Source organism: Triticum aestivum, chromosome 2B (assembly GCF_018294505.1).
Source record: "Triticum aestivum cultivar Chinese Spring chromosome 2B, IWGSC CS RefSeq v2.1, whole genome shotgun sequence".
Classification (NCBI taxonomy): Eukaryota; Viridiplantae; Streptophyta; class Magnoliopsida; order Poales; family Poaceae; genus Triticum; species Triticum aestivum.
In genome coordinates this window covers 138,956,684-139,028,416 of record NC_057798.1, presented here as the reverse complement: position 1 = coordinate 139,028,416, position 71,733 = coordinate 138,956,684, and the positions used below count along the sequence as shown (strand labels likewise).

The 71,733-nt window shown below is 46.4% G+C and overlaps 3 protein-coding genes across 3 annotated transcripts; all 3 read right to left on the bottom strand.

The window, feature by feature from the left end:
* Positions 1-29,503: 29,503 nt before the first annotated feature.
* Positions 29,504-35,540, bottom strand: LOC123043904 (3-oxoacyl-[acyl-carrier-protein] synthase I, chloroplastic). Its single transcript, XM_044466497.1, has 6 exons — positions 34,644-35,540; positions 30,632-30,805; positions 30,385-30,498; positions 30,148-30,249; positions 29,963-30,032; positions 29,504-29,864 (listed from the first exon to the last, which is right to left on the bottom strand). Exons 1-6 carry the CDS (start codon positions 35,499-35,501, stop codon positions 29,797-29,799), a joined length of 1,386 nt encoding a protein of 461 aa, XP_044322432.1. The 5' UTR covers positions 35,502-35,540; the 3' UTR covers positions 29,504-29,796.
* Positions 35,541-38,532: 2,992 nt separating this feature from the next.
* On the bottom strand, positions 38,533-41,452 carry LOC123040824 (3-oxoacyl-[acyl-carrier-protein] synthase I, chloroplastic). Its single transcript, XM_044463569.1, has 6 exons — positions 40,500-41,452; positions 39,497-39,670; positions 39,268-39,381; positions 39,056-39,157; positions 38,879-38,948; positions 38,533-38,792 (listed from the first exon to the last, which is right to left on the bottom strand). Exons 1-6 carry the CDS (start codon positions 41,361-41,363, stop codon positions 38,725-38,727), a joined length of 1,392 nt encoding a protein of 463 aa, XP_044319504.1. The 5' UTR covers positions 41,364-41,452; the 3' UTR covers positions 38,533-38,724.
* A 23,219-nt stretch (positions 41,453-64,671) lies between these two features.
* LOC123040823 (uncharacterized) lies at positions 64,672-65,867 on the bottom strand. Its single transcript, XM_044463568.1, has 3 exons — positions 65,598-65,867; positions 65,282-65,393; positions 64,672-65,189 (listed from the first exon to the last, which is right to left on the bottom strand). Exons 1-3 carry the CDS (start codon positions 65,816-65,818, stop codon positions 64,944-64,946), a joined length of 579 nt encoding a protein of 192 aa, XP_044319503.1. The 5' UTR covers positions 65,819-65,867; the 3' UTR covers positions 64,672-64,943.
* Between the last annotated feature and the right edge of the window lie 5,866 nt (positions 65,868-71,733).

Here is a 71,733-nt window from a genome sequence, read left to right as displayed (position 1 = left end):
TTCCCCTTATTCCGGGATTCTCATCAATACGGGACGTGGGTAACCCAACCGCGACATTGATGGTGGCGCTTGGGAGATAAGCAAGTTTTACCAGGCCGGTGGGGACGCATAGTCTTCGTCCGCCTATATATAAGGGGATAAGGATCCACCTTTTTACCTACGCCTTCTTCCTCCTTTGCTTATCCATCTCCGCGCACTCGAGCTCCAGCGCCCAAGTTCGCGCATCTCGCCTCAACCTTCTCCGACCATGTCCGGAGCGGGAGGTAAATGGTTGGCCTCCACCGTTAAGGAGGATCACATCGCCAAACTGCGCAGCGCCGGATACCTTTCCGGCGACATCGCGCACCGGCTGCCCGACAAGGGGCAGCTCATCCCCACCCCCAGGCCCCATGAGAGGGTTGTATTCCTTCCCCACTTCCTCCGCGGACTGGGCTTTCCACTTCACCCCTTTGTCCGGGGGCTCATGTTCTACTACGGCCTGGATTTCCATGATCTGGCGCCGAACTTCATCCTCAACATCTCAGCGTTCATCGTCGTGTGCGAGGCCTTCCTCTGCATCCAGCCCACTTCGGCTTGTGGCTCAAGACCTTCAATGTCAAGCCGAAGGTAGTGAAGGGCACGCAGGCGGAGTGCGGAGGCACCATGTTGGGCAAGATGCCCAACGTCCTCTGGTTCGAAGGGGCCTTCGTGGAATCCGTCAAGGGGTGGAAATCGGGGTGGTTCTATATCACCGAGCCGCGCGACCCTACGTGGGCGGCGGCCCCCGAGTTCAGATCTGGTATCCCTATGCAGCTCACCTCCTGGAAAGAGAAGGGCTTGCTACGGGGTAGTTCGGAGGAGCTGACGGGACTCCAAGCCTGTATCCAGAAGCTGGTGAACAAGAAGCTCAGGCTTGTTAATGTGGTTCAAGTCATGCTCGTCCGCCGGATTCTCCCATGCCAAGAATGGGCATTCAACCTGTGGGAGTTTGATCCGGCACAGCACCAGGCGTTGAGAGGGCTCTTCGACACGACGTACGAAGGCGCCTAGAGGGTGCTGTTCAAGGGCGCCGAAGCTCCCGCATCCGGGACGGAAGATCACGGATTTCACTCGCAGCGTCCAGCTGACAAGGTAAGTGATTCTACCCCTTTACGGGACACTTGTTGTTAATAGTTTTGACCCTAAGCGGGTTTCAATCTTCCTTTTCCTTTGACAGGACTGGATGAAGAAGGCCGAGCAGCTCACCTGCCCGGCTCCCATGCCAGAAAACCCAGTAGACGCCCGTCTAGCGGGGCTGCTGGTTTCGGCACCGCACGTGGTGCCGGAGAAGAAGGCCAAGAAGGTGGCCACGGGTACTCGAAAGAGCTCCCGTTTTCAGGTGTCCGACGACTCTGAGGCGGATTCCTCCCCCGAAGACGAGGAGGAAACAAAGGACTCTCTCCCAGAGGAGGGAGAGAGGAAGAGGAAGGCTTCCCCAACAGGGGAGGCCGAAGGGTCCAAGAGGGGAAGAACTATTCCCCCGGACAGCCCCGTCAACGCCGGTGTTGGTGGCGAAGAGTGGCCCTCAAGGGCCAGGCCTCCGGCGAGATTGTAAGTATCCGGATTCCTGAATGATTTATAATTTCTTTTTATGTCACATAGTGTCCTTCTAATGCCGCACACTGCCTGTAGTCCGGCCGATGATGATCTCCCCGCTTCATCGAGCGGGTCCTTGGCTCCGTCGGATGTAGATTCCATCCCGACCGCCTCCACCCCTCGCGCCGCTGAGGACACCGAGGTGGGGTCCCGAGAAAGGACCCATCAGGAGGAGGCTCCGGAGGCGCCACAAGGCAGCCTCCCGGACTTTGCGCCGGACTCTACGCCGGAACCTGCAGTGGTTCCAGAGTCCGGCAGGCGACCCCTTCGCAAGAAGGGCAAGACCGTGACACCGGCGTCCCCCGTCCAACCGGAGGCGCCGGACAACTTGTTGGAGGCGCTCAAAGGCGCTTGCATCGAGGAAGAACACCGCACTATCATGAGTGCGGTGATTCAGAAGGTTCAACTTGCCAAGAGCGGGCTGACCGAAGCCTGCAGTAGCCTTCTAACAGGCTTTGAGGTAAGAAGTTAAAATTATGTAATGTAATACCGCATAGACAGTAGCCCCTGATGCTCGGTTCGGTGTTCGGAAAGAAAAGCCGGACTGAGGATCTAAAAAGATATACGCAGGGTTGCTAAAAAGTATGTCAATATGGGTTTGCAGGCTGCGCTGCTGACCTCTGCCGCACTGACTGCGGAGGTCGGTGCATTGAAGCAGGATCTCGAGCGGTCCGAGCAAGAGCTCGGCCGTGCCAAGAAGCAGCTCGAGGACAAAGAAGGTGAGTAAAACCACTTTGAATAGTTACCTTACAGAAAAGGATTTAGGTTGCAATAAAAATAACAAGGATAACGTGGGTACTACAGGGGCCACGAACGAGGTGGCGGCCCTGAAGGAGGCCATGTCCGTGGCCGAACGCAATGCGGCCGCGGAACGAGCGGAGCGAGAGAAGCAGGAGGCGTGGGTGGCGGAAGTGCGGCAAGAGCTCCAGGCTCTCATGGAAAAGCATGAGACTTTGGAGCGCGACTCAAGGACTCGAGAGTCCGAGCTTGCCTCGGCTCTCAAAAGTGCCAAAGCCGCCAAGGCCGAGGCCCATAAGGCCCTTTAGGAGGTTGAGGCGGTGAAGAAAATAGCGGCGGGTAAGGCATTTTTCATGCAAAGCAAGCATGTTAGTGTAAACTACCTGACACTTACCCGAATTCGGAGCTCTCCAGGGGCGTTTGCAAATCTGCCTCGCAGTGTGTCCGATGCCGCCGCGTTCTACCGAGCCGAGGAGGGGAGCTCAACGGAGAAGGTCTTCTGGTCTCAGTACGCTGAGGCCGGCCATCCGGTGCCCCCTAGCGACCAGCTGAAGCAGCTGGTCGAGGTCCACAAGGTAGCCGAATAGGCCATGAAGGGCCTCATAGTCCGGCTGTGGCCTAGAGTGGCCGTGCCTGGGAGCTACTTCGGCCTCGTGCGGCGGCTGGTGGATGCGTGCCCCTGGGTGGAGGTCGTCAAGTGCTCCGCCTGTATTGAAGGTGCTCGTCGGGCCCTTGCCCGCGCAAAGGTGCACTGGGGCAGGCTGGATGTGGAGAGGCTTATCACTGACGCGCCGCCAGCGGGCAAGGAGTATCATACGCCCGAGATGTACTATAAGACTGTCCTGAAGGGTGCCCGCAAGATTGCGGATGAGTGCCCCAGAGATGTAATTATTGAGTAAACTCGCAATGTATTATCCTGTGCGCTGAAAACTTTGTTCATATGCGCTAAGCAACGCTTATTGATTTAAAATATTACCTTCTGTGCGGCCATTTAAAAAATCTGAGAGATGGCAAGTCGTCGGCTTCAGCCCCCATGCCACGAGTGCTGGGGTGTTCGGGATAAACTTGAGCGCTCTTGTTCCCATTTTTGGGTACACTAGGGAGGCGCTCAACACAACGAACAAGGCAACCGGACTTATAATGCTTGAACACTCTCACTTAGCCATAGAATTCTATAATTTTAAATTTCGGAGAAGCCCCTAGTATTCGGAAGACCGAGTTCGGGGCGCTATCCACGCCTTCGTCGGACATTATCCGGTTCTTCGCTCGAAGCGGCATAAGTCTTTAGGGACCCGAAAAGACCTCTCGAACAGCGACCAGTCTCTCACCTTATCATGCCAGTCAGTTTTAGCTTTCTCCACTGAGGCGCTCACCCAGCTCAACCGGGGCGCAATCGCAGTGGTTCTCCCAGTGCTACCTTAGCCGACAGAACGGAACGTAAGGTACCAGAACATGGGAGCCGAGCAAACCTAACTATTGACCCAAGACATGATTCAGAGCCGATTCATATAATGCTATAAGTTCGGGGTGCCGCACTTGTGAAAGTGTTCGGACTTATCACACCATAATGCGGGGAACATAAGCCCCTGGTGTATTTGGCTGTACCAAATTATACGGGTGCAAGATGTCATTAATGAACATATATATGTAAGGTAATGCAATTATAGGCAAAAAGTGCTGCATTATTTATTCAAGGAATTCTGCTATGAGTGCGGAATGGTACAAGTAGTGCGGTAAGCAAGGGATTGGATTAATTAAACATGTCCCCCTCCAGGGGTGGGCTGCGGACTGGTGTATATAATCAAATTTAATGCTCGTAATGGAGACCACCTGAGTGTTCGTCGCGCCTTTTTTCCCTCCCTGGCTGTTGCATCGTGAGTTCGGCGGGCGCGCCACCGGACAGGGCCTCTGGTGAACGGAGTCCTGTATAAAAAGAAGGTAAATAAAAATAAGAAGAGTGACACACTTGGGAGCCCCTGGTGTGGTCGAGCCGCGCTCTGGGTCTGTTGTGGTCGTGCCCCTCCCCCTATGCCCATGGTATCTCCAGAGCGTAATGATGTACGCGGAGGGTTGGTCTTGTAATCATGCGAGGGCTGGGGTTGGGGCCGCATTGCTACGCGTGCTCGGAGCGTGCTAGGTGGTCTTGATTGATGTTGCTCCGGGCGCGTTTGGCCGTGTCCGGTCGTTTAACGGCCGGACTCGAAAATTGCCTTAGAAGGCTACTCTGTACTTCTGCCGCGAGAGCCGCTGTATGTTCCTCCGTTCGGAGGGAGCGTTCTGTATTTCCGTTGACCGTGATGACTCCACGAGGGCCTGGCATCTTGAGCTTGAGGTATGCGTAATGCGGCACCGCGTTGAACTTTGCGAACGCGGTTCGTCCGAGCAGAGCGTGATAGCCGCTGCAGAACGGTACTATGTCAAAGATTAACTCCTCACTCCGGAAATTATCCGGGGATCCGAAGACCACTTCCAGTGTGACTGAGCCTGTACAATTGGCCTCGACACCTGGTATGACGCCTTTGAAGGTCGTCTTTGTAGGTTTAATCCTTGAGGGGTCTATGCCCATCTTGCGCACTATATCCTGATAAAGCAGGTTCAGGCTACTGCCGCCGTCCATCAGGACTCTTGTGAGGTGAAATCCATCGACGATTGGGTCTAAAACCAATGCGGCGAATCCGCCATGGCGGATACTGGTCGGATGGTCTCGTCGATCGAAATTGATCGGGCAAGAGGACCATGGATTGAATTTCGGGGCGACTGGCTCCATCGCATATACGTCCCTTAGTGCACGCTTCCTCTCCCTCTTGGGTATATGGGTTGCGTATATCATGTTTACCGTCCGCACTTGTGGGGTGAAACCCTTCTGTCCTCTACTGTTCGGCGGCCGGGTCTCTTCCTCGTCGTCGCTGTGCAGCCCCTTGTCGTTGTTTTCGGCAATTAACTTGCCTGCCTGTTTAAATACCCAACAATCTCTGTTGGTGTGGTTAGCTAGCTTTTCGGGGGTGCCATGTATCTGGCATGAGCGGTCGAGTATTCGGTCCAAATTAGACGGACCCGGGGTGGTTCTTTTGAATGGCTTCTTCCGCTGACCGGGTTTAGAGCCTCGGAATCCGGCGTTGACTGCCGTATCCTCATTGTTGTCGCCGTTAACGCGGCGTTTGTTTTTGCTTCGACGCGACCTGCCATTGTGGTCCTTAGTATCCGGACTGCCAGCATTCTTACTGAGGTTGTTGCTGCGAGCTAGCCAGCTATCCTCTCCCGCACAGAAGTGGGTCATTAATGATGTGAGGGCTGCCATGGATTTCGGCTTTTCCTGTCCTAGGTGCCGGGCTAGCCACTCGTCGCGGATGTTATGTTTGAAGGCTGCTAGGGCCTCTGCATCCGGACAGTCGACGATTTGGTTTTTCTTTGTTAGGAACCGTGTCCAGAACTGTCTGGCCGATTCATCTGGCTGCTGAATTATGTGGCTTAGGTCGTCGGCGTCTGGTGGTCGCACGTATGTGCCCTGGAAGTTGTCGAGGAATGCGGCTTCCAGGTCCTCCCAACACCCAATTGACTCTGCGGGCAGGCTGTTGAGCCAATGCCAAGCTGGTCCTTTAAGCTTGAGTGGGAGGTATTTGATGGCGTGGAGATCGTCTCTGCGGGCCATATGGATATGAAGGAGGTAATCCTCGATCCAAACCGCGGGGTCTGTCGTGCCATTGTAGGATTCGATGTTGACGGGTTTAAACCCTTCAGGGATTTGATGATCCATTACTTCGTCTGTGAAGCATAGTGGGTGTGCGGCACCTCTGTATTGAGCAATATCACGACGTAGCTCAAGGGAGCATTGTCTGCTGTGTTCGGCCCGGCCGGAGTTGTTGTATCCGGCGCGACGATATTCGTCGTGGGTCGTGGGGCGCCCACGTGATCCATAGATGGATCTGGATTGTCTTGCCTTATCCTCCAATATATCCCGCAAGTCCGGCGCGTTCCCTCGTGGCTTCGTACTTTTTGAGCGATGCTGGGGTACGGTCTTGGTGGAGGGCCTGGGTGCCTCTCTGTTGCGACCACGGGGTGGTCGGTCTGCCGTATTGTGCGCTAGTGATGAAGGTATATATGCTTCCTCCTCTAGTCGAGGGAGCAACTTGCGCTTTGGGTAGCTCTTGGAGGGGCGTTCGAGTTCATACTCTTCGGCCGCGAGGACCTCAGTCCATCTGTCGGCCAGCAGGTCTTGGTCAGCTTGAAGTTGTTGCTGCTTTTTCTTTAGGCTATTTGCCGTGGCGATAAGCCTGCGTTTAAAACGCTCTTGTTCGACGGGATCCTCAGGCACGACGAATTCGTCGTCGTTGAGGCTTGCCTTGTCTCCGGAGGGAGGTATGTAATTATCATCGTCGACCTCTTCGTCTGCCGCTCTCTCGTGAGGGCTTGCTTCTGCATCCTCCTGTGCTGAATCTTGCTGGAGGGGGTTGTCTTCGGCACTCTCTGGGGTGTTATTATCTCCGGTGCCGGAATCTCCATTCTTGCTGTGGCGGGATTTAGAGCGGCGCCGTTGACGTCGGCGCTTGGGCTGTTTCTTTGAGGAATCTGCCTCCGCTGCTTCTTCGCCGTCCCCATCTTTTGGGGTGTCCACCATGTATATATCATATGACGAGGTGGTCTTCTAGTGCCCTGTAGGCGCTAGTTCTTGATCGTCTCCGGCATCGTCGTCCATACCGTCGATGTCCTCGGAGTCATAGTCTAGCATGTCGGTTAGATCGTCGATAGTGGCTACAAAGTGGGTGGTGGGTGGGGTTTGAATTTCTTCGTCGTCCGCATCCCAACCATCCTGGCCATAGTCCGGCCAGGGCTCTCCGGATAGCGAGAGATGCTTTAGGGAATTTAAGATGTCGCCAAAGGGTGAGTGCTGAAAGATGTCCGCGGCGGTGAACTCCATGATCGGCGCCCAATCGGATTCGATTGGCAGGGGCGCAGGAGGTTCGGAGTCCGGCACCTCGGAGCCACGAGCTTTATAAGGGACAAGATCAGTGTTCGGCTCCATCGCCGTGGAAGTCGCAGCCCCCGAGGCGGTGTCCAGCCACCCGTCCTCGATCTGCGCGATCGGCTCCGAACTTGGGGTCGGAGCGGATTTGTGTGCGGCTACCAAGGCACTGTCCGGCGGCAGAGCTAAATCATGCCCATCGTGACAGCGCGGCACGCTCGGCTGTGGCTCGAGTCCGTCGAAGATCAAGTCCCCGCGGATGTCGGCCGTGAAGTTTAGGCTTCCGAATCTGACCTGATGGCCAGGGGCGTAGCTTCCGATATGCTCCAGATGGCCAAGTGAATTGGCCCGCGTGCGAAGCCGCCGAATATGAAGATCTGTCCGGGGAGAAAAGTCTCACCCTGGACGGCGTTGCTGTTGATTGGAGAAGCCATCAAGCCTATCAGTGACGACACAGAGGAACTCTCAATGAAAGCACCAATGTCAGTGTCAAAACCGGCGGATCTCAAGTAGGGGGTCCCAAACTGTGCGTCTAGGCGGATGGTAACAGGAGACAAGGGACACGATGTTTTTACCCAGGTTCGGGCCCTCTCGATGGAGGTAAAACCCTACTCCTGCTTGATTGATATTGATGATATGGGTAGTACAAGAGTGGATCTACCACGAGATCAAGGAGGCTAAACCCTAGAAGCTAGCCTATGGTATGATTGTTGTAATGGTTGTTCGTCCTACGGACTAAAACCCTCCGGTTTATATAGACACCGGAGAGGGATAGGGTTACACAGAGTCGGTTACAATGGTAGGAGATCTACATATCCGTATCGCCAAGCTTGCCTTCCACGCCAAGGAAAGTCCCATCCGGACACGGGACGAAGTCTTCAATCTTGTATCTCCATAGTCTTGGAGTCCGGCGGACGATGATAGTCTGGCTGTCCGGACACCCCCTAGTCCAGGACTCCCTCAGGGCCCACTCGGTAGGACATCATCATAATGTGCACAATGTGACCAAGGGGTTGATCATGGGATGATTTGTTACAGAACGAGTAAAGAGACTTGCCGGTAATGAGATTGAATAAGGTACTGGGTTACCAACGATCGAATCTCGGGCAAGTACTATACCGCTAGACAAAGGGAACTGAATATGGGATTGATTGAATCCTCGGCATCATGGTTCATCTGATGAGATCATCGTCGAACATGTGGGAGCCAACATGGGTATCCAGATCCTGTTGTTGGTTATTGGCCGGAGAGTTGTCTCGGTCATGTCTACATGTCTCCCGAACCCGTAGGGTCTACACACTTAAGGTTCGATGACGCTAGGGTTATAGAGAATAGATGTATATGGTTACCGAATGTTGTTCGGAGTTCCGGATGAGATCCCGGACGTCACGAGGAGTTCCGGAATGGTCCGGAGGTAAATATTTATATATGGAAAGTCATGTTTTGGTCACCGAAAAAGTTTCGGGTGCTCTCGGTAATGTACCGGGACCACCGGGAGGGTCCCGGGGGTCCACCAAGTGGGGCCACCAGCCCCAAAGGGAAGCATGGGCCAAGTGTGGGAGGGGACCAGCCCTAGGTGGGCTGGTGCGCCTCACCAGGGGCCAAGGCGCCTAGGGTTTGGGGAGGGGGCGCCTCCACCTTACTTGGGGGGCAAGTTTCCCCCTCTCCCCCCTTTGGCCGCCACCCTAGATGGGTTTTGGGGCTGCCGCACCCCTTGGGGTGGGAACCCTAGAGGGGGAGCAGCCCACTCCCTCTCCCCTATATATAGTTGAGGTCTTTGGGGCTGCAAACACAAGAGTTTCCACCTCTCCCTGGCGCAGCCCTACCTCTCTTCCTCCTCCTCTCCTGCGGTGCTTGGCGAAGCCCTGCAGGATTGCCACGCTCCTCCACCACCACCACGCCGTCGTGCTGCTGCTGGACGGAGTCTTCCCCAACCTCTCCCTCTCTCCTTGCTGGATCAAGGCATGGGAGACGTCACCGGGCTGCATGTGTGTTGAACGCGGAGGTGCCGTCCGTTTGGCACTAGGATCATCGGTGATTTGGATCATGACGAGTACGACTCCATCAACCCCGTTCACTTGAACGCTTCCGCTTAGCGATCTACAAGGGTATGTAGATGCACTCTCCTTACCCTCGTTGCTAGATTACTCCATAGATTGATCTTGGTGATGCATAGAATTTTTTTGATTTCTGCTACGTTCCCCAACACTCCGATCAATAACCAATAGCGGAACCTGGATGCTCATATTGGTTCCCACATATTCTACAAAGATCTTTATCGGTCAAACCGCATAACTACATACGTTGTTCCCTTTGTCATCGGTATGTTACTTGCCCGAGATTCGATCGTCGGTATCCTCAATACCTAGTTCAATCTCTTAACCGGCAAGTCTCTTTACTTGTTATGTAATGCATCATCCCGCAACTAACTCATTTGTCACATTGCTTGCAAGGCTTATAGTGATGTGCATTACCGAGAGGGCCCAGAGATACCTCTCCGACAATCGGAGTGACAAATCCTAATCTCGAAATATGCCAACTCAACAAGTACCTTCGGAGACACCTGTAGAGCACCTTTATAATCACCCAGTTATGTTGTGACGTTTGGTAGCACACAAAGTGTTCCTCCGGTAAATGGGAGTTGCATAATCTCATAGTCATAGGAACATGTATAAAGCTAACGGAATGGGTCAAGTCAATCACATCATTCTCTAATGATGTGATCCCGTTAATCAAATGACAACTCATGTCTATGGCTAGGAAACTTAACCATCTTTGATTCAACGAGCTAGTCAAGTAGAGGCATACTAGTGACACTTTGTTTGTCTATGTATTCACACATGTACTAAGTTTCCGGTTAATACAATTCTAGCATGAATAATAAACATTTATCATGAAATAAGGAAATAAATAATAACTTTATTATTGCCTCTAGGGCATATTTCCTTCAGTCTCCCACTTGCATTAGAGTCAATAATCTAGTTCACATCACCATGTGATTTAACACCAATATTCACATCTGTATGTCATTAACACCCATAGTTCACATTGTCATGTGATCAACACCCGAAGGGTTTACTAGAGTCAATAATCTAGTTCACATCACTATGTGATTAACACCCAAAGAGTACTAAGGTATGATCATGTTTTGCTTGTGAGAGAAGTTTAGTCAACGGGTCTGTCACATTCAGAGCCGTATGCATTTTGCAAATATTCTATGTCTACAATGCTCTGTACGGAGCTACTCTAGCTAATTGCTCCCACTTTCAATATGTATCCAGATTGAGACTTAGAGTCATCTGGATCGGTGTAAGAGCTTGCACCGATGTAACTCTTTACGACGAACTCTTTTATCACCTCCATAATCGAGAAACATTTCCTTAGTCCTCACTAAGGATATTCTTGACCGCTGTCCAGTGATCTACTCCTAGATCAAAATTGTACTCCCTTGCCCAACTCAGAGCAAGGTATACAATAGGTCTAGTACACAGCATAGCATACTTTATAGAACCTATGACTGAGGCATATGGAATGACTTTTCATTCTCTTTCTCTTTTTTGCCATGGTCGGGTTTTGAGTCTAACTCAACTTCACACCTTGCAACACAGGCAAGAACACCTTCTTTGACTGTTCCATTTTGAACTACTTCAAAATCTTATCAAGGTATGTACTGATTGAAAAATCTTATCAAGCGTCTTGATCTATCTCTATAGATCTTGATGCTCAATGTGTAAGCAGCTTCACCGAGGTCTTTCTTTGAAAAACTCCTTTCAAACACTCCTTTATGCTTTCCAGAAAATTCTACATTATTTCTAATCAACAATATGTCATTCACATATACTTATCAGAAAGGTTGTAGTACTCCCACTCACTTTCTTGTAAATACAGGCTTCTTCAAAAGTCTGTATAAAACCATATGCTTTGGTCTACTCATCAAAGCGTATATTCCAACTCCGAGAGGCTTGCACCAGTCCATAAATGGATCGCTGGAGCTTGCACACTTTGTTAACACCCTTTGGATCGACAAAACCTTCTGGTTGCATCATATACAACTCTTCTTCCAGAAATCCATTCAAGAATGCAGTTTTGACATCCATCGGCCAAATTTCATAATCATAAAATGCAGCAATTCCTAACATGATTCAGACAGACTCAAGCATCGCTACAGGTGAGAAAGTCTCATTGTAGTCAACTCTTTGAACTTGTCAAAAACCTTTTGCGACAAGTCGAGATTTGTAGATAGTAACACTACTATCAATGTCTGTCTTCCTCTTGAAGATCCATTTATTTTCTATGGATTGCTGATCATCGGGCAAATCCACCAAAGTCCACACTTTGTTCTTATATATGGATCCCATCTCAGATTTCATGGCTTCAAGCCACTTCGTGGAATCTGGGCTCATCATCGCTTCCTCATAGTTTGTAGGTTCATCATGGTCTAGTAACATGACTTCCAGAACAGGATTACCATATCACTCTGGTGCGGACTGTACTTTGGAAGACCTACGAGGTTCTGTAGTAACTTAATCTGAAGTTCCATGATCATCATCATTAGCTTCCTCACTAATTGGTGTAGGAATAACTGTAACTGATTTCTGTGATGAACTATTTTCCAATTCGAGAGAAGGTACAATTACCTTATCAAGCTCTACTTTCTTCCCACTCACTTCTTTCGAGAGAAACTCCTTCTCTAGAAAGGATCCATCTTAGCAACGAATATCTTGCCTTTGGATCTGTGATAGAAGGTGTACCCAACAGTTTACTTTGGGTATTCTATGAAGACGCACTTCTCCGATTTGGGTTCGAGCTTATCAGGTTGAAACTTTTTCACATAAGCATCGCAGCCCCAAACTTTAAGAAACGACAACTTTGGTTTCTTGCCAAACCACAGTTCATTAGGCGTCATCTCAACGGATTTTGATGGTGCCCTATTTAAAGTGAATGCAGCTGTCTCTAATGCATAACCCCAAAACGATAGTGGTAAATCAGTAAGATACATCATAGATCGCACCATATCCATTAAAGTGCGGTTACGACGTTCAAACACACCATTACGCTATGGTGTTCCATGTAGCGTGAGCTGTGAAACTATTCCACATTGTTTTAAATGAAGGCCAAACTCATAACTCAAATATTCTCCTCTACAATCAGATTGTAGAAACTTTATTTTCTTGTTACGTTGATTCTCCACTTCACTCTGAAATTCTTTGAACTTTTCAAATGTTTCAGACTTGTGCTTCATTAAGTAGATATACTCATATCTGATCAAATTATCTGTGAAGATCAGAAAATAATGATACCCGCCATGAGCATCAACACTCATTGGACCGCATACATCGGTATGTATTATTTCCAACAAGTCAGTAGCTCGTTCCATTGTTCCGAAGAACGGAGTTTTAGTCATGTTGCCCAAAAGGCACGGTACGCAAGTATCAAATCATTCATAATCAAGTGATTCCAAAAGTCCATCTTTATGGAGTTTCTCCATGCGCTTTACACCGATATGACCCAAACGGCAGTGCCACAAATATGTTGCACTATCATTATCAACTTTGCATCTTTTGGCATCAATATTATGAATATGTGTATCACCATGATCAAGATTCAATAAACCATCAACATTGGGTGTATGACCATAGAAGGTTTTATTCATGTAAACAGAATAACAATTTATTCTCTATCTTAGATGAATAATCGTATCGCAATAAACATGATCTAATCATATTTATGCTCAACGCAAACACCAAATAATATTTATTTAGGTTCAACACTAATCTCAAAAATATAGGGAGTGTGCGATGATGATCATATCAATCTTGGAACCACTTCCAACACATTGTCACTTCACCCTCAACTAGTCTCTGTTTATTCTTGTAACTCCTGTTTGGAGTTACTAATCTTAGCAACCGAACAAGTATCAAATACCCAGGGGTTACTATAAACACTAGTAAGGTACACATCAGTAACCTGTATATCAAATATACCCTTGTTCACTTTGCCATCCTTCTTATCTACCAAATATTCAGGGCATTTACACTTCCAGTGACCATTTCCTTTGCAGTAGAAGCACTAAGTTTCATGCTTTGGTACAACTTTGGGCTTCTTCGCGGGAGTGACAACTTGCTTGCCATTCTACTTGTCCCTTTCTTTACCTTTGCCCTTTTCTTGAAACTAGTGGTCTTGTCAATCATCAACACTTGATGCTCTTTCTTGATTTCTACCTTCGTTGATTTCAGCATCACTAAGAGCTCGGGAATCGTTTTCGTCATCCCTTGCATACTATAGTTCATCACGAAGTTCCAGTAACTTGGTGATGGTGACTAGAGAACTCTGTCAATCACTATCTTATCTGGAAGATTAACTCCCACTTGATTCAAGCGATTGTAGTACCCAGACAATCTGAGCACATGCTCACTGCTTGAGCTATTCTCCTCCATCTTTTAGCTATAGAACTTGTTAGAGACTTCATATCTCTCAACTCGGGTATTTGCTTGAAATATTAAGTTCAACTCCTGGAACATCTCATATGGTCCATGACGTTCAAAACGTCTTTGAAGTCCCGATTCTAAGCCGTTAAGCATGGTGCACTAAACTATCAAGTAGTCATCATACTAAGCTAGCCAAACGTTCATAACATCTGCATCTGCACTTGCAATAGGTCTGTCACCTAGCGGTGTATCAAGGACATAATTCTTCTGTGCAGCAATGAGGATAAACCACAGATCATGGACCCGGTCCGTATCATTGCTACTATCATCTTTCAACTTAGTTTTCTCTAGGAACACATATAAAACATAGGGAAGCAACAACGCGAGCTATTGATCTACAACATTATTTGCAAAATACTATCAGGACTAAGTTCATGATAAATTAAAGTTCAATTAATCATATTACTTAAGAACTCCCACTTAGATAGACATCTCTCTAATCATCTAAGTGATCACGTGATCCAAATCAACTAAACCATAACCGATCATCACGTGAAATGGAGTAGTTTTCAATGGTGAACATCACTATGTTGATCGTATCTACTTATATGATTCACGCTCGACCTTTCGGTCTCAGTGTTCCGAGGCCATATCTGCATATGCTAGGATCGTCAAGTTTAACGCGAGTATTCTGCGTGTGCAAAACTGGCTTGCACCCGTTGTAGATGAACGTAGATCTTATCACACCCGATCATCACGTGGTGTCTCGGCACGACGAACTTTGGCAACGGTGCATACTCAGGGAGAACACTTTTACCTTGAAATTTAGTGAGAGATCACCTTATAATGCTACCTCAATCAAAGCAAAATAAGATGCATAAAGGATAAACATCACATGCAATCAATACAAGTGATATGATATGGCCATCATCATATTGTGCTTGTGATCTCCATCTCCGAAGCACCGTCATGATCACCATCATCACCGCCGCGACACCTTGGTCTCCATCATAGCAGCGTTGTCGTCTCGCCAACTATTGCTTCTACGACTATCACTACCGCTTAGTGATAAAGTAAAGCAATTACAGGGCGATTGCATTGCATACAATAAAGCGACAACAATATGGCTCCCGCCAGTTGCCGCTAACTCTGTTACAAAACATGATCATCTCATACAATAAAATTTAGCATCATGTCTTGACCATATCACATCACAACATGCCCTAAAAAACAAGTTAGACGTCCTCTACTTTGTTGTTGCAAGTTTTACGTGGCTGCTACGGGCTGAGCAAGAACCGTTCTTACCTACGCATCAAAACCACAACGATAGTTCGTCAAGTTAGTGATGTTTTAACCTTCTCAAGGACCGGGCGTAGCCACACTCGGTTCAAGTAAAGTTGGAGAAGCTGACACCCGCCAGCCACCTATGTGCAAAGCACGTCGGTAGAACCAGTCTCGTGTAAGCGTACGCGTAATGTCGGTCCGGGCCGGTTCATCCAACAATACCGCCGAACCAAAGTATGACATGCTGGTAAGCAGTATGACTTGTATCGTCCACAACTCACTTATGTTCTACTCGTGCATATATCATCTACGCATAAACCTGGCTCTGATACCACTGTTGGGGAACATAGTAAGTTCAAAAAAATTCCTACGCACATGCAAGATCATGGTGATGCATAGCAACGAGAGGGGAGAGTGTTGTCCACGTACCCTTGTAGACCTAAAGCGAAAGCATTAGCACAATGCGGTTGATGTAGTCGTACGTCTTCACGATCCGACCGATCAAGTACCAAACGACACCTCCAAGTTCAGCACACGTTCAGCTCGATGATGTCCCAAGAGCTTTGCGGGAGAGTTTCATCAGCACGACAGCGTGATGACGGTGTTGATGATGCTACCGACGCAGGGCTTCGCCTAAGCACCGCTACAATATTACCGAGGTGGAATATGGTGGAGGGGGCACCACACACGGCTAAGAGATCAAGAGATCAATTGTTGTCCCTAGAGGTGCCCCCTGCCCCCGTATATAAGAGATCAGGGGGAGGGGGCGGCCGGCCAGGAGGAGGGCGCGCCAGGGAGGAGTCCTACTCCCACCGGGAGTAGGACTCCCTCTTTTCCTAGTTGGAGTAGGAGGGGGAAAGGAAGGAAAGGAGAGAGGAGGAAGGAAAGGGGGCGCCACCCCCCTCCTTGTCCAATTTGGACAAGAGGGGGAGGGGGCGCGCAGCCAGCCCTAGCCGCCCCTCCTCTTCTCCACTAAGGCCCATCTTGGCCCATTAAACTCCCGGGGGGGTTCCGGTAACCCCCCGGTACTCCGGTATATGCCCGAAACCTCCCGAAACACTTCTGGTGTCCGAACATAGTCATCCAATATATCGATCGTTACGTCTCGACCATTTCGAGACTCCTCGTCATGTCTATGATCATATCCGGGATTCCGAACTACATCCGGTACATCAAAACACAAAAAGTCATAATACCGATCGTCACCGAACTTTAAGCGTGCGGAGCCTACGGGTTCGAGAACTATGTAGACATGACCGAGACATGTCTACGATCAATAACCAATAGCGGAACCTAGATGCTCATATTGGCTCCCACATATTCTACAAAGATCTTTATCAGTCAAACCGCATAACTACATACGTTGTTCCCTTTTTTTGACAGAAAGACTGTAAAGGAACCCCCTACAGTATAATTGGTGCAACAAACCCAAATTGCAAGTACCATGCCTTGAACCTGGGTGGGTGGGAAAGCATCAGCCCCTTCCCACCACTAGGCTATGACTTAGACATGAGTTGTTCCCTTTGTCATCGGTATGTTACTTGCCTGAGATTCGATCGTCGGTATCCCAATACCTAGTTCAATCTCGTTACCGGCAAGTCTCTTTACTCGTTATGTAATGCATCATCCCGCAACTAACTCATTAGTCACATTGCTTGCAAGGCTTATAGTGATGTGCATTACCGAGAGGGCCCCGAGATACCTCTCCGACAATCAAAGTGACAAATCCTAATCTCGAAATACGCCAACTCAACAAGTTCCTTCGGAGACACCTGTAGAGCACCTTTATAATCACCCAGTTACGTTGTGACGTTTGGTAGCACACAAAGTGTTCCTCCGGTAAATGGGAGTTGCATAATTTCATAGTCATAGGAACATGTATAAGTCATGAAGAAAGGAATAGCAACATACTAAACGATCAAGTGCTAAGCTAACGGAATGGGTCAAGTCAATCACATCATTCTCTAATGATGTGATCCCGTTAATCAAATGACAACTCATGTCTATGGCTAGGAAACTTAACCATCTTTGATTCAACGAGCTAGTCAAGTAGAGGCATACTAGTGACACTTTGTTTGCCTATGTATTCACACATGTACTAAGTTTCCGGTTAATACAATTCTAGCATGAATAATAAACATTTATCATGAAATAAGGAAATAAATAATAACTTTATTATTGCCTCTAAGGCATATTTCCATCAACAGGGTATCGATGCCATGGGCTCTCGCCTTCGCCCAGCGTGTGCCTCCTCCTGGATGGAGTTGATCAAGGCTATAGCAGAAGGTTGAGTGTTGTCGAAGATGCATGCATTATGATGCTTTCAAATGGCCCAGCCAGTGAGAGTGATGATCGAGCTCGGGCCCTTGCGCAGGCATGGCGGTGATACCGCCGTGGCAGACGACCATTAGTCGAAGAAAGCGTCGGGTGGTGGTGCAATGAAGTGGCACCATGATAGTATTTCATGCCAAGTGATCCGAGACATAACGCACTGTACAAGAAGATGGTGCAGCCCTCGGCCTCCTAACAGAGCATGCAGTGGGGTTCATGGGGTAGGCCACATCGGTTGAATCGATCGGTCGTCCAAGATCGGTCCTGGGAAGCCAACCATTTATGTTCAGGCAACCCAATTCTTCCAAGTGATGCGCTAAGTGTTTGAATTTCAAAAGCTATATATATCATGTATCATGTACAGACTCTGTCATGGTCGCCGTATTCAGCTTTTTGTGGTGTCCCACTGAAATGACAAGGCACTAAATGGACAATGACGAGTGCAAGATACTAAATCAAAATTTACAAGTTGGATCATTGTCATGCATAAGAATATTGTACCACTTCCTTTTCGCTAATACGATGTATGCGTATCTTTGCATTGATAGAGAGGGAAGGGGGGTTACAAAGTGCAATCCTCAGGCGACATACACAGAGAGGCGTCGCGGAGGATGCAAAATGAGCACTAGAAGGGCGTGCTCAGACCCAACGAACAGAGTTCATGCTACATGTATCAGTCTGTCTAGCCCGTTAGCGCCAGTGGATGCCCAGCGGCACGCCTCATTGATGACGACAGTGATAAGTTTGGCCGTGGAGGGGTGCACACCATCAAAGATTACGGAGTAGCGGTGATTCCAGGTTTCCCAAGCAGTGAGGATGATGATCAATGTCAAACCATTTCATTTCACAGTTTTGGCGGAGATGAATTCATGGCATCCGACCACCATTGGAAGAACTCGAGTGTGCCATCGGATGGAGCGAGGGTGAGGAGGCTCCACAGTATCTCATGCCATGTGATCTTGGAGAAGACCTATCCAACAAGTAGATGGTGTAGAGTTTCCTTCTCCTGCGAGCAAAGAAAACAAAGAGGTTCATGCTGCAAACCATGGGAGGCAAGGCGATCAACAGTCCAACATCTATTCTGAGCATAGTTTTAAATAGCCGGCTATAGCTCCGCTATATCCTTTTTTAGCAGGGTGCCGCTAAATGGCCGCCTTCACAAATAGCCCGCTATAGCCCGCTATAGCTCCGCTATAGCTGATTTGGAGGCCCGCCGCTATTTTCCATAGCTTGCTATTTAAAACATTGATTCTGAGAGGCAAACCATACAAAGAATTTGACATTGAGAGGCGCCCAGTTGCGCCATATCAAGCACCAGAAGGGGCCTGAGGTCAAAACACCGCCTTGCATGCTTGTGCAGAGTATTGCCCATTGTTAGTCCAACACTAGGAAATCGAGTCTGGCATGGTGGTGAGGTCGACTTGCTAGATCCGTCGCCACAAATCGACGTACTCCCCCATGGCGATGGGCTCAACGCTCCATGCATATCCCCAATCTAGGTGAGGTGATCAAGAGATTCACAAACCAGCCTAGAGCGTTGGCGTCTACGATGGAAAAAAGCACCCACTGGTGGCACAATCTCTGGAATGGAGTGACCACCGATCCGGTGGTCGATCCAAAAATAACAGGAGCGGCCATCTCCCAAGGTCTAGATTGTTGATGCGTCAAGAGGTCTCGCAATTCGGGCTAACGTGGCAAATTCAGTTGGTGCCAGGGCTGAGAAGTGTCCATTGCCGGAAGCCATAGGCATCATGTTCATAGGGCGATGCCCATGCGTTGCAGATCCTGGATGCTGAGGCCGCCAAGCTCAAGCTACTACCGACATATCTTCGCTGAGCTGACAAGGCAATAACCCGCTTTGGCATCTTTGCACCCTTGCCAAAGGAAGTCATGGATCACCCTGGTGATCTTCTTGAGGGCAGGCGGGGAGATCTCCATCTCCATTAGGATGTGTGCGGGCATCATGGTGAGGACAAGTCGGACAAGGGGCCACCTCTCACCGCACAAGAGCAGCAACACTTTACAGGTAGCAGGCTTGCGGATGAGTCTGTCTACCAAGGGTGTAAGTGTCGCAGAAGAGACTTTGCACACGAACAAGGGGAGCCCGAGGTATTGAATGGGGAAAGTCATCACTGGAAAGGAGAGTGAGGCACTGATCTTGTCGAAAGCTTGTTGTGAGCAGAGAATTGGCGTGGCCGGGCATTTTGAGAAATTGGTGCACGAGCCAGAAGCTTTCCCAAACGCCTGCAAAATTGCACAAATGATGCAAGCTCTTGATGATCAGGGTGATTAGAAAAGCCACAATGTCATCTGCGAAAAGTGCAACACTCGATGCGGCATGTCACATAGTGATATGCTTTAAGATGCCAGAACTCACCACATGCTGCAGCACGGAATTGAGGGTGTCGGTTACGATCACGAAGAACATGGGAGATAGAGAATCTCCTTGTCGCAAGCCAGGAGTTGTTGGGGAACGTAGCAGAAATTCAAAATTTTCCTACGTGTCACCAAGATCTATCTATGGAGAAACCAGCAACGAGGGGAAGGAGAGTGCATCTACATACCCTTGTAGTTCGCTAAGCGGAAGCGTTCAAGAGAACGGGGTTTAAGGAGTCGTACTCGTCGTGATCCAAATCACCGGAGATCCTAGTGCCAAACGGATGGCACCTCCGCGTTCAACACACGTACAGCCCGGTGACGTCTCCCACGCCTTGATCCGGCAAGGAGAGAGGGAGAGGTTGAGGAAGACTCCATCCAGCAGCAGCACAACGGCGTGGTGATGATGGAGGAGCGTGGTAGTCCAGCAGGGCTTCGCCAAGCACCGCGAGATATGAGGAGAAGGGAGAGAGGTATAGCTGCGCCAACAGGAGAAGAAACTCATGTGTTGGGCTGCTCCTATGCCTCCACTATATATAGGGGGAGAGGGGGCTGCGCCCCCACCTAGGTTTCGACCCCTAGGGGGCGGCGGCCAGCCCTAGATCCCATCTAGGGGGGGCGGCCAAGGGGTGGAGAGGGGGAAACTTGCCCCCCAAGCAAGGTGGGGCGCCCCCTCCCCAAACCCTAGGCGCCTTGGGCCTTGGTGGGAGGGCGCACCAGCCCACCTGGGGCTGGTGCCCTCTCACACTTGGCCCATGCAGCCCTCTGGGGCCGGTGGCCCCACTTGGTGGACCCCCGGGACCCTCCCGGTGGTCCCGGTACGTTACCGATAAAACCCGAAACTTTTCCGGTGACCAAAACAGGACTTCCCATATATAAATCTTTACCTCCGGACCATCCCGGAACTCCTCGTGACGTCCGGGATCTCATCCGGGACTCCGAACAACATTCGGTAACCACATACAAGCTTCCTTTATAACCCTAGCGCCATCGAACCTTAAGTGTGTAGACCCTACGGGTTCGGGAGACATGCAGACATGACCGAGACGTTCTCCGATCAATAACCAACAGCGGGATCTGGATACCCATGTTGGCTCCCACGTGTTCCACGATGATCTCATCGGATGAACCACGATGTCAAGGACTCAGTCGATCCCGTATACAATTCCCTTTGTCTAGCGGTATTATACTTGCCCGAGATTCGATCGTCGGTATACGATACCTTGTTCAATCTCGTTACCGGCAAGTCTCTTTACTTGTTCTGTAACACATCATCCCATGATCAACCCCTTGGTCACATTGTGCACATTATGATGATGTCCTACCGAGTGGGCCCAAAGATACCTCTCCGTTTACACGGAGTGACAAATCCCAGTCTCGATCCATGTCAACCCAAAAGACACTTTCGGAGATACCTGTAATGCACCTTTATAGTCACCCAGTTACGTTGTGACGTTTGATACACCCAAAGCACTCCTACGGTATCCGGGAGTTACACGATCTCATGGTCTAAGGAAGAGATACTTGACATTGAAAAAGCTCTAGCAAACGAACTACACGATCTTTGTGCTATGCTTAGGATTGGGTCTTGTCCATCACACCATTCTCCTAATGATGTGATCCCGTTATCAACGACATCCAATGTCCATAGCCAGGAAACCATGACTATCTGTTGATCACAACGAGCTAGTCAACTAGAGGCTCACTAGGGACATATTGTGGTCTATGTATTCACACGTGTATTACGATTTCCGGATAATACAGTTATAGCATGAATAAAAGACAATTATCATGAACAAGGAAATATAATAATACTTTTATTATTGCCTCTAGGGCATATTTCCAACAGTCTCCCACTTGCACTAGAGTCAATAATCTAGTTCACATCGCCATGTGATTAACACTCACAGGTCACATCGCCATGTGACCAACATCATCAAATGAGTTCTGGGGTTTGATCATGTTTTGCTTGTGAGAGAGGTTTTAGTCAACGGGTCTGCAACATTCAGATCCGTATGTGCTTTGCAAATTTCTAGGTCATATTGTAAACGCTGCTTCCACGCTCCACTTGGAGCTATTGCAAATGGTTGCTCCACTATACGTATCCGGTTTGCTACTCAGAGTCACTCAGATAGGTGTTAAAGCTTGCATCGACGTAACCCTTTACGCCGAACTCTTTATCACCTCCATAATGGAGAAACATGTCCTTATTTACTCCAAGGACAATTTTGACCGCTGTCCAATGATCCATTCCTGGATCATTCTTGTACCCCTTGACTGACTCATGGCAAGGCACACTTCCGGTGCGGTACAAAGCATAGCATACTATAGAGCCTACGTCTGAAACATAGGGGGCGACCTTCGTCCTTTTTCTCTATTCTGCCGTGGTCGAGCTTTTAAGTCTTAACTTCATACCTTACATCTCAGGCAAGAACTCCTTCTTTGACTGATCCATCTTGAACACCTTCAAGATCATGTCAAGGTACGTGCTCATTTGAAAGTACTATTAAGCATTTTGATCTATCTTATAGATCTTGATGCTTATTATTCAAGTAGCCTAATCCAGGTTTTCCATTGAAAAACACTTTTCAAATAATCCTATATGCTTTCCAGAAATTCTACATCATTTCTGATCAACAATATGCCAACAACATATACTCATCAGAAATTCTATAGTGCTCCCACTCACTTCATTGGAAATACAAGTTTCTCATAAACTTTGTATAAACCCAAAATCTTTGATCATCTCATCAAAGCGCACATTCCAACTCCGAGATGCTTACTCCAGTCCTTAGAAGGATCGCTGGAGGCAACATACCTTTTAGCATCCTTAGGATCGACAAAACTTTTCTAATTTTATCACATACAACCTTTCCTTACGAAAACTGGTAAGGAAACTTGTTTTGTCATCCATCTGCCAGATTTCATAAATGCAGCTAATGCTAACATGATTCCGACGGACTTAAGCATCGCTACGGATGAGAAAATCTCATCGTAGTCAACTCCTTGAACTTGTGAAAAACTTTTCGCCACAAGTCGAGCTTCATAGACGGTGACATTACCGTCCACGTCCGTCTTCTTAAAGATCCATTTATCTCAATGGCTTGCCGATCATCGGGCAAGTCCACCAAAGTCCATGCTTTGTTCTGATACATGGATCCTATCTCGGATTTCATGGCTTCTAACCATTTGTCGGAATTTGGGCCCACCATTGCTTCTCCATAGCTCGTAGGTTCATTGTTGTCTAGCAACATGACCCTCAAGACAAGATTACCGTACCACTCTGAAGCAGTACGCATCCTTGTCACCCTACGAGGTACGGTAGTGACTTGATCCGAAGTTTCATGATCACTATCATAAGCTTCTACTTCAATTGGTGTAGGTGCCACAGGAACAACTTCCTGTGCCCTGCTACACACTAGTTGTAGTGATGGTTCAATAACCATATCAAGTCTCCACCATCCTCCCACTCAACTTTTCGAGACAAACTTTTCCTCGAGAAAGGACCCGATTCAAGAAACAATCCCTATTGCTTTCGGATCTGAATTAGGAGGTTTACCCAACTGTTTTGGGTGTCCCATGAAGATGCATTTTATCCGCTTTGGGTTCAAGCTTATCAACCTGAAACTTTTTCACATAAGCATCGTAGCCCCAAACTTTTAAGAAATGACAGCTTAGGTTTCTCTAAACCATAGTTCATACAGTGTCATCTCAACGGAATTACGTGGTGCCCTAATTAAAGTGAATGTGGTTGTCTCTGATTCCTAACCCATGAACGATAGTGGTAATTCGACAAGAGACATCATGGTACGCACCATATCCAATAGGGTGCAACTATGATGTTCGGACACACCATCAAACTATGGTGTTCCAGGCGGTATTAATTGTGAAACAATTTCCGCAATGTCTTAATTGCGTGCCAAAGCTCGTAACTCAGATACTCATCTCTATGATCATATCATAGACATTTCATCCTCTTGTCACGATGATCTTCAACTTCACTCTGAAATTACTTGAACCATTCAATAATTCAGACTTGTGTTTCATCAAGTAAATATACTCTACATCTACTCGAATCATCTGTGAAGTAAGAACATAACGATATTCACTGCATGCCTCAGCACTCATTGGACTGCACACATAAAAATGTGTTACTTCCAACAAGTTGCTATCTTGTTCCATCTTACTGAAAATGAGGCTTTTCAGTCATCTTGCCCATGTGGTATGATTTGCATATCTCAAGTGATTCAAAATCAAGTGAGTCCAAACGATCCATCTGCATGGAGTTTCTTCATGCGTATACACCAATAGACATGGTTCGCATGTCTCAAACTTTTCAAAAACGAGTGAGTCCAAAGATCCATCAATATGGAGCTTCTTCATGCGTTTTATACCAATATGACTTACATGGCAGTGCCACAAGTAAGTGGTACTATCATTATTATCTTATATCTTTTGGCATGAAAATGTGTATCACTACGATCGAGATTCAATAAACCATTCATTTCAGGTGCAAAACCATTGAAGGTATTATTCAAATAAACAGAGTAACCATTATTCTCCTTAAATGAATAACCGTATTGCGATAGACATAATCCAATCATGTCTATGCTCAACGCAAACACCAAATCTCGATGGTAGAGGGAGCGTGCGATGCTTGATCACATCAACCTTGGAAACACTTCCAACACATATCGTCAGCTCACCTTTAGCTAGTCTCCGTTTATGCCGTAGCTTTTATTTCGAGTTACTAACACTTAGCAACCGAACCGGTATCTAATACCCTGGTGCTACTAGGAGTACTAGTAAAGTACACATTAACATAATGTATATCCAATATACTTCTATCGACCTTGCCAGCCTTCTCATCTACCAAGTATCTAGGGTGGTTCCGCTTCAGTGCCCGTTCCTCTTATTACAGAAGCACTTAGTCTCGGGTTTGGGTTCAACCTTGGGTTTCTTCACTAGAGCAGCAGCCATTTCATGAAGTATCCCTTCTTGCCCTTGCCCTTCTTGAAACTAGTGGTTTCACCAACCATCAACAATTGATGCTCCTTCTTGATTTCTACTTTCGCGGTGTCAAACATCACGAATACCTCAAGGATCATCATATCTATCCCTGATATGTTATAGTTCATCACGAAGCTCTAGCAGCTTGGTGGCAATGACTTTGGAGAAACATCACTATCTCATCTGGAAGATTAACTCCCACTCGATTCAAGTGATTGTGGTACTCAGACAATCTGAGTACAAGCTCAACGATTGAGCTTTCCTCCCTTAGTTTGCTGGTTAAGAAAATCGTCGGAGGTCTCATACCTCTTGACATGGGCACGAGCCTGAAATCCCAATTTCAGCCCTCGAAAACATCTCATATGTTCCGCGATGTTTCGAAAAACGTCTTTGGTGCCTCAACTCTAAACCGTTTAACTGAACTATCACGTAGTTATCAAAACGTGTATGTCCGATGTTCGCAACATCCACAGACGACGTTTGGGGTTCAGCACACTGAGCGGTGCATTAAGGACATAAGCTTTCTACTGTCCGCATAATCGCTACTGTCAACTTTCAACTATATTTTCTCTAGGAACATATCTAAACAGTGGAACTAAAGCGCGAGCTTACGACATAATTTGCAAAGATCTTTTGACTATGTTCAGGATAATTAAGTTCATCTTATGAACTCCCACTCAGATAGACATCCCTCTGGTCATCTAAGTGATTACATGATCCAAGTCAACTAGGCCGTGTCCGATCATCACGTGAGACGGACTAGTCATCATCGGTGAACATCTTCATGTTGATCGTATCTACTATACGACTCATGCTCGACCTTTCGGTCTCCGTGTTCCGAGGCCATGTCTGTACATGCTAGGCTCGTCAAGTTAACCCTAAGTGTTTTCGCTGTGTAAAACTGTCTTACACCCGTTGTATGTGAACGTAAGAATCCATCACACCCGATCATCACGTGGTGCTTAGAAGCGACGAACTGTAGCAACGGTGCACAGTTAGGGGAGAACACTTCTTGAAATTTTGTAAGGGATCATCTTATTTACTACCGTCGTCCTAAGTAAACAAGATGCATAAACATGATAAACATCACATGCAATCAAATAGTGACATGATATGGCCAATATCATTTTGCTCCTTTTGATCTCCATCTTCGGGGCTCCATGATCATCATCGTCACCGACATGACACCATGATCTCCATCATCATGATCTCCATCATTGTGTCTTCATGAAGTTGTCTCGCCAACTATTACTTCTACTACTATGGCTACCGGTTAGCAATAAAGTAAAGTAATTACATGGCGTTGTTCAATGACACGCAGGTCATACAATAAATCAAGACAACTCCTATGGCTCCTGCTGGTTGTCATACTCATCGACATGCAAGTCGTGATTCCTATTACAAGAACATGATCAATCTCATACATCACATATCATTCATCACATTCTTCTTGGCCATATCACATCACATAGCATACCCTGCAAAAACAAGTTAGACGTCCTCTAATTGTTGTTTGCATGTTTTACGTGGCTGCTATGGGTTTCTAGCAAGAACGTTTCTTACCTACGCAAAACCACAACGTGATATGCCAATTTCTATTTACCCTTCATAAGGACCCTTTTCATCGAATCCGTTCCGACTAAAGTGGGAGAGACTGGCACCCGCTAGCCACCTTATGCACGAAGTGCATGTCAATCGGTGGAACCTGTCTCACGTAAGAGTACGTGTAAGGTCGGTCCGGGCCGCTTCATCCCACAATACCGTCGAAATAAGATTGGACTAGTAACGGTAAGCATATTGAACAAAATCAACGCCCACTACTACTTTGTGTTCTACTCGTGCAAAGAATCTACGCATAGACCTAGCTCATGATGCCACTGTTGGGGAACGTAGCAGAAATTCAAAATTTTCCTAAGTGTCACCAAGATCTATCTATGGAGAAACCAGCAACGAGGGGAAGGAGAGTGCATCTACATACCCTTGTAGTTCGCTAAGCGGAAGCGTTCAAGAGAACGGGGTTTAAGGAGTCGTACTCGTCGTGATCCAAATCACCGGAGATCCTAGTGCCGAACGGACGGCACCTCCGCGTTCAACACACGTACAGCCCGGTGACGTCTCCCACGCCTTGATCCAGCAAGGAGAGAGGGAGAGGTTGAGGAAGACTCCATCCAGCAGCAGCACAACGGCGTGGTGATGATGGAGGAGCGTGGTAGTCCAGCAGGGCTTCGCCAAGCACCGCGAGTTATGAGGAGAAGGGAGAGAGGTATAGCTGCGCCAACAGGAGAAGAAACTCATGTGTTGGGCTGCTCCTATGCCTCCACTATATATAGGGGGAGAGGGGGCTGCGCCCCCACCTAGGTTTCCACCCCTAGGGGGCGGCGGCCAGCCCTAGATCCCATCTAGGGGGGCGGCCAAGGGGTGGAGAGGGGGAAACTTGCCCCCCAAGCAAGGTGGGACGCCCCCTCCCCAAACCCTAGGCGCCTTGGGCCTTGGTGGGAGGGCGCACCAGCCCACCTGGGGCTGGTGCCCTCTCACACTTGGCCCATGCAGCCCTCTGGGGCCGGTGGCCCCACTTGGTGGACCCCCGGGACCCTCCCGGTGGTCCCGGTACGTTACCGATAAAACCCGAAACTTTTCCGGTGACCAAAACAGGACTTCCCATATATAAATCTTTACCTCCGGACCATTCCGGAACTCCTCGTGACGTCCGGGATCTCATCCGGGACTCCGAACAACATTCGGTAACCACATACAAGCTTCCTTTATAACCCTAGCGTCATCGAACCTTAAGTGTGTAGACCCTACGGGTTCGGGAGACATACAAACATGACCGAGACGTTCTCCGATCAATAACCAACAGCGGGATCTGAATACCCATGTTGGCTCCCACATGTTCCACGATGATCTCATCGGATGAACCACGATGTCAAGGACTCAGTCGATCCCGTATACAATTCCCTTTGTCTACCGGTATTATACTTGCCCGAGATTCGATCGTCGGTATACCGATACCTTGTTCAATCTCGTTACCGGCAAGTCTCTTTACTCGTTCTGTAACACATCATCCCGTGATCAACCCCTTGGTCACATTGTGCACATTATGATGATGTCCTACCGAGTGGGCCCAGAGATACCTCTCCGTTTACACGGAGTGACAAATCCCAGTCTCGATCCGTGTCAACCCAAAAGACACTTTCGGAGATACCTGTAATGCACCTTTATAGTCACCCAGTTACGTTGTGACGTTTGATACACCCAAAGCACTCCTACGGTATCCGGGAGTTACACGATCTCATGGTCTAAGGAAGAGATACTTGACATTGAAAAAGCTCTAGCAAACGAACTACACGATCTTTGTGCTATGCTTAGGATTGGGTCTTGTCCATCACATCATTCTCCTAATGATGTGATCCCGTTATCAACGACATCCAATGTCCATAGCCAGGAAACCATGACTATCTGTTGATCACAACGAGCTAGTCAACTAGAGGCTCACTAGGGACATATTGTGGTCTATGTATTCACACGTGTATTACGATTTCCGGATAATACAGTTATAGCATGAATAAAAGATAATTATCATGAACAAGGAAATATAATAATACTTTTATTATTGCCTCTAGGGCATATTTCCAACAGGAGCGTGGGCGATGGGAGGGCATGGCTGCCTGTTCACTAGGACCCGGGTGGATGTTGTGGAGACAAGAATGGAGATCCATTCACACCAATGATTTCTAAAGTCGGGGTGCCGCGGAGTCTTGGTGAGGAAGGGCCATGACACGGAGTCGAACACACATGCATGTCAAGTTTGAGGAGTACTCAAGGAGACTTGAGGTTGTGGAGGAGCCTTTCCGTCTGTTGAACAGGACAGAAGTTATCATGGACACCACGTCCAACGATGAAAGCGCTTGGTTGACAGCCATGAGCTCTCCCATCCGTAGCTCCAATCGTAGCAACATGACTTCGACGAAGAGCTTTGCAAGAAGATGTATCAAGCGATGTGACGGTAGTCGAAAAGCAAGGATGAGTTTGGCCTCTTGGGGAGAAGTGTGAGAAGTGCCTCATTGAGTGTGAAAGCCACATCCATTCACGGCGAAGAGCTTGGCAAAGGCCTCACGTATGTCGTCCTTACTGGTGGCCCAACACGCCTGCAAGAACTCGGTTTTGAAGCCGTCTGGGCCAGGGGCCTCCCCCATGGGGTGGCTGCCCAGATTGTATTTTACCACCTGCACTAACCTAAACTTGATGTATTCTTTTACCAAAGTCATGCTACGGAAAATCAAAGTGAGAAGTCGGGATGGGGCAGGAGCGGTAATGTTCATGCTGAACAGTAAAAAAAAGTAGCACTCCAAAAAACTGTTTTTTTTTGCCATGCAAGATGCTCGAGTGCGCTATGTGCATGCAAATTTTTATGGTGAAACGACATTTGAGGAGCTCGTGGACAACAAACAAAATTAGGTCTACAAAAAGTGCCTTTTTAAAAAGTTTATTGAAGTGCTGAATTTTGTTTTTGTGCCAAGAGCTCCTCAAATGTCCTTTCGCCATAAAAATTTCTAGGCTCTTCAAATTTTGTTTTTAAAAATATTCAGGCTTACTGGACTTTTTTGCTTATTCTTTATTTTACTGTTCACAAACAGAAATAGGTGAGCCTGGGCTCCGAATTTCCGCTCTAGGGGCAGGATGAGATAACAATAGAAGTCAGTTTCTGTATCATAGGACTTCCATACCAGGTTTCCGTAATTTAAATGTCTACACAATATTGTACTTCACCAACATCTCAATAATATATGATAAATATGTAACACAAATTACTATACTACATTTAGAATATTCACACGAATACATGGGTCGCCCTGCAAGTTCCAACAGTCCAGAATACTTTTGCAACAAATTCGTTTGAGTAGAGCCAAATATATGCAAGTTTTCCATGGATGCAATTTATTGTGTGCTCTGAACTGCTTGCATTTAGTAATTTCTTGGTTTTCGCTTCTAGAAAAGTGCTTCACTGTTCTATCCAAGACAGAATTTCTATCATAAGATCGTGCAAACAACACATCACGGCTTAAACGGTGCAAACACGACTACTGAATTTTGTCCGCCAAATCCAAATGAATTGGAGATGCCTGCATTTTAAAGGGCAATATATGAATTAGTGAAAGGAATTTGTAGGTTGTTCACTATCTCGTTTGCATTTTGCATTTGCATGCAGTACTCTACTCACCAACATTTACTTCGTGCCGTTGTTTCACATTATGCACCGTGTCAAATTGATCAACTGCCGGTTCTGGATTCTGCGGTTGATAGATTGTAAGAAATTTTTAGTTACATGTATATAGACCAAATGTTCATATGGCCGAGCTTCGGGCATGACTGTTAATACTTTGTTAGAGTTTCATATATACTTACAAACTGGTTTATAGTTGGGTGCACCCATCCGGTGGTGATCGCTTTGATGGTCGCAATGGCTTCCAAGGCACCTGCCGCGCCAAGGCTATGGCCAATCATGGACTGGAAACACAGGTTTTGCATGCATCAAGACCCTAGAAAAGCCATCTCACTAGAGTATCTCTCTCCAGTGAAGTTGCAAAGGTACGTAAAATGTGTGCTTAAAATGACACAGATCTGAATGGAAGAGCAATTAACCTTCGTTGCATTCAGCTTAATCTGGGATGGGTCCTTGAAGACTTGCTTCAAAGCTTTCACTTCTGCCAGGTCTCCAGCAAGGGTCGAGGTTGCATGGGCATTTATGTAATTGACCTACAACGCAAATGCAAATAATAATTATACATGCACCAAAACTCTCTGGCCAGTCCAGGAATAAAAACGAAGTGACCAGATTAATCGACCCGGTTTATTCTATAACTGGTAGGAGGTAATATTTGGTGGTCACCTCCTCCGGCGCCACACCTGCATTTTCAAGGCTCCTTGTTATGCACGATGAAACACCAAGGCCATCTGGTCTCGGATCAGTCATGTGGTGAGCGTCGCTGTTTACGGCGCCTCCCAAGTACTCCGCAAGAATCGGAGCGCCGCGCCTCATTGCATGCTCAAGGCTTTCCATGACCTGCAAAAGAAATAATTGTTTAATGATGTACAACGCCGAATAAAATCAATCGTCTATGGGCTAGTCTCCTGGTAATGTTTTCACTTATGTTCCCATTTTTGTGCTTGTGGTAAGTTCGAGAGAAGCATGTGTTGCTTCCTTACGAAGGTGAGCAAACCCAACAACGTTCCAAAATATTCTTGCAACTGGAATACTCTCTCCAGTTCACGAAAATAATAATGTTGTAGACATGTTTCGAGTAAATCTTAGAAATTTTGACCGTAAACGTCATTTTTTCAGCGAACTAGATTAAACTGTTGTTGTCTAATTGGAAAAGTTCATATTAAACTTGAAATTACGGTGCCAATTCTTATTTGAACCATGAACTATGAAATCATGTCTGTTATTAACCCTTCAACTATTTAAAACTGTTGAACTTTGAGCTTATCCTGGTTTAGGTATTGGTTTGTTCTATGTTGGTGTACCAAAAGTAGTGTCAAATTTCGGTAGTATGGACCAAACCAATGTAACGAGTAGACTTGACTAATCAAGTATAGAGTTTTTCATGTGAAAAATATCAAGAACTTGTCGGTAATAAGAGCAACTGAAATTATTATCTTTCATGTAAGCTAGCTAGACGGGGATATGTTACTACTTCCATTATTATTTTTCATTAAACACAATATCCACAATATATGTAATTGTTGCATCTTAGTGCACATATGACTAGGAGTGGATTACATCAAATTTATCCTGAAATTATGCCAACTATAGATATTTTTTTAGCGGGGGTGCAAACCATAGATGTTGAGACTATGCAATGCATATGTGAGAAATTTCTAAAGATTTGTGAGATCTGATGAGCTAGTAACTTACTATTTCCCATGGTAGTCATGCAAGTGATTCTTCATGGCAAAGTCAGAAGCTTCTAGAAACATTCAGCAAACTAAAAGAGAATGATATTTGCCATAAAGTTATTAGAATACATATTTTAGATATGTGCAATTGTAAATGGTAGAATATTCAAAGATAATATTTAGCGAGGACGCTCTAGTTAGAAAATATATTATAAACAAGGATACGATCTTGACATATGTAGAATCCAATGGCTACTAAGCATGATCCTAGGTATAGCTATGAGAAAATGGCATAAGAAGGGATAATAGCTACTAAGAAGCGTGGGTTATCTACCAAATTTTGAAAAGGTTAATGAAGAATTAGTTATTACCATGAGAATGTGGTTTTCGTGATAGTCTCTTATAGTATGACTGCTGCTATGCATGCTATATAGTGTACACACTCACGTGACTCTCTCTCTCTCTCTCTCTCTCTCTCTCTCTCTCTCTCTCTCTCTCTCTCTCTCTCTGTCTCTGTGTGTGTGTATGTTTATGTTCTCGAGAAAAAAAAGAATTTGAACCCTACATGAATAGGGAGAAAATGAAAAAACTTCTAAGGATTTAACTAAAAAATGCATGTTAAACAAAAATAATTAAAATGCAAGAGTAGTCATTTGAACGGAGCACTAAAATAAAAAACAAGAAACTTATTGTGATCATATGCTGATGAATATAAAACATAAAAGTAACTCTTAAATTTCAAAATTGAGAACTGAGAAGTCAATCCCACATGAATGGTAGCAACATTCCGTTTATTAATTGATTTGATATCGCAAATAGCACGGGCTAGTTTTTCTAGTTTCCGCTTCAAGATATTGTGGTACTCCGCCGGTTCATATTAGTTGTCGCTCAAATGGATGTATGTAGAACCAAAATACATCTAGATATATTCGTTTCAACGAAAATTAATATGGATCGGAGGGAATACTTTTCATGTTTGACAGAATAAATGTTAATTATTAGTTTTTATTTTATAACGGGAACAAAAATAACATAGAGAACATTTATACTTCTGAGTTCCTCAACATGTAGTAGAAAAAGAAATATTTTAACTTTGTTTTTAATTTACATAAATTCAGATGAGCGCTCAATCAAAGTTGTGACATACAAAGCTTAGATGGAAAGCCTAGTTGTTTTCGACATCTAAATATCTTTTACCACCAATACAACCGGTTACTCACTCACATCATTCACTCCTTCATGGACGCACAAGGAGAGATAGTAGAAGAGAAAAGAACACAACGATTTTTGTGACACCCAAGTGTTGAAATATAGATGGGCTTTAGGTCGTAAAACAACTTCAGAAAAATCTCTAAAGGCCCATGTGGATGTCATGACTAGGTGGTGGGAAGTTTAATACCACCCTGGAAGTGGAGGATATTTTGGACCTCCTTAAAACAAGAAGAGTGGTTCCCGCACGCTCCCCATCTGCCGCCCGCGTGTCGTGTTTGGTGAACGAGCCGAGCCGAGATCAGACCGATATCACCCAACTCTGATTAGATCACATCTGCCTCCTCTCGCCCAACTCACAGTAGGCCTCCGGAACCCCGCCTTTTGCGATCCACCCTGAATAATGGTGTAAGTCCGATTTGGACCCGGAACATCAAGACGTCCATATTGAACCTTGACTATTTAGAGATGTTGAACTTGAACCTAGGTCAGATATTTGTAGTGTTTTGTACTTCCGTGTTTCCGAAAATTGCGGTACCATTCATAGATGTAGCAAATGCTAGGAATTTATAATGTGCAAATGCTCATAAAAATGTTCATTGTTCATGTCACCAAAAATAAAGAGAGATGAGTTGATTGATTGTCTTTTTTCTCCATGGAACATAAATGGTCACATTTTTTTGTTGAGTTTTGAAACTTCTAATATACAAAGCTGTCCTACAAAATAGCCACGTGGAGGTATGGTGTTGGTTTCACATTCTGGTGTTCTAAAAATAATTTATGAGTGTGACTATTAAGCATAATCATCAACCCATATATACCCATAAGATCGTTCATGTTCGATATAAAAGAAGCCTAAAAGAGAAATGCATATCTCTTCTCATTTGTGCATATGACAATAGTAGTCATATGTTTTGGAGTTTTCATGAATCATCGCAGCACAAAACCACTGCGAAAAACTAGTCTATGTCTCATATTAAACTGTTAAGAAATTCAAGATTTAATTTTCACACAGTTACATAATTTAGTGTTGAAGCCAGATAAAACAAAATATATAGTTGGTAGTTCAAACTGAACTTTTCTCTTGTCTATGTGAAGTGCTTGTATAGATTGATAAAATGCAAAAAAATAAATCCAATTAGGCTCTCAGGAGCATATGCTCCTGCCCGTCAAAAATGTGTTTTGCAAATGTCAATAAAAAATAAAAAATAGATGTGTTTATTGTCACACCCAAATACTACCTGCAATTTTTTTGTCAAAAAGCTTAAGCATTTGAGTTGTGCAAAAATAAGCGAACGCCAAATGCTACTTTTAATTTTGTTTTTTCACCGAGAAGCACAGCTATCCCGTTTCGCATGAAAAATATCAAGCACGAAAAATAGAATTTTTAAGTGTTGTTTACTATGTATTTATTTTGAATTTACTATTATCTAGAGGCATATGCTCTCCAAAGCCAAAACGGCCCTCCGGATAAAATGCATGTTCAAACTTTGAAGGCTAACATGTCTTCTAGCGGGGTTGGGCGTGACGTGAGTACTCTGCCAAAAATATGTGCGTACTGATTACAGTAAGTAAGATGCTATTACCCTCAAAAGTAAAAGAAAAGGTAAGATGCTACTCGGATGTAGTAAGGGTTTTACACAATGTTTACGTACCATAATTCAAATGGACAACGGTTAGCTAAAATCAAGGGAACGGTTGCCAAATTGAATACACTAGTAGGTATAGATTTTGTCGGACTTTTTACGTAAGGATAGCATTTTCGGTAAGTAAATATCAAACTTCAAACATACCAGTACTCCGGCTCCTTCACCGAGGACAAAGCCGTCGCGGTCCTTGTCCCACGGCCTCGACGCCGTGCCGGGGTCGTCGTTCCTCTGCGACAGCGCCCTGCACGCGAAGAACGCGCCGAGGGCGATCGGGATGATGCCAGCTTCGGTGCCACCGGCGATCATGACGTCGGCTCGGCCCAGTCGGATCTGGTCCGCGGCGCTGTTGAAGCAGTGGTTGGAGGTGGCACACGCGGTGGAGATCGAGAAGTTCGGGCCTAGGAAGCCGTCGGCAGCGTCCATGGCGACCAAGGCGGAGCTGATGTTGGTTATGGCGTGCGGGATGCACAGGGGAGATATCTTCCCGCACCCCTTGGTCACCAGGCTCGCGATGCCGTCGGAGAGCGCCGTGATGCCGCCCATGCCGGAGCCGACGACCACGCCGGCCCGTTCTTTGTCGACCTTCTCCATGGCGCTGGTGCCGGGGGCGAGGCTTGCGCACTCGAGGGCCTTCTTGGTGGCGACGAGGGCGTAGCGGTGGATGTCGTCAAGGCGGCGGTCGAGCTTGCCGTCGACGTAGCCCTCGGAGGAGAAGCCGCGGATCTGGGCGGCGAAGCGCGTGGGGAACCCGGAGGCGTCGAAACGGTCGATGGCGCCGACGCCGCTCTCCCCGGCGAGGAGCCGCTCGTAGTATACGTCCACGTCGTTCCCGAACACCGACACCAGGCCCATCCCCGTGATCACCACCCGCTTCCTCGGGTCGGTCTCCCGCCGAGGCGCCGACGACGACACTGCTGAGGCGCGAACGAAGAGGCGGGATGGCCGCCTCGGCTGCGCGCAGCAGGGCGCGGCGGCCGCGTTCGGGAGAAGCAGGTTTTGCATGGCCCGCGGGAGGGAGGTTTTGGGTATACGTCGCCGGCAACATCACTCTAAGAAGTACGTGTCCGCCTTCGTTGCTGATGGGCGTCGACACGCCAGGTTCCGAGAATTCCGGGTACAATATGAATGTCGTGACAAAGTGCCTTGTTGTATCGCGTCGGTCGCCCGATCTGGGCAGCGGATCGGAAACCTCCGCAGCCGTCGGCTGTACTTGTGCGTAGAGAGCCGTTCGTGTCCAATATCTCATATTCCTCTCCGGCAGCTTTCTCCGCTGTGGAGCAGCGCATCCCTCGCCTTGCACTCACAGCGACGAGCTCGTTGCACATCGCTAGCGGCATCCCCAATGTCACGCTCCCAGCACACACCACCGGTGAGATCACGACAGTCCGTGTCGCCGCTCGCCGCGTGTTCCCTGGCAATGCCGGTGACGATCGCTCACAGCATTGGGTGTCGCCATTCGCAGCATCGACCTTGGATCATCGCAGCCACTGGACCTAGCAACAATGTTGTGCCCGTCGCTGCTCCATCCCCACCTGCTCGTAGCACCACCACGCAACGTTGCTAGCCACAGCGCCAACCCGAGTCAGTTGCAGCATAGTCGACGCGCCCCTACTCCCATTACAGCACCGCCGTAGACCCATCAAAGCTCCTGGCGACACCGATCACAGCACCGGCCAATGCCGGCACTGGCGGAGCTTCTTGGAGGCCAAAGGGGTCACGAACCCCCCTTGCAAAAGTGAAAAACAAAATTTATTACTAAGCATTATGGTCCAACACATGAATATACAACTTTCCTCGTCATCCTAATGTTACGATACACCTATCAGCCTTTCATGCTCGTCTCTTCTACCTCAAGTAGAAGGAAATCATGTCTCCATCCTCTCGCTCCCTAGAAATTTGATTTCTACACCCTGTCCCAATTCTTCAATCACGTTTCTCCACTGTAGAGTTCTCCCCTTTCTGGACTGCTCCATCGAGGCTTCCATTGCCAACCAACCATCACGTCGGTTGCTTGTTGCTGCTCCTGCATATGCACGCAGCAGTTGCTCCCTCCCCATGTTGCTGCAGTGATGCGCGCCACGGCCGAAGCCCAATGTAACGACAACCGATGAGCTGAAAGTGAACTCCTTCTACATGTCAATTTTGATTGCCATGGAAAGATGATTCGCATGTTCTAATTGCTGGACCATGGGGGTTAACATGTTGTATAAGCTAAAGAAACATGATTGGGATCATCAGATGTCCAATCAGTCAACCACATTCCAGTTATATCAATTAACTTGAATCTGATAAGTAACAATGATTATTCAATTATCGCGTAACATTTTTTTAATTTCTTTACATTGGGGACACGCCTTACTTTGACTTTTCATGCATATTTTTCTTCTAGTTTGGAAATTTTGGGCCCCCCTTAATTGCTCCTCTCGTCATGCTCCGCCACTAAATGCCTGTTGCAGCATCATCACCTTTGTCGTGTGGCTCGTTGCAACATTGGTCTCAGCACTTGGTGTTATTGTTCCAATTTCCCATGCGCTGGTCGTAGCACAGGCCTAGTCGCTGGCGATGCTTAGGCCTGGTCTTGGTACATGCATGGGCATTGTCCGCTAGGGGCGTGTTTGGTTGTTAGCATTCAGCTCATATAGGTCCTGCGAACGCAAAATGTGTGAGCTTGGGTTTCCTAGGCTGCACCGAAATATCGGCCTGCACGGTTTTCAAAGCAGAACCCATTCTGGCTAAGGAGGAACATCCGAATCAGCCGTTTCCTCAGAGCCATGCTCCAGTAGGTGCAACTTGGCGCGTGTCTGCACACGTTGGAAAGCACGGGAGATGAGACACTTTGGCCTTAACTCTCATCACCGCTCACCCTCTTCGTTCCATCGATGGCCGACGTTCCTCCACTACCACACCCCCCCTCCCCACCCCAAATTTTTGCCCACCTACAAGAGTACTTACCTCTGATGGCTTGTCGACATTGCGTTCAGGCAAGGGAGCCGCAGACTTTGGAAGTTGGAAGCTGATGAAGGCAACACCTGCCTTCTGCACTCAGACGCGCTGAGCATGTATTGAGCCCTCATCGACGGCGCGCACTTCCACTACGGGGGTGGGACTAAGACTGTGGTGGCAGGCACTTCCGTTGCGGGAATTACGATGATCGCCGCGACGACCGCATCAGAAGCGGCGGGGCCTTCCTCTTCGGCTTCAGCGGCTACAACTCTTCCATTTGTCAAATATTGTATGTTTTTTAGCGAACAAAGATTGGAAGGCCTGTACCGTGCCATTTTTAATTTTATAAATGAAGGGCAAAAATGTATGAAGTTACATGTAAGAGATGGTTGATGGAACAGAGAGTAGCAAGAGAAAGATGTGACTAACCGTTTGTTGGTGCTATTACAAGCCATACTCATTGTATACATAAGGGTTTTTTAACTAATGAGGATAGCAAAGGAGAAACGACGCACATGGTGGCCAAAAGGGAAGGGGAAAAATAATTACCTTTCCTGTTTATAGCTATGTTGTGAAAACTAAATATATGTTGTCCTCGAGGCATTTTGCAAAATAGAATAACTGATGCACATGTAATTTGCTTGTTCCGTTGCAATGCACCACGTCAAACTTCATACGTTGATATAAGCTCCAAAGGTGAAGAAATTTTTGCAACAGACTTCATCGTTTGAAAGTAGCCGAGATCACGTTCTCTAGAACAACATGCAGTTCAAGAAATTAAAAATGGAACCTTAAGTGCATGAAAACTTGCACATATATCTGTTTCACGTGATCCAAAATAAAATTCTGGATGATAATGTACTTGATACAATAACACGCCGCCCTCGGAACTCATGGCTTTTGTAATTTCTCAGAAGTTGCCTCCAAGTTGATTCACCTTTCTTGCCAACATAATGTCCAGCATATGGGTCAAAAAACATTTCGAACACATAGTTTTTCCTTGATAAATGTCACTTTTATTAACTCAAAACGTCTCATCAGGCGATACACGCATAAAAAGCATACACTCATCCTCTACATAACTGGGATGTACACAGCCAAAACACAACGTGCACACACAAAGTAAACAACCAATGAGTAACGAAGTCATACAAGATCGTAACTATGCCCAAGAAGAAATGGGTGGTGAAGAGTCTACTAGAAGACCATACCACCATGTGGGCTAAAACATATTCGTGGCCACCTGCTCTAATTGCATACATCGTTGTAAGAAGAACACACATTAGGACTTAAATGGCGCAAATACCACCACTGAATTTTGTCCTCCGAATCCAAATGAATTGGAGATACCTGTGTAAAGGGTAGAAAGAAATGAGTAAGGAGTGTATAGGGTGTGCCCCGTTCCGTTTGTATTTTTTTGAATACATATTACTCACCAACGTGTACTTCGTGTTGTTGCTTTACACTACGCACCGTGTTAAATTGATCAACTTCCGGCTCTGGGTTCTGTAATTTACAAAGATCACAACTTCTGGTAACATGTAATCATACATTGCACTTGTAATGCAATTTCAACATACGTACAAAACGAGCAAACATAAATAAGTACTTACAAATTGGTTTATAGTAGGATGCACCCATCCGGTGGTTATGGCTTTGATGGTAGCGATGGCCTCCAAACCGCCTGCTGCGCCTAGGGAATGCCCTATCATTGACTAGAAAAAAAGAGAGAGGTTTCATGCATCAGAAAGAAACATACATCCAAATGAATTTCAAGTGAATTATACAAATGTCTCAGAAGCTTCCAAGATTAAAAAAAATGAACCTTGGTTGCGTTCAGTTTAATCCGAGATGGGTCCTTGAAGACGTGCTTCAAAGCATTCACCTCTGCAAGATCTCCGGCGGGGGTTGAGGTTGCATGAGCATTTATGTAATTGACCTGCAGTGAAAGAATTAACTTACAATTCATGACCCAGCTTGGAAGTAATTACCAAATATTGATAGAGATTAATACACAATTCCAAATGGTAGAAACTAAAACATATGATCGTCACCTCCTCTGGTGTGACGCCTGCATCTTCAAGGCCCTGCCTGATGCACACCGACACGCCACAGCCATCTGGTCTTGGATTAGTCATGTGGTAAGCATCGCTGTTTACGGCGCCTCCTAAGTACTCAGCCAGAATCGGAGCGTCGCGTCTCATTGCATGCTCGAGGCTTTCCATGACCTGCATTTTTATTTCAAGATGATCATTAGTAAGAAGAAAAAGTAATGATGTTTGTATAACACTTATGCCCCAAAGATGCAAAATAGAATCTGGGCTTCCAAATAACAAATAAAAAAATATTTCATTGATCTAAAAAGAATAATCTATTACTAAAATAATCTGAAAATAGATGTATATATAGGTGTGACCAATGTACATCATTCTATTTGTGAGCTAACAAAAAAGATAAATAACTGGATCTAAAATAGTTCTAGAACATTTTGCTATTATATATCCACAACGACCTTTTCTTTTATGCCGCTTATAAGTTTGCTTAGGACACATCTACATGTGCTTTAGCAAAATCGATTCAGATTTGAACGACCAAATATTTAGCAAACAAAAGCTGAGTTCTATCTTAGGCTGGTCACAATGGGCAAGAACATAAGCTAGTAACTTCACACTTCCCTAGACTATGTTACTACCTCCATAGTGGGTAGGAACATCTATGTTGTGTCATGCAATGATGTATTTATTAGGTTATAGACTCATTGTTTCTTGGAGTGTGTGATGTTCCGGTAACTTAGCTAGTTACCACAAACACCTCTCTCTTCATTAAATACGTGCCACATAAGCAAAGTTGTATTGGAGTGTGTGATGTTACTCCTAAGTTCCTCCCCACTGTGACCAGCCTTATAAGATTATACAATTGGATTTTACATTAAAATAAATATTTAATAGTATAAGATTTACAATAAATAATTTATATTATACAGTGTTATTAAATTAATAGTCACAAGAGGTTTCTTCAACTTCAGAAAAAGGGGGGAGAGGGGAGTATCGAATATACCAGTATTCCGGCTCCTTCGCCCATGACAATGCCATCGCGGTCCTTGTCCCACGGCCTCGACGCCGTGCCGGGGTCGTCGTTCCTCTGAGACAGCGCCCTGCACGCCACGAACCCGCCGAGTCCTATTGGAATGATGGCGGCTTCGGTGCCACCGGCGACCATGACGTCGGCTCGGCCCAATCGGATCTGGTCGGCGGCGCTGTGGAAGCAGTGGTTGGAGGTGGCACATGCGGTGGAGATCGAGTAGTTGGGGCCCCGGAAGCCGACGGCCGCGTCCATGGCGATCATGGCGGCGCTGGTGTTGGTGATGGCGTGCGGGATGCAAAAGGGAGATATCTTCCTGTACCCCTTGGTCACGAGGTTCTGGACGCCGTCGGAGAAGGCCGTGATGCCGCCCATGCCGGACCCGACGATCACGCCGGCCCGTTCTTTGTCGACCTTCTCCATGGCGCTGGACCCGGCGGCGAGGCAGGCGGACTCGAGGGCCTTCTTGGAGGCGACGAGGGCGTAGCGGTGGCAGTCGTCGAGGCGGCGGTCGAGCTTGGCGTCGACGTAGCCCTCGGAGGAGAAGCCGCGGATCTGGGCGGCGAATCGGGTGGGGAACCCGGAGGCGTCGAAGCGGTCGATGGCGCCCACGCCGCTCTCCCCGGCGAGGAGGCGGGCGTAGTACGCGTCCACGTCGTTCCCGAACACGGACACCAGGCCCATCCCGGTGATCACCACCCGTTTCCTCGGGTCGGTCTCCCGCCGGGGCGCCGACGGTGACGACGCCGAGGCGCGCACAGACAGGCGGGATGGCCGACGCCGCGGCTGCGCGCACCACGGCGCGGCGGCGGCGGCATTGGGGAGGAGCAGGTTTTGCATGGCGTGCGGCTGCGGGAGGTTTTGGGAATTGGGGCTCGGGGTCCTTCGAAGATTGCTGCTCGCCTTATTTGGGGCAACAGAACGCTAGCGTGTCCGCCTATGTTTCAAAAAACAAAAAAGGATGGCCCAACACAACCGTGATGGGCCTCGACACGCCAGGTTCCGGGAGTTCCGGATACAACAGGAACTTCGTGACAAAGTACCGTGTTAGTTTAGGTCAGGCCAACGCTGAGCTGGAAAATCAGGGTAGGCAGTTCTATCGACCAGCCGACAATTTATCGAAAAGGTTAAAAATCTTTTTTTCGTGAAAACTTCTAATTTATTCATCTTCAATCATGGTAGTACAACGAATACTAGAAATAATAGAAATTACATCCAGATCCGTAGACCACCTAGCGACGACTACAAACACTGAAGCGAGCCGAAGGCGCGCCGCTGTCATCGCCCCTCCGTCGCCGGAGCCGAGCAAACCTTGTTTTAGTAGACAGTTCGGAAGTCATCGTGCTAAGGCCTCGTAGAACCAACGCACCAGAACAGTAACCGCCGTAGATGAAGAGTGTAGATCAAAAGAATCCAACATGAAAACACATGAACGAAGGCGAACAACGAACAGATCCGAACAAAGCCACCAAAGACAGATCCGTCGGAGACACAACTCCACACGCCCACCGATGATGCATCATCGGAATGGGGGCTAGGCGGGGAGACCTTTATTCCATCTTCAGGGAGCAGCCACTGTCTCACCTTCCTGAGCAGTACACAAACCCTAACAAACACAAAAAAGATCTAAAAACGGAGCCCTTCCACCGGCATGGGCCGAGATCCACTCCGCCTCCATGGCCATAGGACCACCGAAGAAGGGATAGACCGGCGCGAGCGCCGGTGGGAGGCAGAAAGCTAAGTTCTTGGGAGTGTAAGTGCATCTAGTGCCCCTTAGTGATTTTGGTGTATTGAAGACTTATAGGTTAAAGTTACTGATGCGTTTGTGAGTGTACACAGGTCTATAAGTCTATGAGGAGTTTGATATTTACAGAGAAAGTTGACCCCTAAAAATGAAGTTCTTCGACTGAAGACTTTGATATTCTGAAGACTTTCTGAAGACTTTGAAAGTGAAGAAATTGGTGTGACCTTGAAGACTTGATATTCATTTGAGGAGCATGAAGCCTGAAGACTTTTGTTTTCGTAGTTTCATTTTCTCTTTCTTGAGTCATAGGAAACACCGTACTGTTAAAGGGGATCGAGGAAATACTAAGGAAAAATTTTCATGTGATGCTCAACTCAAAATCCTACACCTACCAATCCCTTCGAGTGAAGCCATTGGAAATCTCATACAGTTCAGTCAATTTCTTCAGTGACAGAGACGCAGTTCTTCTGGTCACTGAGGACTTTGCTCTGACTGAGGAGTTAGGAATTCGCCAGTGCGAATTGCCTACACAGTGAGGAACATGATAGCCCTGAGAAATTTGAGAGTCAAATTTCCGACCATTGCTGTGCTGCGCGCCGGCTGTCCAAAATATCTTATCCACCTAACGGTCATATCATTGAAGGGCATTTATGTCTTATCATGTCGGGCTGCTCCCTAGGCTATAAATAGCCGCCCCCTACAACCACTAGTTGGTTGGCTGCTCCGAGAGAACTTGACACTTGTCATCTGAGAGCAACCCATCCTCCGAGGACTTTGAGCGAAAATCATCAAGTGAGGAAAATCCCAAAACCAAACCCCCACAAACCCAAAGTGATTGAGCATCACTGAAGAAATTGATCCTGCGTGGATCCGACGCTTGTTACCTTTGAAGATTGTGCTTCTTCCAGACGGTTAGGCGTCAAGGTCTAGAGCATCCGAGAGGAATTGTGGATCGCCGAGTGACCAAGTCTGTGAAGGTTTGGAAGTCACCTGAAGACTTACCACGAGTGATTGGATGAGACCTGCGTGGTCTTAGTTCAAGGAGAATACGATGAGGACTGGGTGTCCTGAGTTGTGGCTCAGAGACTGGGTGTTCGGGACTGCGTGTCCTCGAGTTTAAATACTTAGCCGCTCCAACTAGACGTACAACTGAGACAACAGTTGGAACTGGTTTACCAAATCATTGTCTTCACCAACTAACTGGTTCTATTTCCTCAACTCTTTCATTTCCTCATGACTGTGTTGTATGTTGTTCATATCTGTGCTTGAACACTTTGACTGAAGACTTTCACAAATTCCTCAGTTTAATTTCTTCAGTCTGTTTGTCTTCATCTTGTTATCCTGTGTTTACGCTTTCTGTACTCTGTGCTAGTCTTCATTTCATCATGATGACTATGTTTGTATCCTGTTATGTTTACTTCTGAGTACTTATTCCGCTGCAAGTAGTTCTTCGCTAAGGAATTTCCTCACCAGCAAATTCCTCAGTGAAGAATTCATAAAAATCGCCTATTCACCCCCCCTCTAGTCAATATAACGCACTTTCAATTGGTACCAGAGCAAGGTACTCCCTTGTTCTGTGTGATTTTGGTTTAACCGCTTGGAGTTTTAGTTATTTCGACCGCAGGTATGATCAAGGTCTCGGCTGGGTGTCCTACCTTTGATGGAATGGACTACCTCTACTGGAAGAACAAGATGCGAATGCATCTTGAGGCAATTGATAACGATCTCTGGTATGTTGTGGAAAATGGTGTCCCCACTGTCACTCCCTCACTGAACGCTACCGATGTGAAGAGATTCAAACAACTCGATTCTCAAGCGAAGAATATCATATGTGGCCATCTGAGCAAAGGACAATATGGAAGAGTGAGTGCTTTCGAAACTGCTAAGCTTATCTGGGATAGGCTGTCCAAAGTAAATGAAGGAGTTTCAACCCAGCGTGACTCTCGAGTCGATGTTCTTCGGAATCTCTTCAACCGCTTCAAAAGACTCGACAATGAGAATGTCCAACAAACCTTTGATCGCCTCACTGACATCTCAAATGAGCTTCAAGCCCTCGGTGCCACTGACATCACTGATCATGAAGTTGTGAAGAAACTGTTGAGATCGCTTGACTCCTCATTTGATACTCTGGGACTGATGATACAAGAACGTGCTGACTACAAGTCGCTTGATCCTGCTGATATCCTCGAAAGGCTAAACACTCACGAGTTCCAGCTTGCTGAAAAGAGAGATCTCTATGGCTCAAACTATGGCAAACCACGTGCCCTGAAGGCCAAGGCTGTGTCTGACTCTGAATATGAGGATTCTGGTAGTAGCCTTGGTGATCCTGAAGAATTGAGCCAGGATCTAGCACTGCTTGTGAAGAAATTCCAGAAGTTCACAAGACGTGGTCGCTTTGGAAGATCCTCAAGAGGCAATGATTCCTCATTCAGTGACTATAAGAGAAGGCTTTGCCACAAATGCAAGAAGCCTGGTCACTATATTCAAGATTGTCCTCAGTGGGAAAAGGAAATGAAGAAGAAGAAATACAAGGATTACAGTTCTGATCATGCGAAGAAGAAGAAGAAATCGTCAAAATCTCTGTCATCAAAATCCTCGAAGTCTTCATCTCACAAGAAGAGCAGCTCCAAGAAGGCTCGGGCATTCATTGGCAAGGAGATGGACTCTGAAGCTGAATCTGAGGAAAATGATGAAGAGGAGGCGTCTGAAGAATCTGAGTCTGGTGTGGCGAGTCTGGCCGTTGCTACTGCCTTCGTTAGCAAGTCCATCTTCAACACTGAAGAAACTGACTCCACCGACAAGCCTGATGAAGATAATGATGGCTACGCTCCCACCTATTGCTTCATGGCGAAAGGTGCTAAGGTACTCAAATACAACTCCTCTGACTCTAGTGAAAATGAATCTGATGAGGATCTCAAGCCCAGCTACTCTAAACTTGCTAAGATTGCTGTGAAACAACAATGAGCTCTTGAAAAGGTTCAAAACATGCTAGATAAAAGTGATGATATGTTGGGTGAAGAAATGGATCACACTAAAGCCTTGACTGAAAATCTTCAGAGACTTCAGTCTAGGTTTGATAACCTTCAAGGTCATCATAACGCTCTCTTGTCTGATCATGAGAAACTTTCTTATGAATTTCTTCAAGAAAAGCAAGATCACGAGAAGCTTTCTCTTGAATCTCTTCAAAGAAAGGAAGATCTTGAAAAGCTAAGAGTGTGTTATGAAGATCTTCAGAAGGAGCGCGATTCATTACTAGCTCAACAAATCAGCGCTTCACAGGAAGAATTTGTTCCCCCTTACTTAAAGTGCATTGAACGTGAATCTGCTAATTCTTCACCTGAATGTTCAAATGCTTCAAATGTTACAAATTCTTCATCTGCCTCTGATATCACTAATTCCTCACCTGAGGACATTGATAGTATCACTGACAATGCAAGGCTGAAGGAATTGTACATGACAGGCATGTACAAAAGCCTCAAAGGGCATCAGACACTTTGTGATGTGCTCAAAAAGCAAATCCTCAACAGAAACCCTAGGAAAGAGGGTATTGCCTTTGAGAGGAAACTCAATGCTGATGGAACATATTGGAAGCCTGAGCAGTACCCCAAAACCTCGTGGGTTGCTGCAAAGGGACCTCCAGTTGATCCATCTAACTTATCTGGCTTTACATGTGAATCTCCTCATTCTTCTGATAAGTCATTTGACTCCAACTATAAACTGTTCAAAAATCAGAATGGTGAAGTATTTGCTAGATATGTTGGCACTAACTGCAGGAACGGTTCCCCTATGAAGAAAATCTGGGTTCCCAAAAGTTGTGTTGAAAGTCTTCAGGTGAATGTCCTCATGACACCACCTGTGAAGAACAGGAACCCCAGATCAAATTCTTCATATGGATCCAAGTCCTCATATGGACCAAATTCTTCACATGGATCAAATTCCTCAACTGGATCAAAGTCCTCATATGATTATCATCGTGCTAACAACTCTGTCTCGCAGGGTAGAGCTAAGGGTTATGAATATGTGCATTATTCTTCAAACCATTATGTTCATAAGTCCTCAAGGAATTACTCTGCTTATTATATGCTTACCCTAACCCCTCTTATGTGAAGCGAAATGGTTTGGAATCTTTGCCACCTTTCTCATATGGTGCTCGCAGAATGATGAACTCTTTGCCACCCCTCCAGATGTGGGTGGTGAAGAAAAAGAACTAATCTCTTCTGCAGGGTCAGGTCTCCAGACGTGCTCAAACGTCTGAAGAATTTGCTGGGGACCTGACAAAAATGCCTGAAGGGACGCAGGCGAATCATGATGAAATGAACTTTCATTTCACACGTCCTCATACTGCTATATCCGTTTACTGCTTGATGAAATTCATCTGATGAACTTGATATCATATTCTTCACTGATGAAGCATATGAGATTGTAAGTTACACTAATTCATCTGCAGGATGATCAACCCAAAACCACTGAATGGGTCCTCAATAGTGGATGTACAAATCACATGACTGGTGACAAGAATCTATTGATGGATGCTCCCTTATCACCATCACCTCTGAAGCATATCATCTTTGCTGACAAAGGCAAAAGTCAGGTATTGGGTCTTGGTAAGGTTGCTATCTCTAAGGATAAGCACATGGACAAAGTCATACTTGTTGAGTCCTTAGGATACAATCTCATGTCAGTCTCAATGCTTTGTGATCTTGATATGGTTGTTGTCTTTGGCAAATATCGCTGTGTTGTGATTATGGAAGCTGACAATTCCAAAGTCTTCGAAGGCTTTAGGAGAGGAGATCTGTATATTGTTGATTTCTCTACAGGACCACAACTAGCCATGTGTCTACTTGCAAAAGCTTCAGAAGGCTGGCTATGGCATCGACGACTTGGTCATGCAGGCATGAGAAATTTGAACACGCTTGCGAAGAAGAAGCATGTCATTGGCATTGAGAATGTCAAATTCCTCAAGGATCACTTATGCGGAGCATGTGAAGCCGGAAAAATGACCAAGGCCAAGCATCCAGCGAAGACTATCATGACCACTACCCGTCCATTCAAATTGCTTCACATGGACCTCTTTGGACCTAATCATTATTCAGCAGTCACTAATGATGCATCTCTATATGGTTTTGTCATTGTTGATGATTATTCTCGATATACATGGGTACACATTGTTACTTACAAACATGAAGTGCAGGAAGTCTTCAAACGATTTTCCTCGAGGGCTTCAACGATTTTCCTCGAGGGCTTCAACCAACTTTGGTGTGAAGATCAAGCATATCAGAAGTGACAATGGAACTGAGTTCAAGAATTCCGGCCTTGGTGCATATCTTGATGAACTTGGTATTACTCATGAGTTATCTGCTCCCTATACTCCTCAGCAGAATGGCGTTGTGGAACGCAAGAATAGAACGCTTGTTGAGATGGCTCGCACTATGCTTGATGAATACAAAACGCCTCAGCGTTTTTGGATTGATGCAATTGATACTGCTTGTCACATCATCAACAGAGTATATCTTCACAAATTCTTCAAGAAGACTGCCTATGAACTCCTCACTGACAAGAAACCCAATGTGAGTTATTTCAAAGTCTTCGGTGCTAAATGTTGGATTAGAGATCCTCACCACAACTCTAAATTTGCACCGAAAGCACATGAAGGTTTTATGCTTGGTTACTGAAAGGACTCGCACACCTACAGAGTCTTCAACATTGTTCTTCACAAGATTGTTGACACTGTAGATGTGCGGTTCGATGAAACTAATGGCTCGCAAAGAGAGCACCTACCTTCTGTGTTAGATGAACCAGCACCTGAGGATGCTATCAAGCTCAAGGCAACTGAGGATGTCATTCCGACTGAAGAATCTGCTGAAGAATTCATTCCTGTTCATGAAGAACGTCGAGCTGATGCACCTGAAGAGCAAGATGAGGAAAATGGTCCTGAAGAAAATGCTAATCAAAATCCTCAGCGACAACCAACTCATCCACGCGTTGCAAAAGAAGTGCAAGTGGAGAAGATCATCGATGACATTAGCGCACCAGGTCCTCTCACACGCTCAAAAGCATCACATTTATCTAACTTTTGTGGGCACTATGCTTTTTTCTCTATCACAGAGCCCACTAAGGTAGATGAATCATTTCTGGAGCCGGAGTGGATTCAGGCTATGCAAGAAGAATTACATCAGTTCGAGCTGAACAATGTCTGGGAATTGGTCAATCGCCCAGATCCTCGCAAGCATAATATCATTGGCACAAAGTGGATCTACCGCAACAAGCAAGATGAAAATGGCCTTGTGGTAAGGAATACGGCACGATTAGTAGCTCAAGGCTACACACAGGTTGAAGGAATTGATTTCGATGAAACTTTTGCACCTGTTGCTAGACTTGAGGCTATTCGCATATTACTTGCTTACGCTAACCATCATGATATCATCTTATATCAAATGGATGTGAAAAGTGCATTCCTCAATGGTAAGCTTGAGGAAGAAGTATATGTTGCTCAACCCCCAGGTTTTGAAGATCCAAAGAATCCTGACAAAGTCTTCAGACTCAATAAGGCCCTCTATGGCCTCAAGCAAGCCCCTCGGGCGTGGTATGATACATTGAAGGAATTCTTCATGAAGAATGGCTTCACATCCGGTTCACTCGACCCTACTCTTTTTACTAAATCATATGATGGTGAACTGTTTGTGTGCCAAATATATGTTGATGATATTATCTTTGGCTGTACTAACCAATGTTATAGTGATGAATTTGCCTATATGATGAGTGAAGAATATCAAATGTCTATGATGGGAGAGTTGAAATTCTTCTTAGGTCTTCAAATTCGTCAGCAGCGCAATGGCATATTCATATCTCAGGAGAAATACCTCAAAGATGTACTGAGGAAATTCGGCATGCAAGATTGCAAAGGCGTCAAAATTCCTATGCCCACAAATGGCCATCTATGCACTGATGAAAATGGTATTGACTTCGATCACAAGGTATACCCCTCCATGATTGGTTCCTTATTGTACTTATGTGCATCTAGGCCAGATATAATGCTTAGTGTTTGCATGTGTGCCCGATTTCAAGCTGCACCGAAGGAATCACACCATAAGGCTGTGAAGCATATTCTTTGATATCTAGCTCACACACCAACACTAGGATTATGGTACCCCAAGGGCTCTGCTTCTGATCTCATTGGATATTCTGACTCTGACTATGCTGGTGATCGTGTGGACCGCAAGTCAACATCTGGCACTTGTCATTTCCTCGGACGATCTTTGGTCTGTTGGTCCTCGAAAAAATAGAACTGCGTATCACTGTCTACTGCTGAAGCTGAATACATTGCTGCTGGCTCATGCTGTGCTCAACTGCTTTGGATGAAGCAAACCCTCAAGGACTATGGTGTCAACGTGAAGAATGTGCCTCTCCTCTGCGCAATGAGAGTGCCATCAAGATTGCTCACAACCCAGTTCAGCACTCGAAGACTAAGCACATCCAGATTCGTCATCATTTTCTTCGTGATCATGTGTTGAAGGGCGACATCTCCATCGAGCATGTGAAGACTGAAGAACAGCTAGCTGATATATCTTCACTAAGCCCTCGGACGAGAAGAGATTTAGCAAGTTGCCGTGTGAGCTAAATATCTTAGAATCTTTGAATGTTCTTTGAAAAGGACACACATCCTAACCCTTATGCAGAATTGATGACTTAGATGTGCAACACATGAAGAAACATTTTTCTTCAATCAATGAAGAATAACACTCTAAGTATGAAGAAATTAATGAAGAATTTGATTCTCAGAACCCTACGACAATTGTACGCGGTGTCTGAAACCATCATTCTTATACGGTGGGTCACGCCACCACAAAAGTTGAAAATCTTCAATTTGAGTTTTTCCTCATTTTTTAAAATTCTCCAGTCTTTCAAATTCTTCAACTTTGCAAAATCTTCACTGTTTCTGTCGTTTTTCTTCATTGGCTATATATATATATATATATATATATATATATATATATATATGTGTGTGTGTGTGTGTGTGTGTGTGTGTGTGTGTGTGTGTGTGTGTGTGTGTGTGTGTGTGTGTGGTTTATGTCCTCTACAACATTCACTTATTGCTATTTCTTCAAGTTGTGATTTCTGCTAAGTGAATGTGATCGGACCCTTCCCCCTCTATGCTACACTCAACCCAATCTATTCACAAATTCTTCATGTGCGTTCTGATTGAAACTCGTTCAAAGTCTTCACTGTGTCCTTGTCAGCTGAAGAAATTGCGAACGAAACTTTAAAACAAATCTTATCCAGATTTTCGGTTTTACCGCTCAAACCGTTCCGCATCCCACGATGCATTATTTTATTCACCCACGATCTTACACGATCTCATCTGCACAGTACGTGGGTGACACATGTCGCGTGAAGAAGAAAGGGCAGGGGCATGTTCGTCCCAAAATCTTCGGGCGAACAGTTTTTACCGTGGCTATAAATACCCCTCTCCCCTTCCTTACTTCATTTACTCCGCTCGGTCGCTGTCTCTCGCTCGAGCTCTCCTCAAACCCTAGCGCCGCCGCTACTCCATCGCCGCCGGTGAGGAAGAGCTTCACTGCCTCGACCTCGTCGCCGTCGTACTCGCGCCGGCTGCGGAAATCTTCACTCCGCCGCCGCCGTAGCTGTCTCCCTCTGCCAAGTTAGGGCGTGGGAGATCTAACTTGACGAACTTCATCGCTGTTCATCTCTGTTCGTCGTGTTCTTCAGTTCGGGTAATTAAAAGTCACTTTTATTACTCGCTTTGATTCTCAAACTTTTCTGAAAATCTTCAAAGGTGTTTTATTCTTCAAATCTTCACATATGAACACCTCACACACTGTATGCTCTTGATCCATCTCTCTAAGCACTCATTTCTTCAAGATTCCTCAATTGTGCGGATTTTCGATCTGTACAACTCTGGAACCTAAGACAAGAACGCTTAGTGAAATTCCTCAAGGCTCAACTGGTCAAATTCCTCAAAACTTGTCTTTTCGAAAAATCTTCTGAGAACGCATATGACCTCTCCAAATTCCTCGCACCTACACTCTGTTCACAGGTACTCATGTCCGCTGCTGAATCACTAGGTTCTCATCAACTTAACTCATTTGCAGCGTTCCTCGAAGAAAAACTGCATACTTCTTCAGAGTGTTCAATTGTTCAAATTCCTCATCTGAAGAAAATGGCTGAAGGAAAGAGACCGCAGAAAGGAGGAAAGAAACCGGAGGTCATGACTGCTTTCGAGATCCCTGATGAAATATACAAGGATTATTGCACACCTGATGAAGCCAAGTTTGGCAAAGAAAACAAGAATCAGCGCAAAGTGCGCATTCAGAGGATTGAACGAAGATGGGCACGAGAATGGAGGGAATATCGATATGTTACTCCAAAGTACATGAAGAAATTCGCCTTAAATCCTCCATGCCCAAGAGCTCCATTGGCACCTGGCCAAGTCGCTGATCCCACTAGCATCAAAAGTGGTGAAGACTTTCCTGAAGAATGGGCTAGGCGCCAAGCAAAATTGGCAAGACAAGCCAAGGAGGCAGTGAGGAAATTCAATGAGGATTCTGCTGCTGCTGCTGCCGCTGAGACCTCGGTCAAGCCGAGGAAATCAATGCCGAAGAAGCCTGCTCGCAAGCCAAGTGCTTCACCATCAGCGCCCTCACGGCCAAGTTCCTCAGCCGCGCCCTCACGGCAAATTCCTCAGACTACTGCTGCTCCACCAAAGTCCTCAGCAGCTCCCTCCAAGTCCTCAACTCCTGTGCATCTGGCTACATGTCAAAGGACTCAGGGTTTCTCAATTGCTTCTGGTGTCTCAGCGAGTTCCTCAGCTGCACCAATGTCCTCATCAGGCCCCACTCTGCTGAAGACAAAAGCAACAGCTGGACGCGGTCCTCGGCCAAGTCCAAGAAAGAAACATGTTGCTTTCCAAGTTCCCTCTGATGACGAGGCTTCTGATGAAGAACTTGCAGAAATCATCAGAGACAGACAAGCAAAGGCCTCCAGAGCCAAAGGAACACCTGTGCCTCTGCTTTTGGATCCGAAGAAGATCCTCGACTATATTGACTTATGGCATAAGGATCCAAACACTCCAATGCCTGATCTGCCTCTGACTCCTGGTCAAAGTCATATGCTGACCCATTTCATCTCTCAAGAGAAATGGAAGTTTGAAAAGGCTCGTGAGATAAAGAGAGCACAAGCTAGAAAGGAGAAGCTTCTGAAGAAGAACGTTGTCAGACTAACACCTGAAGAACTTCTCAAGGCTCAATCTGAGATCCAAGCCCTCAGCAAAGATTTCGATGCATACCATGCTGATTGGCAAGGAGCCAAAGTGAGATTCGTCAATTTGACGAAGAAAATGACAACTGTTGCAGCCCCATCGCAACAAGAAAATCCTCAGGCTGCAGACTCTGCTCAGCCTGCTGAAGAACATGCCAGCACTGCTGATGACTTTCAGCCTGCTGATGAGAATACAAGTTCCAGGGCTGATGACTCCATTCCAGCCGCTGAAGAAATTCCCAGGGCATCCACTAGTGGTGCGCCTGAAGAAACTGAAGAGATCAGGGCAACTGCACCAGTTGCGCCTGAAGAAAATGAACCACAGTCCTCAGCTCCTCCTGCGCCAACACCAACTCCAATTCTTCCTTCTGCTTATGAAGTGAAGAAGACCAAGGCTGCAGAGCGAGCTGCAGTGAAGAAAAGGAAGGCATCAGCTGCGTCAAATTCTTCGGCCGCGAAGAAAATGAAGCCAATGACCAGCTCGCTTGAAAATCCTATTGATGCCATTCCGATTTCCTCCATGTCATCCAAGGAAATTGTTCCTTATGGAGAAGACTACAAGATCCCAAGCGGATCTGATGAAGAAAATCATTCTGTTGCTACCTCAGAGCAGTTTGATGAAGAAATTGAAGTGGAAACATTCCCTTCAACGCCAGTCGTTTCCTCACCTATGCCTCAGTTCACAGCTGAAGAGACTGGTGTTGAGGAAATTGAAAAAGAAGATGAAGATGTGGATATTGGATGCACTACACCTGTGATGAACGATGACTTTTGGGAAAGTCAGCATCCCAATACTCCTCTCTTCACTCCTATTCAACAAATTCCTCAGTCCCCGGCTACTACTGTTCAAATGGGCTCTGAAGAAACTCATCCCACATCGTCTGTTCATGAAGAAATTCCAGCCGCTAGTGCTGAAGAACCTGCTGCTGATCCCCAAACTGCACAAGAAGAGGAACCAGAAATTCCTCAGCTTGAAGCACCTGAGATCGTCATTCCTGAGGTTGTGCTGCAAATCACTGACACTCCTCAGCCCAAACCGAAGAATCCGTTCTCTAGCAAGCAAAAATTCAAGGCTGAAGACTTCTTTTCTGAGCATGTGTTCTTCACTGATTACAATCCATATGACTCTGCTCGCATAAGGAAGAGACGTTTCTGGACTGCTACTCAAGCCAACTTCTATTCCTCAGTGCTCTTTGACAAGGACAAAATCTTCGATCATGAGCATATTCCTCATGTGGATATGGAATCTCTGCCGTGCTTCGAACCAGTCCTCCGAGTTATTCACGATGCAGGACTACTGAACTTCTGCACTGATATCTGTGATTGGAATGAAGAACTCATTCTTCAGTTCTATGCCACTTTGCATATCACCGGAGATGCTGAAGATGTCAATTCATGGGTGCTGGATTGGATGACAGAAAACACTCACTATAAGGCACCAGCAACTGAATTGCTTCGTGTCCTTCCTCTTGATCCTCCCCATGACAATGCACGTTGCATCTATAATGACCGCGAACTGACAAATCATTATATGCAAGTGCTCATGAAGCCTTTGAAGCCAGGGCAGGCCCCTCGAACCAAATTCCTCGTCAAGGAATTGCTGTATGTGCCTCGGACTGTCTATCGAATCCTGATGAAGACAATGAGTCCTATCAAAGGCCACGACTCAAATGATGAAGATGTCGTTGGCATCATGAAGAACATGCTTTTCAACATCATTCATGGCGTTCCCGTCAACTTCCATGATTTCTTCATGAGGACTCTGGCTAATGTTGCTATGTCACCTTTTGAGCTGAAGCCCTATGCGCCTTGGATTATGAGATTCATAAGGGCAAGATCTTCACTGAATTACAAGGCTGACACTCTGAACCATGGTAGCTACTTGCCGCCCATTGAAGTCCTCAAGCGACCAGTTTCATCATCTGATGATAAGGGCAAGGCAGCTGCTGTGATCGATGAAGGCACTCGTCCATTGGATGGTCAATTCCGTCTGGCTACATCTTACTCCACCAATGACGATTCTGCAACACATGACACTGCCGCAAATACATCAGCCAAGCAAAAGCCTCAAGCAACAGCACCCAGGGTGATGACTGACCGTGAGTTACTCCTCAGTCTTCATCAGAAGGTTGATCGCAATCACAAATGGGTGAAGCGTCAGTTTGCTGCAATTCTTCACAACATGACCTCAACCCATAATGCAGTGAAGAAAAATCAGTATCACCTTCATGAAACCCTCAACCGCACCTGGGCTGTTCTCACTCATGTATATTCCGCGGAAGAACTGAAGACTATGGGTCTCCAGGAAGCATTTGACTGGTCTGCACCACCTCCGAAGAAATTCAAGAGAGTCAAAGTTCCTGATCTGGTGGCCAGCTCTTATTCTTCATCGCGTGAAACTGATGAACATGAAGATTTGGACGACACTGCGGCAGGCCCTACTTCAACGAACAACCCCGACAACGCTGGCGCTCCTCCATCGACTTGAAATTCTTCAGGGGCGTTAGTCCTCAGTTTCGACCCTTTTGGTCATTTGATGACAAAGGGGGAGAAATCTGAGTTAGTCTTCAAGCGGGTTTATATTATGGGCGTTTTGTTAAGTTACAACTCTCGTTCTTCCGAAACTTTTATTGGATCGAGTTGTAATCTTAAATCCGATGGTGCCCTGATACTTTTGAACGATGCATTGTGCTCTGACTTCGATGCACTGTGCTCTGATACTTTTGATGTGTTATTCTGTATGCTTATTCCTCGTTAATATTATTGCACGCATGCTGAATCTCATCAGGCACCATATTTCATCATGCATTTCAAATTCTTCATATTATATATCAAATGCGTGTATGAATTACAAGATATAGGGGGAGATCTCCATGATTCAACTCCTCAAATGTGCATTGCATCAAAAGCAAACTCCTCACTATGCACATATTCAGGGGGAGTTCTTCTATATCCTGTAATCAAATTCCTCAATATCAGTATTTACACTTCATATGTTTATCCCCGTTGAAAACTTAACCTATGTTGTCATCAATCACCAAAAAGGGGGAGATTGTAAGTGCATCTAGTGCCCCTTAGTGATTTTGGTGTATTGAAGACTTATAGGTTAAAGTGACTGATGCGTTTGTCAGTGTACACAGGTCTATAAGTCTATGAGGAGTTTGATATTTACAGAGAAAGTCGACCCCTAAAAATGAAGTTCTTCGACTGAAGACTTTGATATTCTGAAGACTTTCTGAAGACTTTGAAAGTGAAAAAATTGGTGTGACCTTGAAGACTTGGTATTCATTTGAGGAACATGAAGCCTGAAGACTTTTGTTTTCGTAGTTTCATTTTCTCTTTCTTGAGTCATAGGAAACACCGTACTGTTAAAGGGGGTCGAGGAAATACTAAGGAAAAAGTTCCATGTGATGCTCAACTCAAAATCCTACACCTACCAATCCCTTCGAGTGAAGCCATTGGAAATCTCATACAGTTCAGTCAATTTCTTCAGTGACAGAGACGCAGTTCTTCTGGTCACTGAGGACTTTGCTCTGACTGAGGAGTTAGGAATTCGCCAGTGCGAATTGCCTACACAGTGAGGAACATGATAGCCCTGAGGAATTTGAGAGTCAAATTTCCGACCGTTGCTGTGCTGCGCGCCGGTTGTCCAAAATATCTTATCCACCTAACGGTCATATCATTGAAGGGCATTTATGTCTTATCATGTCGGGCTACTCCCTAGGCTATAAATAGCCGCCCCCTACAACCACTAGTTGGTTGGCTGCTCCGAGAGAACTTGACACTTGTCATCTGAGATCAACCCATCCTCCGAGGACTTTGAGCGAAAATCATCAAGTGAGGAAAATCCCAAAACCAAACCCCCACAAACCAAAGTGATTGAGCATCACTGAAGAAATTGATCCTGCGTGGATCCGACGCTTGTTACCTTTGAAGACTGTGCTTCTTCCAGACGGTTAGGCGTCAAGGTCTAGAGCATCCAAGAGGAATTGTGGATCGCCGAGTGACCAAGTCTGTGAAGGTTTGGAAGTCACCTGAAGACTTACCACGAGTGATTGGATGAGACCTGCGTGATCTTAGTTCAAGGAGAATACGGTGAGGACTGGGTGTCCTGAGTTGCGGCTCAGAGACTGGGTGTCCTGAGTTGCGGCTCAGAGACTGGGTGTCCGGGACTGCGTGTCCTCGAGTTTAAATACTCAGCCGCTCCAACCAGACGTACAACTGAGACAGCAGTTGGAACTGGTTTACCAAATCATTGTCTTCACCAACTAACTGGTTCTATTTCCTCAACTCTTTCATTTCCTCATGACTGTGTTGTATGTTGTTCATATCTGTGCTTGAACACTTTGACTGAAGACTTTCACAAATTCCTCAGTTCAATTTCTTCAGTCTGTTTGTCTTCATCTTGTTATCCTGTGTTTACGCTTTCTGTACTCTGTGCTAGTCTTCATTTTATCATGATGACTATGTTTGTATCCTGTTATGTTTACTTCTGAGTACTTATTCCGCTGCAAGTAGTTCTTCGCTAAGGAATTTCCTCACCAACAAATTCCTCAGTGAAGAATTCATAAAAATTGCCTATTCACCCCCCTCTAGTCGATATAACGCACTTTCAGGGAGGTGGCGGCTAGCTCCACGGAAGAGGCGTACTACTGTGTTTTTTCAGTTTGCAAATAAAAAAGCTAAAAATCTGACATGAACATCTCCTAGGCCATTGGATCCTGACATGAATCTTTTTTTAGGGTCCTGACATGAATCTTAGAGTAAGATCACCCACGTCAGCGAATTTTTTTCGCTCAAAAAAAGGGTCACAACGGACACCACGATCTTCCCACGACCCACGTCTCTTATCCACTTCTCTCCTTACCCCACCCTTTCTTTTTTTTAAAGCTAAAACGCCAGTTGGCTCTTTATTCATTTGGCGCTAGCATGTCTGACTGTATAAAATCAGCCAGCCATCCAGGGATTGTCTCATACATAAGCTGAGAAGAAGAAAGTTCTAAAGAATGTCTAGCTATCCGGTGAGCCACTGTATTACAACGCCGGTTAGCAAACCGTAGCTTAAACCCCTGAAAAAAAGTACTAAGCATTTCAATCTCTTTTAAGAGATGGTAACATGACGATTTCTGCGGTGACTCCCACAGCCTTATAATCTCCTGGCAATCCGTTTCGACTTCAACTCGATGTAGCCCCATATCACATGCCATGGAAAGCCCATCTCTACATGCAAGGAGTTCAAGAGTGAGTGGATCAATTATACCGTCATAAACAAAACCACTCACAAGCAAAACCACGCTACACTGCATCCCATCCCTCTCCTCCTTGTTGTGCCTGTTAGAGATATGACAGGCAAATCAACACCACGAAGAACAAAAACAAGCAGGAAACAAGAGATTTTAACGTGGGAAATCCTTCCACATGAAAGGAAAAAAACCACGGGCGCCAGCCAGCAAATCTTCAGTATATCGGGGGAGGTTAAATACAACGGGGATTTACAACTGATCAACTCATCTTTGCAGCGGCTTACAAAGGATATATATAAAACACAGGTGACCTAGGTTAATATTGATCTGTACCGCGGGGGGCTTTGCCCCCCCCCCCCGCACCCTCAACCGTCCCTGATGGGAGCGGCCCACATGGACTAACTTCAGGCTCCAGCCAAAGCTACCGGCGACGGGCCTCACTCTGCTCGCTCGTCAGAAGTTAGCCTTTATCTTTATACTTGAATTTGGATCATAACATAACAATGCGGATACAAAGAGAGGAATAGCCATGTGCCGGCGACGAGGCAGCGACGGCAGAGAGGAGCTCCAGCAGACCCAACATCAGGGGTGTCTACGATGGAGACAAGGTGGGTTGCAGCGTCCTCGCGTGGCGTCGCAGATTGGGACCGCTGTGTTGCGCTCTAGCGGAAGGTCGAGGCCCACAGATCCCGGCGGGAGCTGAGAGCAAGAGTGGGGGGAGCTGATGTCACAAGGAGCCGGCGGAGGTCGAGCTGCTCCCGCCGGCGTAGTTCGTGCACTTCCTCGTGGTCGGCACGAGCACCACCTCATCGGGCAGGGTTGTCGTGCCGCCACACCCTTCCATCGCGGGAGGGACCACTCCCACTCCGACGACAGCAAGGACACGAAGGGAGGTGCGGTCGGCCAGGGCAGCCACGTGTACAAGCTCACCGTCCGCTACCTAGTGTAGATTTTTGTTTTAGGTTTTAGTTGAACGGACGAAATATCGTCCATCTTATGTAAATCATGTCCGTACCTAAGTGAACTGCATCTTATTTGCATGAAATTCCTCCAATTTGTTCAAATCTGCTTTTAAATGTATGCGCACCTGGATCAGTGTCCCCAGTGTTTATTTTGGGAGACATCATTGGAGATGCCCTTAGAGCTTAGAGTACAGTGTAGTGTATGAAAGTTGTAACATGGCATTTATACAGGAAACAAAGCAGAAGGTGAAGGTTGTACTGAGAACTACGACAGCTATAGGTACAGCGACCCGTCTCAGGATCTTGGATACACTCTGAACATTTCAGACTAGGACTAGCTTAGAACCATAAAAACAGTGGACATGTGCAGCCCTAAATCGTCAAACGACACATTCTCGTCACCTATTTGCTGCATGGAGCCACCGGCCAAGTGCATGAGCCGGAACGGCCGCTCTTCCTCTGAGCTGCAGAACGCGAAAAGCGCTGCGACTCCGCGTTCAGCACCGAACTGCTTCGTAACCGCCCGGCCGTCGGGCAACCGAACCCTCAGATTGCAGAGTTTCTCCCCGGGTCCGGGTTCCATCTCACAGGTCGGCGGCGCCACCGCGGCCGCGGCGGTCTCGACTTGCTTCGTCGGCGTCGTTGCAGATGGATTACTGCTGCTCAATGCCGCCGTGCCCAGCGGCGGTGCTTCTTGCTTGCCGCGCAGAGGAGCGGCTGACGATGCAGCACGATGCTTCGTTGCTTTGGCGGGCATGACCGGCCTCCTCTCCGCGAACTTCTCGGCCACGGCGATCATGTCGTTCGGGTCGGTGGCGGCGCGCATCCTGTGCATCAGCTCTCCGGTCACCGGGTCGACCACCAGCACGTGGGGCATCATGTCGTGGGCGAGCTTGTAGTAGCACGACACCTTGCCGCCCTCGTCCTGACCGCCTTCCCGCTCGTCCACGTCTACCTGCCAGAGCACGAAGTGCTCCCTGACGGCCCGCGCCACCAGCTCGTTCGCCCACACGTCGCGGTTCTGCTGGTGGGACGCGAACTCGCCGGTCGCCTGCACGTTCACCAGCAGCCAGCGGGACAAGCCCGCCGCGTGCGCCTTGGCGTCGTGGAACCGCCCCTTGTACGTCAGCTCGACCGGCGGCCGGAACAGCTCCGCCAGGGTCTTCTTCTTCTTCTTGCCCGGTGGCCCCGCGCCCGCCTGATCCGTGCTGCTGCCACCGGAGGAGGTACCCTCGTCGCGGCGGCGGCGGCGGCGAGGGTGGCGCTCGGCTGCTGGTTCTGGTTCTGGTGCTGGTGCGTCGTGTTCGCTCTCCCATCCGGTAGGTCTGCAGGCTCGTGGTTGACGACGAGCGGTCGAGGACGAGGGGCCGTAGATTGTCTCGGAGCGGGCAGGGATGGGAGCGCGCACAGCAGGCTCGTCCTTTGGCACCACCGGCGCCGACGATGCGGCACCGCCGGCGAAGTAGAGGTCTACGGCCGCGTCGAGCCTCCAGCTGCAGGATGCGAGGTGCTGGGCGGCGTCCGAGAGGGAGATGCAGGCCGTGACCTGCATGAACTGGCAGACGAGGGCGTCATGGTCACCCTCCATCGATCGATCTCAATCTCAATCTCAATCCCTGCGCGGCGATTGAGGGCGTGCGACGGATCTAACAATCTCGCAGCGATTTGGTAGGTTTGGGTACGCAAGCCAGGGTCAGAGTATCTATATATAGGCCGAGTTCTATTTTTTAGTTGAGGCTGAGTTCTTTTCGGCAAGCAAAAGTTCTGTACTCCGTACAATCAAAGGAACCCGATTTCCAGCCGTTTCCTCGATTCCTTTCGCAATGAAAATAAGGACATGTACAATAATTCTATATTATGTGTTCACATAGGATAATTGCTTAGGTGCGAACCAACCTATGGTTGGACGGTTAGAGGGACTGTGGTATCCCAGCCCACCAAGGTAAGTCCTGGTGCTCGCCTTTATTTCTGAATTTATTTCAGAATTTGCGATAATGCGCATTTAGTGGGAGGAGGCGTTCCCGTCAACGACGAGGTGCCTACGGTGACTTCGTAAATTTCAAGATGATATGTCAGCTCGGTCTTTTGAAGGTGATCATAGAGGTAAGTGTGCGTGTGTGCTTTCATAGGAGTGAGTGTATGCGCGTGTATATGAACGCTTACGTGTGTACTGTGTTAAAAACATTGCTGAGTTGAAGGAGAGAGAATTCATAATTTGTCTTCTCTTATTTAAAAGATAGGGAATTTGGTAATTGGGGGTGTCGTCTTCGATGGCATGCGAGGTGAGGGAACACCCACCTACACTAGTAGGCTTGCGACGCAAGTTGGATCTTTATCCAGACGACTCACTGCGGACGATAACTCTGGTAAAGATAAGGCCAGGAGGGGAACGATGTATGCTAAATATTGAGGAACTAATGAACTTTGAAAATGCGGATATGGAGGAGTATTGGCGTCATGCTATGGACCAAGGCTTGTGGCTAAAGGAGACATTCAAAAACAAGGTGTTTACTTTCAAGAACTGTTCACTCCAATTGCAAGGATTGAAATAATGAGATTTTTTATCGCTCTCACGGATCAAGAATCTTGGAGGCTATATCTCATGGATGTAAAATCCATGTTTTAATGGAGTGTTAGAAGGAGAAGAGTAGAAGGTATTGAAGCTACACAAGTCATTGTGCAGGTTATGACAATCCTATGGGGAGTGGAACATCAAGCATGATCGTACATTGGTTTCTCTCGGGTTTGAGAAAAGTCCATTGAAGCATAAGCGAGATAAAAGATAGGGATCATCTCTTAGTTGACACATATGTTGCGGATCTACCGCTAGCATGAGCATATGAAGCGGCGGTTGCCAAATTCAAGCTTGAAGTACCTATTTAAGATGAGTGATCTAAGGCTATTGAGTTATTACCATGGGATCAAAGTACAAAAAAGCCCCAGGGGTTCACACTATGTTAGGAGGCATATGCAAAGAAAATACTTGAAAGTTGTAGCTAGGAAGATTGCAGTCCATGGCCGTATTCATCCTTCGGTGTCGTCGTTGCAAGGAAAGATGACCAAGGACTCCTGGGGTAAGTCTCCCGTCATACTGAGTAACCTTCTGCTAAACACCAACTACGACCTCACGATCTACCACATCGGTTTGGCGCAATCGCTGGACACTGACATGATGAGGAAGTACGCGGTTACCTAGTGGTAGCGGTCTCGGAGCTGCTGCTCAACTCCACCGACTACTCCGCAACCATCAACGTTTGATTCGCCGGGTGCATCTTTATGGAGCTTATCAACCGCGACACTCCCTTCTCGGGGCGAGACCATAACGACCTATGCATCGTCCTAGACGTCGTACACGTGGCACCTGTTGTAGTTCCCTTCATGGCAGTTCTCGAATGTGCATCCCGTCGCACTTGACCTCCTCGGGAGGATGCTTACCTTCAACCCACTACAGAGGATCACATGTGCCTTGTGTGTTTGTATCAATCTTCTTTGATATTCGCATGTAAATTTTGTAGTATCACACTGCCAGTGGAAGCTATGTGTATATATAAGTGGGATCGTACCCCTCCCCCAGCCAAGGGCAAATCACTGAAGGAACTTTTTTTGGAGGGTCATATTAGAAGAAATATTCTCATTAGCTAGCCCCCTCCCCCCAAAAACCTTCATACTCGAAAATGTTCTTCTGCTCTGAGCTTAAATGAGCCTGGGTGAACAATAAAATCAAAAGAAAATTCTAATTTTCTTGTGCTACCATTTGATAAAAGTTTTCTATGCTTAAAAAATTTCATCACAAAATGACATTCGTGGAAGACATGGCAAAAAAGAACAAAATTGGTACTCAAAAATGCTTACAAAAATAGCATTTTTGGAGTATCAATTTTTTGCCATAACTTCTAGGAATATTCATTCAAGATAAATTTTTGCAAGCACATAGAACATTTGTCAAAGGTTATCACAAAAAAGTTTAATTTTTATCCTTTTACTATTTTTTTCTGATTTTACTGTTCACAGAAGCATTTGAGCTCGGGTGCAAATACTCCATGTCCTTCATAATTTGCCTTTTGTTTCCCTGACATCCTAGTCAAGCTCAACCACTGTGCACTGTACACAATGTTGTTGTTCTTCTGGAGTCGTGCTTTTGTTGATTGGCTTTGTACAACCACCGTTGGGGCCAGTGTGCCGGCTATACATGCAATTTGCTGGAAGTTTGACCTCTATTTTTAAGATTAAAATATGTAGACATGTGCTTCCTTTTTAGACAAAAAACATGTGTTTTCCACTAAATTAAGAAAAGATCTTTGCCTATGTTGGGAGCTCCTCGAGAGGATGCTCACCTTTAACCGGTGTAGAGGATCACATATGCATTGTACATTTGTATCAGCCTGCTTCAGTCTTCTTTGACATTCGCGTGTAAATTTCACAAGTATAGCAGGGAGAAGCTATGTGTATATCTAGGGGGCCCATGCCCCCTCCCTCTCCAGCCAAGGACAAATCACGAAAGAAAACATTTTTGGAGGGACATACTTAGAAGAGAATGTTCTCATTATCTACTCCTCCTCCCACCCCCCAACAATTCGTATTTTGAATTTGGCTCCTTGGCATCCAAGTCAAGTTCAGCCTCTGGGTACTGCATGCTATGTTGTTTGCCCCCTTGGCATCCAAGTCATGTTCAGCCTCACGGTACTGCATACTATGTTGTTGTTGTTGTTGTTGTTGCTGTTGTTCGAGTGTCGTGCTGTATTGATCAGCTTTGATCAAAAAAAGAAAAATCTTTACCTATCATTGGAGCTATCTGCGGGATTGATTGTCAAATCAGTACACCATGGTTCATGCAAGTTCTATTCCTTGTGGTAGAACCATTCTATTATGATTCAAGTTTTAGATTTGCTCACTTATATTCCTTGTGGTAGAACCAGTCTACTGTAGTTCAAGTTTTAGATTTGCTCACATTTTTCGAATTTATTTTGCTCAGTCACGTTGCCGTCTGACGTGTGTAGTAGTGACTTCATCTCAGGTGACCTCATCTCAGTATCTCATCTCAGTATCATCTCAGAGATGCTTTTATCTCAATATCAAAAGAAGTTGTAGTAGTAACTTCAGTCAATCTAAGGGCCAGTTCTTTCGGCAGCTTAAAAAATAAGCTGCCTTTTTTATTCATTGGGCTTTTTATTTTTAAGGGCGTTTTATTTTTTAAGTTGGGAAAGGCGGCTTATTTCTTAAGCCATCAAAAAAACTGGCCCCAAAAGGAGTTGTAGTAATGACTTCAGTTTCAAAGGTACTTACAGAGATAGCGTTTGCATGCATTAGGGTGATTGCAGCATTTTCAAACATAAAAAAGGTATGCCATGTACACAAAATGGTCATTTTAATCATTGTAAATGCAAAGATGTGTTCGCTAAAAAAAAATGCAAAGTTGTGTCAAAAAAGGGAGCAAGCAATTTCCTCGTGATCCTAAAGTTAGATTCCAACCTATATGAAAAAATTACCAAATAATAAGTGCCACCGCGAACCCAACCTGTGGTTGAGATGGTTAGGTGGACAGTGGTATCCCCAACCCATCAGAGTTGAGATGGTTAGGTGGACAGTGGTATCCCCAACCCATCAGGGTTTAAATCCTGGTGCTCGCATTATTTCTGGATTTATTTCAGGATTTCCGGCGATGCGCTTTCAGTGGGAGGAGTGGGAGGAGACGTTCCCATTGACGACGAGCTGATGATATGCCGGCTCAGTCTCTCGGAGGTGCTCATAGGGGTAGGGTGTGCTGAGTGTATGCGCGTGTATATGAGTGCTTGTGTCTGTAGTGATGCTAAAAAAAGTGCCACATGTGTGACATGAAACTTTTATGTCACTAAACTTGATGATAAAAAACATTCAAAGTTGCCATGTGGTCGTGCCAAACTTGTGGCACTTATTACTTATCATGGTCCAAAAATTAAGTGTGTGGATATTTTAGCCGGAGCACTATAAAAGCTCTCTTAGCATAATACAGTAGGCGAAGCGGGACCGAGCACTGGCCAGCAAAAAATCAGGGTGCAGCTACCAGCTGATTGGGAAACACACACGACGCAACATACTAGTAAAGAGGAACCTGGGAGTACTGCCCAGAATTAAAACGTAACAGCAGTTCGTTACACCACTAGCTAACTTACTTAGCTACGCACGCGCGCGCAGGCCCCTTGCTACGTCTGGCTTGGTGCTACTCGTCGGCGCCGTCCATCCGGAGAGGCGGGTTGTGGCGGTCGCGGGGGAGCCTGAGGCGGCCGAGCGCGCCGGCGGGGACGAGCTCGAGGTTCTCGCAGTTGCAGATCTCGATCATGAAGCCGTCGGGGTCCTTGAAGAAGAGCTGGTCGATCGGCGAACCCTCCTCCTCGTTGATGGTCCTCTTCATGTACCTGATCCCCATCTCCTTCAGCCTCTTCTCCATCGCGCCCATGTCCTCGCACTGCACACGATCCAAAGCTTACTGATTCATGGCATGGTACGCTACTGACGTGACCCACTCGCTGAACCTTGGCTGATATATAGAAAAATTACCTGGAACGAGATGTGGTTGTCCATGGGGTCGAGCTTGCCGGGATTGACGTCGGCGGCCCGTCGCGCGTCGTCTCTCTGGACGAGATGGATCCCGATGCCGTAGTTGAACAGCCTGATCAAACACGAACGTTCACGTGACGCACAAAGTTTCAAAGATCACGGCGCCATGCCATGCAAGAAGCCATTTTCTGTCACGTACTCTCTCCGTTTCAAAATAGATGACCCAACTTTATATTAAAGTTAGTACAAATTTGAGTCATCTATTTTGGAACGAGTACGTATTTTCTCAACAGTTATCACGTCAAGGTGCACGTACCAGGCGCCGGAGAAGTCGAGCGCGGGAGGGCGGTGGATGAGGACGAAGCCGAGCGCCTTGACGTAGAACTGGACGGAGGCGTCGACGGACTTGCAGAGGCGGGAGATGTGGTTCAGCGCCATCAGCGGCATCGGCGGCACGTCCTCGTACAGCTTCTCGATTTCCGCCGGGTCGACGCCGGCGTTCACATCCGCCCCCGCGCCCTTGCACTCCTCTCCCATCCTGTCCCGCGAGTTTCTGGACGCTGTGCTAGAAGCGAGCGAGCGATGGAGGCGGAGGGTGTGCGCGCGGCGTTTTAACCCGAGCTTCGGGTCATGCATGGCGCCAGCCATACGCGTCGTGTTGAGGCGGCAGCACGTAGCTCCGTATGGTTTTGCGTGCGCGCACGGGCTGCTCGGCACGAGTGCCGCTCAGGTGGATGTGTCTACGACGAGGCTTGCCACGGTGGCCTCGGGACTCGTTTGTTGCGTCAGGTCGGCACCGTGCGGCAGGCCGGGACCATGCCAATATGCCATGATGCCCCACTGGGGTGATGCAGTCCGAAGTCCCTGGACCATGTGAGCGGTGAGGCAGTGACAACCGAGCGTCTGAGAGGGCGGCTGGATAGATCGGGTTTTTTTTTTTGTTTTTTTGTTTTTTAGCTAAAGATAGACCGGATAGGAGACCAGAGTCACCAATGCGAGTAGTGCAACGCGACCGCTTTCTGGGCTGTTTAGCCATCCGTTGCCCATTGGCGAGACGACGCCGAACAAGAAGGTAGCAAGCCCATGAATGTTCGTCTTAAGCCTAGGGTTATTATTTTTTTTCGAAAATTCTTGTATTACTCGAAACTCAGAATTACAATCACGACGTACAATATCAAGGACTTCTCCGGGTCCTAACCCAAGCCATACCGCAGTACAAACTTGAACCCTACCAAAGTTGGCCATAAAATGACTAGCTAGATTTTGACTACATCGAATATGAGTAATACAAGAACCACGTTCCTCTAGATTATCCTTGATCTCTTCGACTAAAAAAGCAAATTTAGATCTATTCGTAACAGCACTCTGGACCATCGTTACGGCTTCCAGACAATCAGATTCAACTTGGATAGGTAGATTGCTCCATTGGGAGGTCAACATTAGGCCTTCCTTTATTGCCAAAATCTCCGTCTCTAGAACATCATCACAGGAGAATAGATGCCAACATGAGCTGAAAATAAAGCTCCCATCATGAGCTCTGAGAATCATACCTGCTCCGGCAATTCCATTTAGGACCGACCCATCGGTATTAAGTTTAACATGCCCAGCCGGTGGGGGAGACCATGGGTTACTAAAAGGGACGTTGTTATTGCATGTATCAACCATGAGAGGGTAACAAGTTGAGATGGGAGTCTTTCCTATATGCATTTTCACATTTGGGTCAATGGCAATGGATTGAAGAGATTCAAGATAGCTATCTAAGAATCTACACGAGACTTTCACGGGTGGTGCTGGTTTTGCATTGAATATTTCGTTGCGACATACCAGATGCGCCATAGCAACATCATTAGCCTGACCCTCATAGACTCCTCGATACTAGCAGCCAGCTGAATGAACCATTCCTCACCGGAAGGAAGGATCGAAGAAATCTCAGGAAGGTGCCAAATTGCTGCCATAGCATGCCAAATTCGCCAAATATTAATACAAGAACAGAATGCATGGAATGTGTCCTCATCAGCGCAGCCACAAACGGGACAAGTTGCAACCGCTTCCAAGTTTCTTTCCTGTTTGTTGCACCATGTGGAGTAAATTGCAAAAGACCACCACAATTGCGTCCCTTGGTGCGAAAAACCACCGTTTTCATAAAAGTTTGCAGAAACCACCGTTTTTCAGTAATTTCGTTGCACGAAGCACTAACTGGTCAATTGACCGTGTTTTGACAGAAAACCTGACGGGTCGGGCCCAGCCGTCAGGCCACGTGACATGGGGCAGACGGCGCGCGCCTGACGCCCGTTAGCGGCGCTCGCTTGACCTGGTTCGACCGGACCAGCTCGTGCCCGCGCCACCATTCCCCCTCCTCTCCCTCGTGACCTAGTTCCTCTCTCGCGCCCTCCATGGCGACACGCGGCGGCGGCGGCGGCTGCGACGAAGGAGAGGACGAAGGAGAGAAGGAGCACCTGAGGCCGGAGGGCGACAACGCGGTGAAGATGACGGGCGGCGGCGATGAGGTTCCTGCCGCATCTACCCAGTCGTCGGCGTCGTACGACGTGGGAGCCAGGTCGGCGGCGGCATTGGCTAAGGTGTGGAAGGCCAACCCTAGCCAAAGCCACCATTATACCTCTTGTCTTGGCGGTGTCGAGTAAGATTTTCTTCTCCTACCTCTATGCATCTGCCACCTCTGTGAAATGTAGAATTAGGGTTAGCTAGATTGTTTAGTTAGTACTGCTGTTGAATGTGTTAGATGTAATTATTGTTGTCAAAGATGTAGCAATTGTTTGGTTGTGCAAAATCCTAGTTCTGAAATCCTATAAATAAATTTTGTACATGCTCTGAGTAGGTTTGTAGTAATTTAAATACTTCCTAATGTTGTAAATAATTCTGTTATATGCTGGAAAAGGTTGTGGTCCTAAGCATTGTTATTTTCTTTTGCTTTTGTAGTTTGGATGATGAAATTTGGGATGTCAGGTTTAATTTCATTGGATAAGACAATTATGAGAGGCAGATAGGGGAGTCTGACATAACATTCAGTCATTTGGTAGCTATCAAAGAGGAACAAGGTTATGATGGAAGTTATTCAATGTACTATCCAAAGGTGGTAGGTGCTGGGCATGCAGGGATGGACCTGATTATGTCAAATGACAATGTGGAGGAGATGCTTGATTTGTATGCAGAGAAAAAAGTAGTCAACATAACTGTGATCAGTGCCAGCAAACCTGACTTGTTTGCATTAAAAGACCTTAACAAAGGGGCTATATGTGAAGATCAAGTGCCCATTTCTGAGATTGGTAATCCAATTGTTTATGAGATAAATGATGATGGTGTGTTGTTTCAATCACAAGGCAGTTCTGAAGCTAATGCACATGAGTGTACCCCAATGCAGCCAGATGACTCTCAAGCAGAGTATCTGATAACTCAGCAGAGTTGCAATTTGCAGAAAGAGAAAGAGAAGGAGATTGTCATTGTAAATGACAATGTAGATGACATTCTCAATGCATTTTTGGAGCAATATGCTGATCCTATTGATGATGCACAGCCTATGGAAGAGGAAGCAGCCAATGCAGAACAAGAAGAAGGACAAGAGAATTATGAGTTTGCCGAAGGAGAACAATTTTATGATAGTTCAGAAGGAGAACAACTTGATGATAGTTCAGAAGGAGAAGAACTTGATGATCCAGAACTGAAGCAAAAGATTTGTGAGCTAAAGAGGAAGAAAAAAGATCCTAACTACCACATGGAAGGTGATACAGATCCAGAAGATCTTTTCTGTGAGGAGGATAGTTCAGATGAGGATGAGGTTTTAGTACAGCAAGCTCCACCACAAAAACTACCAGTTAGAAGAGGGCCAACTGACAGATCTCACAGCAGTTCTGCAGCAACAATAGAACCAGATTATGTGCCCTCCTCTGATGAGAACATGGAAGATGTTAAGTGTGAATTATCAGATGAGGAGGAGATAAGATATGTGCCAAATACTGGCAAGAGATCAAGAGCAAAGAAGAGAGCTGTGAGGAAGTGGTATAATGAGGAACTTCAACAACCTGAAGATCAAATTTGTTGGCAGATGTGTTTTGAGGATGTGTATCAGTTCAGAAGGGCCCTGGTGAACTTGCATGTAACTCAGAGGAGGAATTTCCACTATCATAGGAATTGCAAGGACAGGATAATAGTTGACCGCAGTCAAGAGGGCTGCAACTTTCATATGACTGCCTCACAAGTGGGAAAAGAGAAAACCTTCTGCATAAAGAAGCTCCAACTGCAGCACACATGTCCTGTAATTGGTGAGAACTGCAAAGTGCCCATCAAGTATGTGGCAAAGTCAATTGAGAGCAGCTTAAGGATAGATCCTAGCACATGTGTTTGATACTGTGATAAAGAACACAAAGGAAAAGTTTGGTGTGGAGGTAGGCAAGAACAAGGCATACAAGGCAATAAAACTAGCTTTGGCAGTGGTCCTGGGTGATCAGGAAAGGCAGTACACAAGAATCAGGGACTACCTTTAGATAGTGCTTGACACAAACCCTGGGTCTAGGTGTATAGTTACTACTAGAGTTGTGAGAGAGCACCCAAGTACCAATCCCAGATTTCATAGGTTGTTCATGTGTCTTGGAGCATCAATTGAAGGTTTCTTGAAAGGATGCAGGCCATTCATAGGTATGCTCATTGTTTTCAAATTCCCTATTATTTACATTGCACATTTAATCTTGTTTGTAGTCCTAAAATTGTGTATTATTTCAGGTTTGGATGGGTGCTTTGTAAAGCTAAGCACAGGACAACAAATTCTAGCTGCCACTACAAGGGATGGTAATAACAATATCTATCCTATTGCTTTTGGAGTGGTTGAAGTAGAGGACACACCTAGCTGGAGTTGGTTCCTCACACAGTTGAAAATAGCTATTGGTGGAGAAAAAGGGCAGTTTGGATACTATACAATTATCTCTGATAGGCAGAAGGTTTGTTCTAGAGCTCTAATTAATATTGCTGCTCTCCTTTATTGTTCATGCTTGTTGCCAATGTAAATGTTTGCATGTTTGCTACTCTTTGATGTACAAGTTTGTTAACTATTTACTATGCATTTGCATGTGAGCAGGGACTTCTAAATGCCATAGATGCAATCTTTCCAAATTGTCCTCAAAGATACTGTTTAAGACACATATATGCTAATTTTCAAAGTGCTAGGTTTAGAGGGGAGGAACTTAAAAAGTATATGGATGGTGCTGCATATTCTTATACAAGCCATGGGTTTGATGTTAACATGGAGAACTTGAGACAAGAGAGCCAAGAGGCTTGGGAGTGGCTAAGTAAGATAGAGGTGAAAACATGGGCTAGATGGGCAATGGACACTAATTGTAAGACAGACCTGGTTGTCAACAATTTAAGTGAAGTATACAACAGGATGATCTTGGATGTAAGGGGGAAACCAATCCAGACAATGTGTGAAGGTATTAGGACCAAGCTGATGGTTAAGTACAATGAGAAAAGAATAGGGGGCCAAAATGCTAGGTGGGAGATAACTCCAACATACTCAGAGAAGTTGGAGGAGTCAAAGAAGTGGGCTAGGAACTGCAAGGCACAAATGGCTGGTCCAGATCTTTATCAAGTTCAGAGTGGGGAAAATACCTATGCTGTAAATTTGTCACAAATGACTTGTGGGTGCAGAAGATGGGACATGACAGCAATCCCTTGCCATCATGCTGTGTCTGCCATATATAAATCAAAGCAGCATCCAGAAGATTTTGTCTCTGCATTTTTCAAGAAAGAAAAGTACATGGCAACATACAATCCTATTATATTCCCAGTTCCTGGGCCTGATCTTTGGACCAAGACACCTACCAGAGACATTGACCCCCCAGTTTTCAAGAGGAAGAAGGGAAGAAAGCAGACCAAGAGAAGAAAGGGTCAGTTTGAGGTGCCCAAGCCCAAAGATACTTCTAGAGTTGGCACAATATCATGCAACAATTGTGGTAAAGAGGGTCATAGGTACACCAACTGTGGAGTTGCACTCAAGCCATCACTTCTGATGAGAAAGAACAAACATGAGGTACACTACCTCTTCCTTCATTTTCATTGCAGATTTCTAATTTATACTAACATTCTTCTCTCTTTCCAGCCCAATAGGAAGAGCCAAGCAACTGCTTCTACTGCTACTAAGCCTCCAGCTGCTCCAAAGCCTCCAGCTGCTCCAAAGCCGACAAGATCTACAAGTACTTCTACTAGGAACACAAGGCAAGCAACTCTGACACCCACTACAAGAGCTGCCAGGACATCAAGTGCTGCCAGGACAAGCAGATCAACACCCACTACAAGAGCTGCTGGTAGGGCACCTTATGCTCCTCCAAGAGCTGCTGCAAGTCAAGCTGCTGCTGGTCCTTCACATGGAGCAGGGAAGAGGAAGAGGAAGCCTACCAGGTGCGATGATTATTTCACAGCAAGTGGAAATCACTGATATGGGTTTG

Excerpts from the sequence above, each read along its gene's own strand:
- LOC123043904 (XM_044466497.1), bottom strand. The coding sequence starts at position 35,501 with ATGCAAAACCTGCTTCTCCCGAACGCGGCCGCCGCGCCCTGCTGCGCG. Across the intron at positions 30,033-30,147 it reads ACCCAACTATAAACCAGTTT|AATCCAGAACCGGCAGTTGA; the intron begins GTAAGTATATAT and ends TATCAACCGCAG. Across the intron at positions 29,865-29,962 it reads ACGGCACGAAGTAAATGTTG|GCATCTCCAATTCATTTGGA; the intron begins GTGAGTAGAGTA and ends TTTAAAATGCAG.
- LOC123040824 (XM_044463569.1), bottom strand. The coding sequence starts at position 41,363 with ATGCAAAACCTGCTCCTCCCCAATGCCGCCGCCGCCGCGCCGTGGTGC. Across the intron at positions 39,158-39,267 it reads TTAAACTGAACGCAACCAAG|TCAATGATAGGGCATTCCCT; the intron begins GTTCATTTTTTT and ends CTTTTTTTCTAG. Across the intron at positions 38,949-39,055 it reads ATCCTACTATAAACCAATTT|AACCCAGAGCCGGAAGTTGA; the intron begins GTAAGTACTTAT and ends TGTAAATTACAG.
- LOC123040823 (XM_044463568.1), bottom strand. The coding sequence starts at position 65,818 with ATGGGAGAGGAGTGCAAGGGCGCGGGGGCGGATGTGAACGCCGGCGTC. Across the intron at positions 65,394-65,597 it reads CTCGACTTCTCCGGCGCCTG|GCTGTTCAACTACGGCATCG; the intron begins GTACGTGCACCT and ends GTGTTTGATCAG. Across the intron at positions 65,190-65,281 it reads ACAACCACATCTCGTTCCAG|TGCGAGGACATGGGCGCGAT; the intron begins GTAATTTTTCTA and ends GATCGTGTGCAG.